Here is a 60,948-nt window from a genome sequence, read left to right on the forward strand (position 1 = left end):
CCAATTCATCTAAAGATGTTCACGCAGGGCAAAAAAAAAAAAATGCACTTACATTTGAGTTTAGTCTGACTGTTTACACTTGATTTTTCTTTATGTCTTAATGATACCCACTTACCTTCCCTCTCGGATGTCATATAAAACGATGCAGTCGTCGTCGCCGCTTGAGATCGCATTTTCACCATTGGGGCTGTAGTCCACACAGTTGACTTTCTGTGAATTTTCTCGATAGGTCCTGGCAACCCTGAAGCTCCGTAACACGCCGTCTGTGATCCTCATAGCGGCACGTTTTTTTTTAATACACAATTAAAACTTACAGTGTAAAACAAAACTGCGGTCCTCTCCTTCAGCAAATAAATTCTGTTTGGCCAAGCCATGCATGATAATCGTCCTTTAGACCGCTGAAGCTTATCAAGGTCTTAACATTTTCACTAAAAAAACAGCACTAACCAAAATACACAACAACATGCATCAGTACCTACATAGTCTATAATCAGTCCCTACTGGCTCGAGTGATAATACACTTGGTATCTACCAGGCGGGCGGTGTTGTCCAATTCCCATTGCATTCAACGGCTTCAACGAACCGGTCGGTAGAAATAAAAAAAATAAATAAAACGAGCATACCTAGTGTCACAAAAGAGGAAATTACGACACTGCAGGAAATTAAGTCATAATATTCATACGGTTTGTTGTTGGATTTTTAAGTCAAGAATAGCATTTAAATGACTGAATAAGTTTACGTTATGGCATCGTCACTATTAAAATTATTGACATATTTGATGTAACATATTCTTTTCTTTTTTTTTTTTTTTCGGTTCAATTTGAGTGGAAAACGCTTTTATTCTGAAACGCAATGGCCCGGAAGTGTTTAACAAGGGCGCACGTTTCCTCCTTCAGAGTACACGGTTTGCATTTCGACACTCATGTGGCTTTATTAGCTCCACAGAGCCACAATGAACAGCCTCAGACGAGCAGCTCGTATGTGTGACCGGAGCTCCGGCCTCCTCTTTCGGGTTAAACCGCAGACTAACTGCTGCCGGGGGCGGGCGACTGCCCCCGAACACGCTGCCGGCTCCGACACCGGTGAGAAACCGCGGCTGAGAGCGATCGACCTGGCCCGGAAGGTCCAGCAGGAGGGGACGAAGACGGGGGCACCAGAGCCTCAGCTGTCCGGCCAGCAGAGGAGGGTGATGGACCTGAAGCGTTTCAGTCTGCAGCTGCAAAACGTGCACCCTAACGTGCTGGCCAAACACCTCCACAGAGGTGTGCTGTACCGGGATAAAGATGTGGCTGTCATCAACAAACCCTACGGTGTCCCTGTGCGAGGTAAACAGATCAACAGAGCTGCTTCATGTCGTGGGATTTACAGAAGAACGCTTGTTTTATGTTTGGGAATGTGTGGAATTAGTTTTAAGAGAGGAACAGAGGATTCCTTGTATCATCGGTACGTTTGTTTAATATCCTCTCGATTAATACATGAATTGTATAATCTTTAAAATGTTGAAGATATTCAGAATCAAAAGCTCTGAGACCCAATATGGCATCTTTATAGATGATTTGTTTTGTCCAACCCACAGTCATAAACTTAAAGGTATTCAGTTTAGTACTAACGCAGTAAAGCAGCCGCATGCACTCAGTTCAGGAGCTGGAATCTGCATGTTGAGGACTTTTTCTGGACTAAATGATTTCAATGTTAAATCTTTGTGTTGTGATTAACATTTTAATGAGCTCTACTCTGTTTTGTACTACTGTTGTGTTTTGGTTTGACGATTGGACAAAACCATCAATTTGAAGTTGTTACTCCTCGACTCTGAGGACATTGTTCACCATTTTGTGACATTTTATAGCCCTAAAGATTATTCTGCACATTAATGGAAACGAATGTATTTTTTTAAAAAAGTCTCGGTGAGTGTATATTCTGTTACTAGTACTTTATTATCTAAACATATTGTGATATCGCAACATTGTTGTTGTTGTCGTCTTCTCAGTTGACTCCGGGGTCACGTCCATCTCCTCCGTGCTTCCTGTTCTCTCCAAAATGATGGACGGGATGAAGATAAAGTCCGATTCTCAGCTGCTCCCCTGTCTGGGTCTGGAAAAGGACTCAACGGGAACTCTGCTGCTGGCGAGGAGTGAAGAAGTGGTGGAGCGCGTACTCACCCTGAACAGAAACAACCAAGTGCAGCAGAAATACTGGTGAGCTGAAGGATGGCGACAAAGAGTAGGGGTTAAAGTAGGACTGAAAGATCGTGCGTCCTCACAGTGGCACCGCATGCTGCAGTTTAGCCGAGGATGTCCGTCACGCTTTCACGTCTTCAATGTTCTTCTTCAGGGTCGTCACGGTTGGTGTTCCTGTGCCGTCCGAAGGGCTGATTGACATTCCCATAATAGAGAGAGAGGTCACCGGTCCTCAGCCGCACTTCAAGGTGTCTCTTCTTCTGTGGTTTTGATGCTTAAACAGAAATTTAGATCATTAATGGATGTAATGAACAGAGAAAACACCAAACATGTGCTCGTTGTAGCCTCACAAGTTTTTTTTTGTCTGTTTTGCGGTACATTAAATGCTTTGGATTCTTTTTTTTTCTTTTTTTTTTTTTACTGTTGGTCACATTAAGTTATTATCCTGCTGTATATTTGCTATCTACAAGTCTTTAAAATAAATGTTGTTGAAGTATACACATTGATGCGCATAGTTTCTCCAGTCTCATAGCCTCTTCTTTAATTTCAGATGGCGCTCAGTCCTCTTTTTAGAATGAACGACGCAGGCGATGGTGTAACCAAAGTCCGAACCAATCGGCAGGCCCATCCCGCATTGACCAAGTACAGAGTCCTGGACAGCAGCAATGGTTGCAGCCTTGTGGAGCTCCAGCCTTTTACTGGTACGATGGGGGAATTTGTCCCTCAAAGTAACTGCCAAATGAATTTCTTTCTGGGAACATTTTCTACTTGATCTGCTCTCTTGTGTCCACAGGAGTGAAGCACCAGATGCGGGTTCATATGGCGTTTGCTGTGGCATGCCCCATTCTCGGTGACCATAAATATTCCCACTGGAGCAAATTGGCACCCCAGGTAAAGCACGTTTACACTGCACTGCAGTAGATGGGGTGACTGATTTAAATAGTGGTAATTAAAGAAGGCAGAAACATCAATCCCATTAAGAGCCTAATAGTGGGTCACAAATCCCACTTTCTACCTGCGTAACGCAACACTACTCTTGTATTGTCATGTCAGACTTTGCTACAGATGCTGTTTGTGTTCAACTCTTGCTGTTATATTCTCAAATAATTCTTGCTTAATGGCAATAAAAAATAACAAATTGCGGTGCACACTCGACAAGAAATAAGTGAGGAAAGTGTTGACATAAAAAAAACAAACATAGAGCTACTGATAATAATGGTCCCACTGCTGGCCTGTACAGTTACATACTCTCCATCACTTTGACAGATCAGTGCTCGTGTCTTATTTGGCTGTTTCCACTTTCGGAAGCCTAACATGAACATTAGAGATGGCCTTTGTGGCAGCGCTGTAACTGTATTGTAATGTCATCTGTCACGTTAAGGGCCGGGATGACTCCCCAACCGCCCGAGCCAATCAGCATCTCGTACTTTCACCTCCGTCCCACATATTTCAATTTAAAGTTGCGCGACTCCTCTCACCGATCGTTAAAACTGCCCCATTGGGAGTCATTGCATTCCTGTTTTTTTTAAATCTGCTTAATCTTGTCAATGAGTTAGTTTATCCACGTCAGCTGTGGAACATAATTACACATATACAGGTGCAACACGGAGACCCATATTTCTGCAAGGACTTAAGTTTCTTTTTATCACCAGTCGCTACTAAATAACTACATCATACATTTTGGTCCACAGAAATTACCGGAACGTATGCTTGGAAAGCTCGGTCTGGAACAGAGCAAGATCCGGCATCTTCCTCTTCACCTGCACGCGCGACAGTTAACGCTGCCTGGAACCAGCCAGGTTGACATCAACGTGTCCTGCCCCCTGCCCAAATACTTCACACAGACACTGAGTCAACTACATTTAACACTTCCTGATAAAAAAAGATGAAAAATAACCATCTCCGTGCTTTTTTTTTGTTCAAATAATAATCCCAAAGAGTTTCATTCAAACCCGCAATGTGGAACTTTTGTCTCTGCCTCCTGCCAGTGAGAGTAACTACAAAAACACTGCCAACACCTGCCCGCGTCATCGGCTCACCCAATACTTCGCTGGTACAATTGTGGCTGTGAAATGGTGGCTTAATTGTGGATAAATAAAATATATGCAGAATTAATTAATAAGCATTTGCAGCACTACAAGACTGAACAAGCTGGGTGTCTGTGGCAACATTCACATGCAAGTGTTTTCCATCACTCAGCAGCGGTTGTTCTGCCAGAGAAAGAAGGTGGAGCTAATGCAACAGACTAGCTCTTCAACTCCCGTGTGTGTGAGTGTGTGTGTGTGTGTGTGTGTGAAGCGGTGTACTGAGAAGAATATCAAGGTGATACCTCTGATGTCACACAGGCAACACTGTTTGGATCTTTGGGATGTCCAGAAACATAGCTGTAATTACCGCTTATCACCACAGGTGTCGCCAAAGAGAACGAAACGGATCTCTGGGATTGTAGAGATTCTTTGCAATCCAACCCATATCCAGGATTACAAGACATTTATGAGTGATACAGGGAGAAATAAAGCATCATTTAAATGAAATAGGAACTCGAATAGCAAGCTGGGTTATTGTTGCACTGCTATGAGAGATTATCAGGAGGCTCTTTGTGAACAATGTGGAACCTAGTGTGTGACTGTACACTGCTATACAAATATATAAAGTGTTTTTTTTTTTTATCATAAATGAAGCTTTGGAGCTATAATACAACTACTTGTCCCTGTAATTGAAATGTCACACCAAAGCATTATTAAAAGGCTTGCAATTACTTGTTAGCCAACACAGTGCTAATTGAATTGTTTGAGACGACTCTTGAAACGAGGATGTTTCCATCGGCATATCTTGTTTAATAACCTACTATACACACACATACATGGAGGAATAAGTTGGCAAAAATCCTTGATGGGTGTTTCAATAGCTAGCTTTGACCTGAGAAAGAATATTTCCAATCTCCTGAATGACTACAATATAGCACTTGACCTTGTGAATAGTTGAAGTTCAACTCACTCAAGGATCCACAAGCATAAGTTATGACATTGTTTTTGAAAAAACAGGCACAAGTTTTTCAGCTTTGAACATATCAATACATGGTCCAAAATGCAGTCAGTATACAAAACATTTGTGAGCAGTGGTCCCTGTAATTGTCTGAGATTTGCTGCATCCCAGTGGGACCTCCAAGAGAAGTAAGACGGCGTTAAAGGTCTGTGAGGTTAAGAAGTGAGAGATTAAATATCTTTGTGATATTGATAACATCAATCTCTACAGGAAAATATACCGACGCTTCTCAGCCGAGATCAATTGTGACCCAGCAGTGCTGAGACTCAGGCCTTGCTCACTTGCAGGTTCAAAGGTTACAGAGGTGATTGTTTACAAAAGTAGCCAAGAGAAAGAAGAGTCCACCGCACCAACAGAAAACAAAAACCTATGAATGTGGTGGGTGTAATCATGATACTCTCCTCAGAAGGAAAAGATTGTTTTCAGACGTTATTCCACTTTATTTGATGGCTATTAAGGTATATAGAGTCAGGATGGGTACTGCATAGTCAACAACCTCGAGTCCAGCCAGTCCTCTCCTTTTAGCTCAATCCCATGATCTCCTGGATCTCTCGGACCACGATGATGCGAGCCAGCATGTGCTCCACTTGCTGACTCGAAAAGGGCTGAGACGAGAACCACATCGGGCTGTTTGGTGCCACGACAGGCTCTGGAGTCATGTAGTACGCATCGTTACGGCCTTTGACGTTTTGAGGACTGGAAAAGAAGAAGGGCGTTAAGATTTTGACGTCCATACTAAAGAACAACCTCGTTTAGTTCAATATTTTTGTAGTGATTGCCCCTCACCATTTGAAGAGGTAAAAGTCATAAAGTTTGATGGGACAACGAAGAGGATTCTCAGGATCCTCGATCTGCTCTTCATATGGGTCATCGGTTCCTGAAAGAGACGTCGCACAGCAGGTGATCAGCAGCTATTGGAATTGGCAGAAAGACGTCAGCATGAATGTGACTAAACCGAGCACCTTTTTGTCCGCCACTCTGTGGCCCTTGTCCTTTAAGAAGGCGAATACTGGTTGCTTTGTCCTTGGCATTAGCGGGGTTCTTCTTTGTGTGTCTTAGGACCTTGGAGAAAGCTACTTTCATGTGCTGTTCAGGTGTTATCAGGCGGAAATACCTATGACGAATATTTGACCACAATCATATTTACATCTTTAATAAATGTCTGTGTCACCAAAGAAATTCAGGTTCATTCGATGGCGAGTGGTGGTTACTCACTTAGTATTGAAATACATCAGCGTTGTGAGCAGTGTGGCTGGTGAGTGTGCACCAAGCTGTTTACACTCCCACAGCATCTCTTCTGTCACATGACTCGGAATGACATAACCTGCAGGTGAAAATATAAAATACGTCATCGTCTCGATAAAAACAACAGAATGAATTTGTAAATTATTGATTCCGTCTCACCTAAAGGATGGACACTGGGTTTCCAGTCGTGCAGGATGTTGTGTAAACTCCCACAAAAGCGTGTGTAATACGGATCGGAGAAAATATCATCCACGCGTCCATTTTCAGACAGATACTATAAAAAAAAAATAAATAAAAAGAAACATACAAAAACATTCACGAGTGATTTCAGATATTGTTTGGGCATCTTAATGTTTGAGCGTGGGGACGCCACTGACCTTCTGTATACACAAGAAAACATAATATAGAACATCCGGTGCAAACTGTTCTTCCTCTGAGCCTCGTGCCTCCTGAGTCATCAGGGAAAGCCCCAAGTTGAGCTCAGCCACAGCACTGGACACCAAGTCTTCCTGAAAACGCAGAGGCTGACGACCTGGACAGACACACAGAGAGATGAGAGAAGGCTGTATGAAATTTGCTTTATTCCTCAGTCTCAAACAGGATAAAAGTAAGTCCTAAATGAGCGTCAGTAAAACAGAAATCCTCCATTGGTTTCAGTGTAAGTTGACAAATGTCCAATATGAATGTAGCAGGTTTACTTACGTCCTATGGGTGCGAGCTTTATATTTTCCTGCTTGCTTAGTTCAGTGTTTTTTCGCTTCACCCAAAGGCGCCACACCTCCAGGCCCTCTTCTGGCTTCAGAGAGACCGGAACCAGAATCTCTGTAGGGGGTTCAGCTTGAGCCTCCGTCTCCACTTGAGCCTGTATGAAAACCAAAGTAAAAAAAACATCAGATTGTGCAATGCTTTCTGGGAAGCGGGCAAACACACCTCGATTACGTAATAATTCTGCTAGATAATAGTACGATTAAGTGGTAATGCGATTATATCGTCATTCTTCCAGTCTGTCTAAAAGATTGAAATACAAGAAAGAAAAGGAAATTCCAATAGTGATAGTGATAGAAAAACAGCAAACAGCATATTTAGGAGATTTCAGGTATTGTTTTTTTTTGTATTTACTGACTATAAGGACACATCATCAAGACTAATTTCAAGATGAATTGTTTATGCATTCAGCGATAGAAAAACGAGAATAAAGATTCGGACAAATTCAGTTCCAGCCATATTGCTCACGGTCTGGCCTATAGCTGTAAAAAGAAAGTATTTTCTGACCTGCAGATGGAGCTGCTGCTCTTGTCCCTCTTCGACTTGGCCCTGCTGCTGGTTTGGGTCCCATATGTGTACCGACTGTGTCGTGTTGTAAGTCCCTCCGACAGTCTGCACCGCCAAAGGGATGTGAATGTTCCCGTTCATGAACTGTGCAGGGAACAGAGTCTGGACTATTTCTTCCTGCGTAGCAGTGGAGGCTGAGTGCATGTCTGCAGACCTTGATAAGGAACTTGGGGACATTTTGTCCTTGCCGTTGGTGGTAGTAACTTGCACCGTGTTATACGTCTCCTGTGGTATCGCAATGTGAGTTACACCCTGTTGTTGTGGAGTGGAGTACACGGGGATGGTCCAGGTCTCCCCTGTGGGACCTGTGATTGTTCCTGTGGTGCTGTACAGCTGAGCACTGTCAACAGTGAGCAAATCTGGTCGTAGGGACACATAGCTTTGCTGCTGCCCCTGAGGGATGGTTAGAACTGTGGCCACCTGCTGCCCCTGTGGAACGGCATAGGAAACAGCTAGGGGGACATCCACCTTACGCTTCTTGGCTGGTTGGAGAACAGTTGAGGCAGTGCCGGACCTCCTCTCTGCCTCCCTGGGAGACTCCTGTAGATGTGATGGTGACATGGCCTCTATGGTCTGAATCTGGATCTGCTGCCCCCCATGTAGCTGAATCTGTTGGCCAGCCTGAAGTTGAATTTGCTGACCCCCCGGCAGCTGAATATGCTGTGTTCCTTGTAACTGGATTTGTTGTCCACTTGACAGCTGGATTTGTTGTCCACTTGACAACTGGATTTGTTGTCCACTTGACAACTGGATTTGTTGTCCTCCCGCTACAGCAGCAAGCAACTGTGCCTGAATCTATGAAACACAGTCAACATAGTCACAAAACATCAATAACATACCGCATGGATACACGTGATTTGGGCGACTGAACTGAATTGTGTACCTGCTGTTGCTGCTCCTCTGTGAGCTCTCCGTGCTGGACGAGCTGGGCTGTCGAGATCCCATGTAGGTCGTGCTGAGAGGGGGAGGCCACCTGAAGAACCTGGCCAACTGTTTGGCCCTGCTGTTCCTGGATCTGAACCTGGCACAGAGGGGGGAGTGAAAAAATAACAGGCAATGATAAAAGAAATCCCATGTTTTCTATAGTAAAAAAAAAAAGTAAACTAGATTATATTTTTTTTTTGATAATGATGACGATAGTTTTAGGTCCAAATCAAAATGGTATTTCTGTTAGGAAAACATGAATCAAAACTGAGGCATATCAAACAGTCCATAGGTTAAACAGCTTACTGGGAAATTTGCCAAAGAAACAGTCTTTTCTCCACATAAAAAGTACTTATGTGGAATTTTCCATTCTATACCTTGGTCAAATTTATAATTTGATGGTTACAGTCAGTGAATAAAGTGCAGCAGTTGGCAGAAGGTGAATAGTTGATCCTTGAAATTTGAAATTGCTGCCATGTCTCCTCACAAGTATGACGCAACAAGGCTAATGCCAAGTGAACAAATAAAGGATCAAGTGAATGTGAGACTTTATGGACCCATATGTCCCAACTCACATTAAAGAAACAAGAGGAATTGCTTTTATTTGATATTCATTTCATTTGATATGAAAGTTGTTTATCTGGTGTCACCTAGTTTTCAACTTACCCGTTACAATTTTTGCATAATCACAATTATTTGAGCTGACTGCATTTATTTTGCATATTCTTCAGAATTGTCTCCATTTATATGTATAAAAAAAGCTAAATGAAACTGGACTAAATGTTCAACTTCCATCAGTATTTCCACATCGTTTTTCCCTGTATAAAAGGTTTGAAATCATTAATTCCAATTATTTGGATGGCAATTAACAGTGAACTAAAATCGAATTCTTCTGACAGCTGTAAATACAGGTTTGAGGTCAGCATGTTGCACTGGTGATAAATACAACTTTTGAACTGGTTACGAATAGGAGTCATTCATCCTGTGTCACAAGCAGATCCAACTAAGATGAATTTGAATTGAACTTGTAAACTCACACAAAACACCACCCTGTCATTTGTTTTCCTCCCGACACTGAGTGATGATGGTGTTTCTGGCCCACGGCCGCTGTGGCTCAGATGGTAGAGCAAATTCCTCACCAGTTGTAAAACATTGGTGTCCTCCTGTTCACGTGCCGAAACGGTCCTTTGGCAAGACACTGAACCGCAAGCATCACCCGATTGCGTCGTAGCTCTGTCACCAGTAGTGTGTGAATGTGTGTGTGTGTGAAGGCACACGGTATGGTGAAACAGCGCTACGTTTATTGGTGTATAAACTAACCTGCACTTGAAGCTGCTGTTCCGACCCTTGGTGCACAGGCATTTGGGGTGAGATCTCCGTTGAGGTCAACTGCACCTGTTTTGGAACATGCGCATATTAGAAGTAGAGCAGATTGCACCACAACAAACAATAGTTACAATATAATTGAACAACAACAACAACAACAACAAAAACCATTATAGAAGGGTCTTACTGGGCAGGCCAGCTCTAAGAGAGATCCGGCCACCTCCGTGCTGTCAGTGTAGACACAGTTGGCACCCTGCTGCTGGTACACCATGGCCGTGGTGGTGCTGGCTGCCCCTCCCTGCTGGCTGAACTCTTGCAGCACCTCCGGGCCCTTGGCGAGAGACTCCAGGAACTCCTTCATCCTGTGCTGAGGCACGGTGCGGGCCTTCTGCCGCACATACTCATCAAAGGAGACCACCCCGCTCTCCTGCTCATTCATCCTCACTGGACCTGGAAAAATGATCATGTTGTTGTTGTTTTTAAAACATCCAAGAACAAATTTGTGACAAAGGCAGCGTACTTTTTACTGCTTTGGTTTGAACTGACTTGAGAGCAAAAAAAAAAAAAAAATCAACATTGAAGACTATTCTTTCTTAAGAAGGAGGGTAGTTGTTTTTTTGTTTTTATAAGCAAGACATAATGAGATAAATAAAGCAATTTAAATATTTAGTAGTTAAGACGGAGTTAAACGTAATAAGATAATAAGTACATTTTTGACTTGGGGAGCTGAAACAATGAACTGCTGCGCTTCAATCAACTATTTCAACAAACTTCCAACATTACAGTCACAGATGAGCTCGAAGATTAAAAAAAAAAAACCGGAATATTTACTACGGGAGACAAATGAAGTTAAATGTTTACGGAGCCAAAAAAAAACCCACAAACAGCGTGTTTGTTTGACTTTTATCAACAGACGGTCAATCAATGGTGTGTACGTTACAGCTAGTTGTTAGCACGCTTAGCTTTACAATGTTAGCAAGGCGCTGTTTTGGTCACAGCCCGTACGGACAGCTGGCTGGTTGTTTTTTTTTGTTGTTTTTTTTAAACTTCGTCGGATACCGACGTCTGCTATAAACTACACAATTAACGACGTAAGTTTGGCTCGTAGGATAAGTTAACACACATCAAAGCGACACCCCCCCCCACCCCCCCGTGCGTTGCTAATCATTGTGCTAATGTTAGCCAGCTAGCTCGCTGGCTCCGGATCCTGTCACGCTACCTTAAATAAAACGAAATCCTCTCCTTTCCGCCAAGGCACCTTGTTTAAAACTTAAAAAAAAAAAAGCCGATAAACGTCTAGCAGCGACCACCGGCACGCCGTTCACTCGGCCGCATAGTGCGCGCAGCGGCGGTGTCGTCCCGCAAACAATGCTGTGATTAGACTGCGATACAAAAAAAAAAAAAAAAAAAAAAAAAATGTAACGGCGGCGACCAGGCGAAGTCTCCTGACGTCTTGTCTCTCTCGGAGGGAGAGACAGCTCCGGGCTGCTCCGGCGCTGGTTTCTTTATCCTCGACAAAAATCCCACGTAAGCAGCCTCGTACCGCCGAAACCCGCGCAGCGACGCGAGCGAGACCCGTCCGCGGTGTTTATCCGGGAGAGAGACGAGATGACGGAAGTACAGGCCCCGAAAACGACGCGGCTCCTGTCCGCTCTCTTGCCAGCCGACGGCCTGCAGCGCTGTCCTGTGAAGGAGGAGAGCTCACTGTCCTGGGGGGCGGCAGGGCCGTGTGGCTCTCTGAAACCACCGGGACCGGGGGAATAAAAAAAACAAACAAACAGTAAATCGATTTAAGACGAGCAGTGCAGCCCGAAAAGTACAGTTCAGTTCACAGTGTGTCAACAGTGTGGTGATGCCAAAGACTACTCTCCGTTCAAAACTGGTAGTGCAAGATAATGAAACAGATTTATTGTGGGTCAATTACAAACAATGTTAGACAGACAGACAGATACATACATACATACATACATACATACATACATAGATACATAGATACATACATACATACATACATACATACATACATACATACATACATACACACATACATACAGAGATAGATAGATAGATAGATAGATAGATAGATAGATAGATAGATACATACACACATACATACATACATACATACATACATACATACATACATAGATACATACATACATACATACACACATACATACAGAGATAGATAGATAGATAGATAGATACATACATACATACATACATACATACATGGATAGATACATACACACATACATACATACATAGATAGATACATAGATACATACACACATACATACATAGATAGATACATACATACATACATACATAGATAGATAGATACATACATACATACATAGATAGATAGATAGATAGATAGATAGATAGATAGATAGATAGAAAGATAGATAGATAGATAGATAGATAGATAGATAGATAGATAGATAGATAGATAGATAGATAGGTAGATTGTTGGCAATTCTCCAGAAGAGAAAAACAGAATTTACACAGCCTTAAAAAATTAACGATAACTTTGGCTGAATTTGGTCAATTATTAACTTCTGCACTCTTTACAGGTGACAGGCCTCTGAAAACCAAGTTAAATCATTTAAAATGGACAAATATGCATATATAAACTGACACAGAGTTAAAATACTGTCTGTGGTTCTAGTGAAGCTCGGTAGACATTTGATTGCATGTACCTTTAACAAAATCTAACTGCCCCAGTCTGCCTTAAAGAGCCAGGCATGTGCTGTTGAGGGCCTCCCCCTGTTCTCTCCACAACAAACTGCCTCTTGCACTTCTTAAGGTGGACCGAAACAGATGTACTGTGTGCATAGGCTGTGTCCACTGCACACTGGAGAGGAAATAGTTAATTCCCACACTCACTGCAGACTATCTGTGATTCTGCAAAGACTCTGTGGTGGAAGTGGTTGTTACATAGATTATGTATTTTCTCTTAAAAATATTTTACACACCAATGCTAGAAAAAAACCCCAATATTCTTCATTTAGGTGGTTAAAAAACAATCTGTTATTTTGATTATGTGTCATGTCAAGCTTGGCACAATGTTGCATTTGCACACTTTCCAAAATAATAATCATGTAAACTGGTATAAAAATATTTGTGCTCGTGACTGGTTGGCTTCACATTATCACTTCATGTGACTTTGTGCCACTGTAAGAATCTTAATGTAATCCTTTCAAGAAAGGATTTACTGCCAAACAACTTGTAGAAAGAGCCAGGTGAGGTTTGCAGGCTTAATTAATTGTTCATTATTTCTGAAATTCTTTTTTGTTAAATCTTCCTATACAAAGTCAATAATCAGGAAATTATTCATTTGTATGTTCATTTATAAAAAGCAATGGCCCCTGGTATTTAGGTCCTGTTCTTTGTCTCTGCAGGTGAGATTGTGATGGGAGGCTGCCAAGTCACCAGCCGGTGCAGTAATAGGAATAAGACGCCAGGTTAAAGGTTAGATGACTGTGAGCATGCCTTTAAGTTGAATGTGTTCAGCACTCGCTGGGATGGTCTTTATGTCGCACATTGGAAATCGTATGTTAAACACTTGTGCGAGAGATGGATTGCAACGCATGACGCATTAAAAGGAAGCAGAGCGTAAAGAATCACAGGTAAATCTGAGCATCTTAAATGTCTTGTTAGATTGTTTTGCCAATTTGTTAGTGTTTCGTCACCTACAAATACCCATGTGAAACCTCTGGGTTTAATGTTTGTGCTTGACTGAATTTCTCACAATATTTTTGGATACACTGGATTTTCTAACTTCTGTGGCTAATGTTCAGCAGTGATAAAAAAATAAAAAAATAAAAAAAATAATCATTATTATCATCTAAACTCACCTGAGGTTGCATTTGGGAAATCAGGGTACATGTTTATGTTGGGCTTGAAAAAATATTATTATAAATGGCACACTTTTGACCCAAATGGCACAAACAGTTGAGATTGCCTCATGCAGTGAAATTCCATGTATTTGCCAAGTTGTTGTATTTTTGCTGAGCCAAACGATCCACAGATGTTGTGGAGTGTGCAAACCCTCTGGATTACACAGGGGGTATTGTTGCACTTTATAGGATTGAAACACAATATGCAAGAAGTTTGACCATCAACCTCTACCTAACCTCTAAAGCCTTTTTTTCAACACTTTCATGCTTATGCAAAATACTTTACTGGAGAAATACATGGTGTTAATACATGCTTAAAGTAAAGGATAGGTTCACATGTTAGTCATTCTTCTTGTACTGACCATTAAGAGATTCATTTCTCTTTCGCTTTACTTATAATTGTGGGACAAAATACACAGTATTCTAGTGTGTATTTCAAGTGTCTGCATATTTAGCCTCTTCTTGTTTCCCTGAACAGTTTTCCCTTGTTGAGCTGCAGTGGAAATATCAAAAAGAGGGAATTTTGCTTTACAAAGGTTGTATGTTATCTTATCTGGCAAGGGCTTTAAATACATTTTTTTTAAAAAAAACATTGTCTCACACAATAAAGAATGTGGACTTTATCCCCCATGACTTTCATAGAAAGGCCACGAGGAATGTCTGGTATGAACAGGACAAAACAACAGCAAGAAAAAACTGTTTCAATGTTCTTCTGGACATGTGATGATTGTTTTTAGAGAAGGGTGAAAAAGTGTGAACAAATTCTTTAATGCCAAACAGTAATCGGTACATATATGTGCAGATGTGGAAACGCATTTGAACTCTTCCTCATTTTCTTCTCTCTAGATCTTGGGGTCTCAATTGAAGTGTCAAAAATGGGGCGTTCATCTTTACTCTTCATTACACTAACCGTGACTCTTTCTTCAGTTGGAAGCCTTATTCAAACTTCACATTCACTGGACGCTTCTGGTTCAGTCCAAGTAACTCGAAGCACAGACATAAACAGCAGGGCCCTGGACAGTTTAGCCAGTGAAGTAATCTTTAACTCAGAGAGCTCTGTGGAAGGCAATGGACATCATGATGGCAGTGCGGCATCACAGCAAATTAGCCATACGACGGTCCTTCCAACGGAGCCTGACCGAGTGAGCAACAAAAAACATTCTGGGTCTGAAATCACATTAACTACAAGACTAGCACTTACTCCACACCCTCCAGGAACTCATGATCAAGGAGCTGAGAAAGCTGATACTTCAATTACAGGACACACTCACTCCAGTGCAGAAGGATCGCTTTTGGAGGGCAGCCAAATAACAACTGAGGCACAGTTAAAAGAGAGTCATACATCCAGAGTGAACGATGACTTTCTGACCAGTAAGTAAACGATTTTGACTAAAGTAAAGTCAGTATGTCCTTTAATTCTTCCTCTTCTTTAAATGCATTGACTGAAGTTGGGCAGTTTTGGTGACACAATTGAATTATCACAGTGAGGTGCAATGCAAAAATGTAATAATGATGCAAAATATATTTGTACAAATTCATCCCTTTGAAATATATTATAAAAAAGTAAATTAAGTAAGTACAAGTAATTATTATTGGTCTTATGCACCCGTCTATACGATTTATTTATTATAAGAATTTTGTTGTTGATGTCTAAAAGGCTATATTAGAACAGACTTCCAACTAGGTGCCTTGCTTGTCACAACCTCTTACTTTGATGTGCTTTGGCTGATTGAAGGTCCGTGGCTTGTCAGGGATTAGTTGAGAGCGCAAGGCTAATGGTGGTGTAAAACCCAACGAAGATTAAAAAAAAAAGTCACCATCAAATACCCCTTCATTTAAAATAAGATTTTTTTCTCTTTCTTTCAGGTGGGGACCGCCATCAACTCCCGGTCCAAACCAGTGTGGTTACCATCACAAATTATACCGTGTCAGGACCTGGAGGTCCCTGTGTGGTTGGTGTTCAACCTTGTGTTGTTCCTAAAATCTTTAATGGCACCAGCCTGCTCTGGGATGACATGAGTCGCACATTGGCATTTGCCTGGGAACTACACGTCTATGGATCTGCTAGCCTTTTCACACTGATGACAGTAATGGCACTTTTGGGAATGGCTGGAGCATGCACTCTTTCTCACCCCCTCTGTGACGCCCTGAGACTGGCAAATAGTTTCTTGGTTATGGGTGGTTCTTTGCGTACTGTCCTCCTTGTACTTGATCCTTATGGTACCCGTCAGATCCTGTCTCATGCCACTCTGGCAGCACTACATAACATTCCTCTGCAACTTCTTCTGTGGGCACAGGTTGTCCTCGCTCTAGTCACCCTCAGAGGGTTAAAATTATTGCTCATTCCATTAAAACTGCAGCGCCCATGGGTGGTTGGAGGACTTGCTACATCCCATTGTGCAGCATTACTTGTAGCAGAGCTGTACTCTTCAACCTTCTCCTCCGCCCTCCCTCTTTTGTTACACACCTTCTCCTTCTGCTGGGGCTTCCCATTCTGCTTGGGGATCCTGGCAAAGTCCCTTTCCCATCTAAATCCCTTCACCAGGTCCCCTGTTGCACAGTGGGTTCCTTCAAAGAGGACTGAGAGGCGTGAAAAGCGAGTGACAGCCGTCTGCGCCTTCCTTGGGGTGCTGTGTTGCAGTCTTCACATGTATAGCCTCTTCTGGCTTTATGGGCTACTAGGGAACTGGAGGCGCTTCGGCTGGGTCTGGTGGCTCAGTCAGTTTTGGGCCAGAATCCTTGAGTTAGCTTGGGGATTCTCTTTGCTTGTCCTGGGATCTTGGATCTTCTGGCGACCATATAGTCATTCCAATGGCGATCATGGGCAGGGCAGAGGTGAGGTGTCTAAAAGATTTGAGAAGAAATCCTGGGCAGACCTGATTCCAAGTAACTGGGCAAAGTATAATCTATCCAAAGCAGGTATCAGCAACAATGCAATGTGCCCTTATGATGACCACCCATCTACCATGATACCAGAGTACAAGCCCGATCCTATCTGCAATAGCAGCTTGGACTCTCAAGCTGCATTTCTGTGGCAAAAAGTTGGTGAACGGGAGTGTATGCTTTCACTTATAGAATTTGACATGCGGCCCCCATCTCCTATCGACCTCAGGCGCAGTATTGACAATGCCCTTCATCATGGACAGCTTGTTTCAGGAGGTTTGTTCACACCTCCACCTCCCTCTTGGACACAAATGATGGGCACAGACATCATTGATGGAGACAACGGTCCAACAGCATTAACTCCACCTTATGTCGGCTACAGGTGGATGCTGGATACGGAGTCTATTTCTGCATCTCTAGACCATTTTCAGGCCAGAGAGCCAGTACTATCACCCACTGCCACAGCTGATTATAATGGCAGTGTAGGGTCTCCAGCCACTGCACATCAGGGGGAAGAATTCTCAACAGTGATGCATTTGCTTGATGATGATGTCACAGACCTCTGAGCTGTCCTCTATGTCAGAAGCACCCATACTAACTTCCTACTCCAAATCATCCAGCCTTCATGAAATATCAGTCATGTGTGGATTGTAATACTCTTGCATGAAATTAATTTGTTTAAGTACAACTGTTTAACTTGTGTGGGTCTAATATTGACTTGAAAGGGATTGTATTTCAACTGTTTAGCACTGAAGCCCCTATAGTAGTCAGTATCACACACATATCCTCATTGATTTTGTATGATGTTCATGTTTTGGTAAAAATAATGGTAATGTGTGTCATGTGTGTCTTCTAGCACAACTTAACCCACAAGTAAAGTGCATGGAAATGGCATAAGGTGCAAATGACAAGAAGACTTTATTTCTACAGAATAATATGAGCATTTCATGTTATTTTATCGTGTTTGTTACTATATGCCAATGTTATATGTATGTCGGACACACAAGTTTTCACTCAGAGGTGTTGAGTGGAAGGGGAATGAAGCAAACCTCGTACACCGTTTCTCCATTACTACACAGATAAAAAGAGACAGATACACATATTAGATAATAGAAAAAGATTGTGAAGATACAGAGGCTCAACAGCTCTGTTACCTCACACATTTGTTTGTGTGTTTCACTTACGATACTCCAACAGGACACAGGACCATGTTTTCGGGAAGTCTGACCACTGGTGTACTGTTAAACTAGGGACACAAATGCAGACAAAACAGGTTATTAGACAAGTTGTAATGGTGCTATCTGTCCACAGGGAAGGAGGATTTACCCTCTCTTTAAGATATAATAATGGAAGGAGCTGCTGTGATGCCTGTGAAGTAAAAACACAGCACGCAAGTCTATGACACACAGATAAATGACCATTATATGTGTGCAGGTTTCCACTAAGGGTCATAATTCAGGGGTGTATATTCATGGGAGGGTTGGATGATTAAATTAATGCACTTATGAAGCATTAATTAAGTCCCAAATTGATTAAACTGATTTCTAAATCTGACTTGCTGTCATAAATAGTCAACCTTTTTGGTGAATAACATCCACCAGTGAACTGTAGGTTCATAATATATATGAGTGTTTTGTACTTTATTGCTGGGACTGTTCCAGAATTGAGAGTCAGCTTACTGCGTTTGGTGGAGCAGCTCCAGGGAGAGTGACGTGTGCTGCTGTGGGGACGTGTGCTGCTGTGGGGACGTGTGCTGCTGTGAGGACGTCTGCTGCTGTGAGGACGTGTGCTGCTGTGAGGACGTCTGCTGCTGTGGGGACATGTGCTGCTGTGGGGACATGTGCTGCTGTGAGGACGTGTGCTGCTGTGAGGACGTCTGCTGCTCTGGGGACATCAACCGCAGGCCACATATACAGCAGATTCTATGGAGGGATAGGGAAGGTTAACCAGCCATAATATACCCATTCAGTATAGCTTTTAAAGACCAACACTCATCTTCCTAACATCAAAACACTACAGGATGAGCACCACAGAAACATAGGTTAAGTTTGCAGTTTGTTTGAATAACCCTATTGGTAAAATAATCATTGCCAGATTACTTTTATTGTTATGAGAAGACCGTAAATAAAGTTAAGCGATAATTAGAGGTTTATCAAAAGAAACATGTCGACATAAAACGTCACTCTTCTCTGCTTTTTTGACCCCTGTAGCCAGAACAAAGTTATAGGAGTACAGATAATGAACCTTTTGATAGTTGTCTCCTATGTTTCATTCAATGTGACATGGGTCATATTTTGGTCTGGAATTATCAGGGGTGTAACTAACAATAACAATTCCTCTGCATCTTATTTTCTTATTTATCTTTTGGTGTTCAAGATGTCAGAAAAAGTGCTCCTCACAATTGTAGAAAGCCCATGTTGACGTTTTGTTTGACAGTTTAATCACAAGTCCTTGTAAATTTAGTTTGCCATTAAATAAAGTACACAAAAAACAAAGTGATTAATCAATCAACTATCAATTAATCATCAGTAGATGTTTCTCCTCTCATATTTTCAAAATATTTCCTTGACAGCTTCACAGAGTTTTTTTTATTATTATTATGTATTTGCTGACTTTATTATGACTAATTGGCAGGTATTACGTTGACTGATTAGCAGAACTTCAGTGTGACAACAAAGTAATCTTAGATTAAAATAAATACTTGTTCTTTCTTTCTTTTGAACTTGAACACTCAACATTTTTAAGTAACTTTATAGATTATCTGAACAACACCTCTTCCTACGCCCTGCTCAGTGTCTTACCTGTCCCTCGCTAACTGTCCCTGGCTGTAAGGTGGCGGGAGCCGCTATTAGTGGAGTTTGCTGCTCAAACAGATGAGAAGCTGCTCCCTGGAGTGTGCACCCACCATATCCTCCGCTTTCACTGTGTGCTGGCATGAGGTGGGCGTTTAGTCCAGCAAGGGGAGGAGGTGGCGGAGGCGGACAGTTGGATGTATCATTTAGTAGTTCAAATATTGCCTCTTCAGTAGTTGAAACTATGTCTCCCCACTCCATCTCCTCCACAATACAGTCAAACTCTGCATTGACGTCCATCTCAGTGATGGAGGTGTTTTTGTCGTTCTGTTGTCACTGAACGGGTCAAGAAGAATGATGGAAGGATTCTGTCTTGGCTCCTGTGACACACATTGATAGGAAGCTCATTTTGACCCTTTTATATAGGGACTGATCTTATATTATACATAAACCAAACTAGGGACCAATATTATATGTGACTTTTACCTCACTGCATTTATATACATACATACATACATACTTTACTTTGCAATTAGAGATGGTTTGCATAGTTTATATAAAATTAAATCAGTCAAAAAATATAATGGATTGTTATAAATGAAATCCGCTAACAAAAAGTAGTTAAAAACCTATTTTAATTGTTGACCAGATACATTTTAAAAATCTAAATAAAGTAGTTAAAGTAGGCTGACCAGCGACAAATTAAGATGTTGAATCTATAATAATACTCCAATATTTTCATGCACATGACAAAAATATTTTAAATGGAGCAAATTTGAATACAACCTTGTAACTTTTTTGTTGAGCAAGATTTACAGGCAGCAGGACATTTCGTTGTTTAATCAAATATTTTGTACATTGTCATATTAATATTTTTAATCTAAATCTTAAATAGTGTACTAAAGTATGAAGGCTAGTTGTTACACTTTTCACTCTCTCTTATATATCTCGGATCCATAAATTATATAGTTATGCATGATATACCAAATGAAATAGGCAAGTCTCTGGCATGTTTTTTGTATGTATCACATTTTAAGATCTTACTTCAGAGCAAATGTATAGGCAGACAAATAGCTTGATGCACTTGTGTCAATTTGCCCCATCAGTGGGTAAGTTGTCACAATGTGGGGTAGAATGTCACACTAGATATTGCGAGAAATAAACCTATGACAAATTCAAAGGTAGTTAGGCTAATATTTAAATCCTGGGCTGTACTAGTGATAGATTTCTTCTCAAACTTCACCTGTCTCACTGCCCTAAACATTAGGAAATCAGGTGGTGTGCTGCCATTTTCTGGTTTTCCTTAATAATTCCTGACCCTCTCTTTACCCTTCCCTTTGTTCAATCTTCTTCCTTCCTTTTATAAACATATTAACCCAATTATATGTTAAATATCATTAAACAATTCTTTGCTGATTGGCCAATATTACTTAAATTAGCTACCCCTATTTATTGAACGTTCACTGATATTATTGACAATGCCACATTTGGTACAATTTCCAAATAATAGCTGATTAAACAATATCTCAATGCTTTACAATAGAAGCAGATTGTGTTTGTATATGTACTGGAGCTAGTTATCGCGTGACAATATGCCCCAAAATCTCCCGCGACAACTTTCTCCATAATGCCATATTTGCTAACACTTTTCTCTCTAATCTCTGGTTAGTTTAGCACATGAAATTAGTAAAAGGTTTTAAAACATAGGCTACTATATTAGCTCTTCTACAAAATACAAATATTATCGGTGAGCAGGCTACTTACAAACTGTGTTCAGTGATGGTTCAGTTGCCTGGTGTAAGTTGTCTGTGAATTTGAATGTTGAAGTTCGGTTGTTGTTCGGTTTTCCTTGAGTTTTCTAGCTCTGCGCAACAGGTGTTCACACTATGAAGGCCATTGGTGAAATGACAGTTCTGCTCATAGAATCTCTGATTGTGAGTCAGGGTCTATGGAGAGTCAGCATTGTGACATCACTGGTTCCATTCTGTTCCCAACACCTCTTCATCTACAATCATCATAATGGTTGGTCCCTTGCAATAAATGTGTTGTTGTGCCCCTATTGACCACCACAGTACATGTCACATGTCACTGTCATTATTTCTCCATGCACCTTTAAACCAGCCAACACTAGGGTTGACTTGCCAACATGGCACCTTTAAAAATATTTTTTAAGGATACAGGGCCAAAGTCCCTTATATTTTGGATTACGATATACAAAACAGATTTGTTAGGCTATATTTCTTTTATTGTACTCACCAGTAGGGAGCAGTGTAAACTGTCTTTGGCAAATTACTTTCCACTAAACACAGCAGGCTACATTCCTTTTATTCACAAAAAAAAAAAAACTTCTACCTCTTGCACTTTTCATGCTAGATGGAGGTTCTTGCACCCACAGTGTAATGTAGGTTTTTAATATACGAGTAAAACGCTTGTGAAAGATGATGCAAAAAGTTAATTTATGTTAACACAATGCATATCATGCAATAAGAAGTATGTTTGCTTTATTTTATCACATTTCTCAAGAACCGGAATATTACATTACCGTTTTCTCGGTGATGTAACGTCAGAGAAGCGATATGTTGAGATAACTTTTTTTAGTATGTTTGTCAGGAGCATCATCATCGACCTCTCCCACAGAAGGTGCTACGTGGAAGCAGTTGATTCGTTAGTCAATTAAGCACAACTTCAGAGTATATGTACGGCCATCCGACACATTGACGAACTTGGAGATAACCTTAAAAACAACTTTTTTATTTATTTATTTATTTTTTTTAAAAGTACACGCCTCAATAATAATCATCAGAGGTGTGATGCCTTGAAATAATTATTTGTTGTATTTTGCAATGACAACGACGCTAATGTCCTTTGTGATGGACAGGCTGATGATGCAAAGAGTGTTGTGCAGAGGCCTATGTTACATGGCAGCTTTCGCTTCAGTAGTATGGTGTCTGGCGTAAAACACGATTCTGCGGCTCCAACACGACACGGTTCACTTGCCTTCAGATCTGACCAAGACGGCGACCTAAACTCGACTCGAGGTAAGTTTCAGTAAAGACCCTCTGGCATCTCTTTTATTAGATTGTTCCCTATCGTTCAAAGGGAGGTGGTCCAGTTCATGTTTTGATTTAGAGATGAAAATATGTCTCTCAATTGGAAAAGATCATGCAACATCGAGCATACAATATTTGTCAATAAAATCAAAGAGAAGTAAGCCTATCTTAACACTAATAAATCAGACCCTTGTTTTTTTTTTGCATTAAGAATATTTTGATTATCTTGGACTACAATAAATAACTTCATAAACTTGTTAGCAGCACAGATACCTTTACATCTGAGAATTCGAAATTAACATCTCGGGCTTATTGGTTTATATTGAGTATAGAAAACATGCACTACTAACTTCAACCGACAGCTGTGATTAAGAGCAGGCAGATGAAACTTGAACGCCAAAAGCACATTTGCACAGCATTGCTTACTCCAAATGTATGTTGTTGTGTTTTTTTTTTTCGTTTTTCGTTTTTCGTTTTTTTTTTTTTTTTTTTTTTTTTTACTGACCCAAACCTTTCTTCTTGTTGCTGTTGCTCAGGTAATGCCATCAGACATTTACTTAACTACAAATGACAGATTTATAAATTAAATTAAGAGTGGTATAAAGTGTTTTTAATTACATGCGGAGTTGTAGTTAAATGTGTTAGTGAGTCATTAGCATGCAAATGACCACACATGCTGACCCCAATGGTGGAAACATTATAATCCTCTGGGTACCATGAGATTATAGGTCCCTCTACAGTGTACAGAAATGACTGTTATGTCACCATCTTGCTCATGTGTGTTGTGTTGGTGGCAGGGCAGAAACACAATGGGTCATACCTATCATTTACCCATACCATTATGGTTTGTGTTGATCTAAAGCAACACAAACCATTAAAAACTCATTCTAGTCCTTCTGTAAAAGATGATGCCACATTTTTGAGTGACTGAATGAATACAGTAAAGTTTTTCCGAATGCTTTGGCAGGGCTGTCTGGTGAGGTTAAATTTCTCCATTTTTATACACGGACCACTATGTACTTGTTTTTCAGTTTTGCACAATCTGTTGGACACAAAACTGAAGCGCATGGATCCATCCGTGCAGTGTAGTGACAACCTGATGACACTGAAGGTCAGGCGGGTCAGAGCTCCACCTGTTCTCGTGGATAGTGGTAGGTTTTGTCGTAGGAGTGGGGAATGTTGGTCAATACACAATGCACTGTTTGAACTTTTCTTTAATGTCAAACAGGCGAGGCATTCCTTACTCCTCTGTCTCAAATGCCCCCTAAATGTGGGTTCTCCATGAGGAGGTCCCGCAGAGATGTGCAATATGCTGCATCTTATCAGGACTGCCATGTTTCCCAGCAGGTAAAGTTCATCGTTTATGTCAGTATCTGTCATATTTGTCTTCAAATCCTCTACAAAGCAACCATGCTCCCAATCGCAGAGTCAGTCAATTTTGTAACACAAATTACAAATTTTGCTGCCATCCCTCATAATGATATATTGATCTAAACCAGTTTTTCACTGTAGAATGGTGATTTATATTCTACCACTTTGTTTATGGGGGGCACCGATGACCATGTCTTGCCCTGCTGTGTTACTATCACCCTCCGTTTTCTGCTTTCCATCTGGGATGGTGGTGAAGATTAGTGGTGTTACAGCAAATGACCTCAAAGTAAAGGGTAGGTTGTTAACATAACAGCATTTTATTTGGTTCAGAGTATGGCTTCAGTCCAATTTATCATCTGTTATTGCAGTGTCTAGCATGTGGAGGTCCCTTTCTTCGGGGTGGAGCAGTTGTGGACTCACTGTTAAAGTGTTTGCTGGAGGACAATGCAACCTACATCAGTGACTTCTGCTTAGAGACCAAGGTATAATGGGCCCTCTTGTGGTCAAACGTGGAAAATGAATTGTAAATATGCTTTATATTTACTCTTGTCTAATTGCAGGATGAGGAGTATTTACTTTCCCTTCTGTGGGCGGATGTTGAGATCTTAGTCACATGCCCGTCAATACTGAACATTAAGCCTACCAAAGTGACAACTATGTCTCCCAGTGACAGTAGTGAAGTCTTGCAGCAGCCTCAGTACCCTCAGCACCGTGTGTTTCAACAATACCTGGCGGCCACACCAACACGTACTCTAGCCCCTACCACAGGTATGGTGGCACTGATGCCACGTCCACAGCTTGCCTCAGGCGCTGCTCTCGACTCTGAAAACCAAGAAGGGCCTAAAGCTCAGCACCCTGCATTCTCATTCATGCCACAGTTCCCTCAATACCTCTTGTTTCCCAGATCTGAACCACCAACACAATCTTCTGCTAATACAAATTCTGCAGCTCCCATTCCCCAATTGCTTCAGATGCCACAGTCTCCACAGTATCCCTTTCCTCTTTTCCCACAATACCCTTCGACGCCTGGAATTTTCCATCCCACAACCCCATCTCCTCCTCCTGCCACTAACACTGAGCCCTTGGTAACCAAACCTGCGTTTGCTATTGAGCATGAAGGCAAGCCTCAAGTTCCCCAGAAGACACAGTTTCCAGGACTTCCTTAGTATCCTTCCCTGCCATTCTCTAAATGTCTGTTGTCTCCAAAGGATCAAACTCGAGCTGTTGAGGATCCCAAGCTGGCAATCCAGCAGCCCAAATCACAACATGTATATCCTCAGCCCTACAAGATCCCCATGTTGTATCCTCCTCCTGAATATCCTTCTCAAAGACAAAATACTCCATCTCTAACTGCAGCTCCTCCCACCACCTCAACAACCAGCGTAGCCGCCACTCAGATGCCGGCTGCTCAAAAGCCATTTTATCATCCACACTCCCCTATGACACGGTATTATGTTCCGCAGCAGGCTGCTGTGCCTGTATTTCCTGATCCTCCAACCACGCCTTCTATAAGCCTATCTCCATCTGATCAGCATGAACATCAGCCTGCCTTCCACACCAGACCTCCTATTTACCCTTTCCTTTCTCATGAGAGGCCAAAATCGGTTGCAAGAAACTGGGAAAGGTCCCGGTGATGGCCCCTTTTGAGCATTGCAGACTATCCCTGTTATGTTTGTTTCACCTCATACAGTAGATTTATCTCACTAAGCTGTGACAAACTGTCTAAGGTTACTTTTCCCGCTGAATAAAAAGCAATAACTAAAATGCTCTGGGGCAGGTAACTGAGTTTGTTGTGCTGCAACAAGCTAGAAAGAGCTCAAAAATGTAAATTTTCTTGAGGAAAAGTAAAGGGTAAGGGTAAATGCACAGTTACAGAGTGAATTTGTTTTCTTGATATTTGAGTGTGTGAAAACTTGAACACCCATTTTGCTATTTTATCAATTATTTAGATTTTTAATATGATGTTTTTGTTGTTGTTAAGATACATATATCATTTTCAGTTTATTTTCTTCATGAAGGGATTGTGTGGCATAAAATGTCAGAAAATAGTGAAAAATGCCCATCCCATTTCCCCATTTTCTCTGCTTTGAACCAACAGTTCAAAGCCCAAAGACAAGAAAACCTATAAATCCAGGTGGCTAGAAGCAGTTACTTTTTTGTAATGTTTGCTTTAAAAAGACTTGAATTAATAATTATCCAGCTGAAGCTGTTACAACGCTTTTTCCGCACTGACTGTACCTTTCGGGTGCCTTTTTGTTTCTATTTTAATATTCTATTTTTTTTTTTTTTTTATACAACTCCATTAAACCTTCATATTCTCATATTATTGTCACAAATAATCACTTTGACAGTAAACTACACCGCAGTAAAGAGCTGCTCTCCGGATCACCCGCATGGACCTGCATGCTACGGGATGGCTGTCTGTCTACTGCTCAGCTGTTCTGACGTCGAGCACGCTGGTTGACGTCACCGTGGGAGTGTCCACCATCGGGAGAAATGAACGGTCATCAACACAATCCTCTCAGCGCCCATGTAAGTTAAAGCCAGCAAAACACTTTTTTTTTTTTTCCTTTTTTTTTGGGTTTCCTTATGAACAGGTCTATGAATGAAATGTGTTTCCACATGCTGTTACTGGAGCCGGAGTGGGGGGCTATGGTTGATCTCCGGTGTTCATCCCGGTGTCGCTGCCGCCTGGCGGTGCGCCCTGTCCGCCTGGAGCCAACCATGGCTGAAGCGGTGTGTGTGTTTTTTTTTTTTTTCCCCTAAGCTAAGGGAGCCTAGCCAGCCTGCTAACTTGACAGTCTTGAGTGGCCAGGCGGCGAATAAGCGCCTGATTTTACCACCCAGGTTGTTCAAGATGGGCGATGTTAAGTATATTTACATGTGAGTGATTTACCAAAAAAAAAAAAAAAAATAGAAAAAAAAAAAAAAAAAAAGCGAATTAATCCTTACATCGTATGGAGATAACTCGAGGGTTTAACTTTGGGGGCAACACCCAGGCCTGATTGAATAATACATTTACGGTCTGACCAGGATATTGAAAATTAATTACATTCATTGAGCTGAAAAGGGTCCGGTTTTTTTTTTGACGAGCTCAAACAAGCGCCAGTACAAAAAAAAAAAAAAAAAAAAAAAGAGGACTAGTTAATGCAAAACCTCCTCCGTCAGGTCTGTAAATACGCCGTCATGAAATCCAAGGTGTGATTAAGAAAGCCTGGTGGGGGCGTGTGACAGATGGCCCACCCGGTACCTCCGACCTTAAAACGGTGTGTTTTGAGCCCTTTTCACACCTGTGAGCACCGGTTTCAGTCTGGCGTGATTCTGGTGCTTTTCTGGATACTGGCGGATTTTTTTTTTATTTTTATTTTTTTTTAATGGGTTACATTTCATATGGGAGCACAGTTGATCAAAAGGGGGTGGATTAAAATAATAATGAAAAAAATAAAAAAAAAATCATACCGGTGTTACCGTGAACACTACCACCAGATTTTCCCTGTAAGACTTTTAGTGACAATATTGAACTTGTTATTTGGCTATAACAGTATGTGACTTTGATGGTCAAATAATTGTATCACCAAGCTGTAACACCGCCTTTAATCATGACATTTATGGCTATGCGATGGTAATACAGCAATTGATATCAGTAGCCTATGTTTAAGTTTTTAAAAATTTTTTTTTTTTTAAAACAACTAAGGAGGAGACTCCTAAATAAGTGATTAGTAATTTACTGCATTGTTTCAGAAAATATAGCTGTTAATATTGATTATTTTCATTATTATTTCTGTGGCTTTAAGTTTAGATTACTTTAGATATTTGCTTGATTTAGGCTACACTTTGATAGTATTTTCTTTTACTAGTTATTGTTTCAATGCCATAGTTTGCTTCTTTTAATTTGGTTAACTAGTATCTTGGATATTGTGTGTTTGTTTTGCAAACTTGGTACCACTTATTTATTTAGTCTATGTTGGTATGTAGGTAGATACAGGACCAGCATGCAAACTTCTTGTTATGTCCCCAACAACAGTTTACAAGCAAACGACATTCAGTTTATTGTCACGGGGCACTAAAGGAACCAGAACATATTCTAATGATCAGCTAATGGAGTAATCAATAAATTGACAAATCGCTGCAGCTCGACTGGAAATCTTGTCATATTTATGTATCGCATTACGCGGTGGCCATCATCTGATTAATGCATTCAAATCAGTGATGTTGGTGGTTGAGGCCAGTGAATTTAAATGTAAAATCGCATGAGCACATGAGCAGAGTATTGTTTATTTTGCAGTTATAAAAGCGGATGAGAGGTGATTTCTCTAATGTCCCTGCAGCGTTCATGTAGCCTTGTCATTTTAGCACCATGAAGACATCCGGACATATTAATTAATATTCTTAGAAGGCAAAAAAAACAAAAAAAAACTGCGCAAACTACTGCAGTATTAAATGGTCTGGTTGTGTTTCCACGAAGGACAAGTGAGCTGAGCGCTTCAGTGTCATTTAAAAAAAAATAAAAATAAAAGATAAATAAAATAAATGGTGTTATTTGCATTCAGGTGAGCTCGCATCACCTGAGGGTGGGTGAACAACTTAACAGTACGAGTGCGGAGGCGATTCAAAAGCAGCTGTTAGACATGTTAGTTTCTGTTATGGTGCTGAGTGATCAGCACGCAGACCCCCCTCCCCCCCCCCATCCCCTCTCTCCTCCCCTCTCCCCGCCCAACGCCGTGACCTCGCCCCGCTCGGCAGCACCGGTGTGCGCTGACAAGTAAAATGAACGCCCTCCGGCGCACCACGTTAGCTTTGCGCTGCTATCTACTAGAGGAGCAGGCTATCCCATCAAAACGGAGGAGGGGGTGGGAGGCTACAAGCTTCTCCCGACTCCAGCCGCCGGCACGGTCAGCAGCACTTTACAATAAAACAACAGACCACGCTGAGGTTTAAAGTAAACACGTTTTCACGGCGGTATGTTTTAAAGGCCAGGCCTACGACCGAGTAGCTAGCGAGCTGCTAATTTCATCCTCCTCTTATCTCGAGCTAACGTCAACCCGTTTGGCTCAAGACTAGTTTCAGTAAACTTAACAACACAGCCCGGTCTCTGGGGGTCCGCAGTTTACCTCGTCGCGCAATCTCCTTTTGGGATTTTTTTATTTATTTTTTATTTTTTTTAAAGCAATGGGCGTTACTCCAGTTTCCCTGCGTGTAATAATGACACCGAATACACCTGTAACCTCCTCGGTCGTGTGATTAAACTAACCGGGGTTGCGCGCTGACGGGAAGCTCTCCAAACTAGTCGGCGTGTCTTTTTCATGAAAGCTTCTGTTTCGCGGAATAATCTAATGAAAAGGTTCGTTTATTGTTTCACCAGTGAGTGTTATTATCGAGGTGGTGGTGGTGGTGGTGATCTCATCGACTATCATTCCTGCAGAGCGGTGTTTTACATGAACACGTACCGTGTTTACCATTTTCGTTATTCTTGCCGGATTAACTTCCTTTATCCCAGTTTTGCCTCCATAAATTTAAGCAAGAGGTTCAAGCCCTGCAGATATTCCCAAAGGGCTATTCGGCACTATTAATTACTGTTGCACAGTTAATTAAACCGAGAGCCGTCGGAGGGCTGTGCGTAATGAAGCCACGAGTTTTTCGTTTTGCTTTCGAAGTCCTGACTTGTGTGAACTAAATGCTTTCTTTTGGGTGGGATATTCATAGTGTCTTATGGAGGCAGAATAACACAACACTTGGCCACGCATGCTGTTATTTAATAATGAAGTAATCGCACTTAATTATGTCTTTTGAGCACTTGATGAAATCCCGATATCCACTGTCCTTATGTCTGCTTTTGGTTGACAAACATTGTTCCTCACTGCCACAATGTTGTTTTTTTTTTCACAGGGTCCCTTCAACTGTGGGTTATTAGTGATAATATAGTCTGTGTTTGTGCACCTGTTTCATTTGATCCGCTGCTTTTTGAGAGAAAAAAAAAAAAGACAAATTTTCTTTCATCACAGTGTATCATGCCTCTGTTTTTATTATTTTTTTTTATTTTTTTTTTGCAGCATGTGATTTTTCTAAACGTCCATGGAAACAGCTGACTACAGTTTGACAGCTATTCCGCCACATTTGATTTGGAAATTTTCCCAGTGGGAGCCGTGCTTGGAAATTTGTTTGGATTATTGAGCCTGTTTCTGTGTTAAGAGATACACAGATCTACTGCTAATGACCACATCTGAAGGTATGTATCTGCAGTTACACTCCTGCTGATTGTAACTTTAACAGACTAAAGCGGTTCATTTTTGTTTTCACAGATTTTCACTGATAAATACGCTCATTAATATTATGATATATTTGACAAGATATGATTTTAGATGAGGCATATCACTATTAACTGATTTGTATCTTGCGTGTTCCTATGCCATAATATATGATGTTATTTGTCCTCATTGGTGAATATTTTTGCTTTTAAATGTATGGTTCCCTCTTAATTTCAGATTTTTATGGATGGTTGTTCTTTCTTCTCCTTAATTGCATTTTTGCTCTTTGATATTAACAAGATATTTTTATGCTTTCTACCGTTTCAGCTCAATATTGTGTATATTCTAATTGTGTATATTATTATGGACGGTGTGAGTTGTCTTTGTTTTCTTAGTTGTTTCAATTTATTGATGTAACGATGCCTTTTACGCTGCGCTTGTGGCCACATCTCTCTTGGAAAAGAGATTTTAATGTCAGTGAGACCTTTAAGGGTTAAATCAATGAAAACAAAAAAAGACACTATTCAAGTTAGTTTCCCTTAATAAGTGTAAATAAAACAGTCAGTTTGAATCCTAATTGATACACGCAGATGTAGGAGTATTGAAAAAAGTACATGTTTAAAAAAAAAAAAGCCCAAGAAGCCACACTACTCTCAGAGGAAAGGTGGACCTGATACTATTTTGCAGAAATGTTTAACATGAGTGAAATGCTCCCGAACATGCAGATCTCTCCATGAAGATGGTGTGACCTTGGAGCACTGCATGGACAGAGAGTGATAGGCTGACCTACTTCAAAGGGAACACTTTGCCCTCAGCCTGGAGGAGTCAGATGCCATTGTGTTTTCACTGTAGATGTAGGATATAGTTGCACATCTGTGTGGGTTGTTTGTTATCGTGTCTTTAGTTTCGGGTTTGGAAGGATTATTGCAACATGACTCTTGTCTGTGATCAGTGATTCAGCATGACAATATGTGGTCAAAGAGCTGCTATTTTTACTGCAAGGTTGGAGGCATCCGCAGATGAAGCTTACGGTTTAATCAGTTGGCTACACATGACAGTTGTTAGCCTTAACAAACGAGTCGGTAAGATGTGCGCTTTAAATCAGCAGCCATGAAAACCTGCACATGGCTAGCAGGAGCATAGAAACTACCGTTTTAACTCGAACTGCAGAACACGACTTCACATCTGTTAGCTGCTTTGTCACTAATGAACTTGTGTTCGAGAGCCATACATTAGAGTTCCCTGTAGTCTGTTTATACTTTGCAGTATTCCCCTAAGAAAAAGATTGAATTTCTCATTTGTTCTGCGTGAGGAGGGACAGCATAGAGGGCACAGTGACACTATCTAAAAGCAAAACAAGCTTTAAATATGTTCAGCAACAATATTGCCCAATTTCTACCAGAGATCCTTTGACGAAGTGCTTTTTTTGTTTTTTTTTTATCTGACGCTGCAGCTGTAACAGCGGAACCGGCATGCAGTGAGTCACTGAAAACAACTAATGGTGCATTTCATAAGATTTTTGGTGCTGCGTTGCTCTGCTGGCTTGTTAAGTGATACTTTGTAGCTGTGCCGACTCCTGGGATAATTTTTCTATTTGTCTGCAAAGCAATCCACACACTACGTAGTCCGGCCCACCACTTTGAGCTTTGGATGTTTTCTTTAGGGTGCAGGTAAACATGCAGCACACTTTGTCTGGTAAAACAGCCTGTCCGAGTGACTCAAGACAAACGGTACATCAGAAACCTGTTCTGCAGAAATGTAAATGATCTTTGTGAAAAAGAAGACGGAACTGAAGAAATGATTTATATCGTGTAATGTTCCAGAGGTTTTCATGCTCAAAACCAGGTGTAATTAAGGTGTCATAAGGGAATATGTCATTTAGACCTAGTGCTGTGCTAACATATTAAATCTTTCCGTTTTTGAGCCGCTGCTCTTGGTAAGCACAGGGACAGCCAATGTTTTGCTTTTGATTCCACAAGGTTCACGCATGCAGATTGCACAGTAACATCCATTGTTAATATCTCTGACTTAGTGACGATAGAAATTGATATGCTTGAAGGTAAAGTAGTGACTTTTCACAAATCAGTGATGAATTTGGTTGCAGCGATCACTTTTATTTGTGTACATTTCTTGCAAATCTCTTCAAAAATACATTTCACATATCTGTAAATGTAAACGAAGAACAGTTTATAGTGCTAATCCAGCTGTTTGGGGTTCTCGAACAAATGATCAGGGCTGCGGTAAACGCGTCTTTTTAAAGCTGATTTCCAATATCTGTGTTCAAGGACGGCGTGCACATTTGTTGGCCTGTTTGTCTTGTAGCAAGATAAAGGACAAGATGGATCTCTCTCAGGCCAACACCCCCCCCCCCCCCCCCCCCTCCTCCCTCCACCCTTGTATGTGCTACAGATGAGTTGTGCAGTGACAGCTCCTTAAAGCACTTCTGAGCTGTGTTCATGCCGTGTTTCTTTTTGTGTGTGTTTTATTCCTGCTGGGACAGTGTGTATGAAGCTGATGTCATGTTAATGTTTTCAAGTCATTTCATGTCAACATCATGTCGGCTGTTGTGTACAATAGCTGCCGTTCTAACATGGCAAAGCTCATCCAGCATGAATTGGAACCAAAGGTCCATTAGGTCGTTGTCAGTTTCTAGCGGTCAGCATGTTTGATGCTTTTAAGCCAATTGGTCTGACGTTCTTTTAAATATCCATTATTACCAGCCACTAATGAGTTGAAAGTTTCTGTTTAAGTCTGTTTATTTTTGAACTGTTGTAGGACGACTATTATTTACGCTGTCTGTGTTTGTGCCTCATTTAGCCAACCCTGAGTTGTGAGTCAGAAGAGGAGAGGCTGGGCTGATGGTAAGCTCACTGTCAACATTTTCTCACCTCCTCTCCTACTTTCTTTCTCACCGTCTCATTACATGTTGATAAACCAGAAGACTTGTGTACAGTACACACCTGACATGTTGGTGCCACAAACTTGGAATGGTCCTTTATATTACAGGATTTAGCCTTGTAATAAAATGAGATGCAAAGGGGAGGCCGCTCTGGATCGTGGAACACCTTACTCGGTTGAGAATTAGATAACGGTCAATTTCCATTTTGAGTTTCATTTACATTTTTCACACTTTGTGGTCTCTTTGTTAGCACCATTTTAGCATTCTCAATTATGTTGTTATTAATTTATAGAATGAATGATTTCTGAAATGTATTTCTTAAATCACTTTAGCACCATTGGACAGAAATAAACGGTGAAAAGTGATTTCACAAACGGAAAAAAAACCAACCTTCAATATAACAAAAGACATTTCAGAAACTGTTCTTAAATGGCTGTTTATTTTGTAGACTTTATGTTTTTGCATTACTGGGTTGGCACTGTCAGACATACTGTCCACCTAACATGGATGCCTACTGTTTTCATTCACTAAAGAGAGAATATAAATTGTTCTTTCCTTCTTAAAATCATGAATTCTTAAAAAAAACCAACTATTATTTTTGGACAAAATGAACAAAAACTTGTAATGAATTGCAAAAAAGGGGTCATGTCTGTGTCAACCCAGTTTATTTTCTTCAGTATTGTTTTATATTCTGCTGCTGCTTATTATGTTCATCACTCACTGCTGCATGTCATAATGCATTTTATTTTCCTTTTGTGGTAGACAAGCATGACATTGAGCCAGGCCACAGATGCATGCCCACTCAAAAGACCCAACTGAGCGCCATCCCCTCTGCTTCCCGGCTCTCAACCAGCCTCTCAGAGGGGGTCGGGGGGTGTCGACGGGGTGTAGCTTGGCTGCTGCACCCCCAAGTAGAACCTCACTGTGAAACTGGAGGTCTCTGATGGATCAGGGTAGTAGCGAGCAGAGTCCAGAGGAGCCCGACACAGGAGGCCGAGCGGAGCTGGAGGTCGGCAGGAGGGCGTCGGAGTCAGAGCACGGCTTGTCCAAAATCACCCATAATGCCATGGAGAACATGGGAGCGTTGGGCCATGGCCTGAAGCAGTTCTTCCAGCCACAGCGCCGACGCTCCTCCGTTTCCCCACATGACTCCGCCTCGTCCTGCACAGGCGCCCCTGCCTCCGAACCCACCGATGTAGGGTCAGAAGTAGGGGACGCTCCCGCCTCCTCGGCCCTCCCTTTGGATTCTGACAACCCTGCCGCTTCCGCCCCTCCCGCAGCTCTGAGCCGTGTCCTGCAGCAGATCCGAGGTGCTCCACCCATGATGAAGCGAGGCACCAGCTTGCAGAGCCGCCGCAGCAAGGCAGGGGGCACTGGGGATCCTCCCCAGAAAGGTAGCCCACAGATCCACCGGCGCAGCACCCATGAGGCTCTGCTGCAGGCTGGACGCCCGCGCTCCTCCTCGACCACAGATACACCGACCAGCCCGGCGCTCGCTGACATGCTGCTGACGTCTGGGTACCACTCTACCGAGGAGCCTGACAAGGTCAGTGTCTAGTCCTCTCAAGTGGTGACAGAACTGTGGTGGAATTACGTTCCGTGTACAGCATAGGATGACATTTTTAGTTTTGATGCTTGTGATACACTGAGAGATTTCCGCGCATAAAACAGCAGTAGCAGTTTGTGAGATAGGCAACGCAGGTTCTTTGGTAATAGGTGACACACCTTGGTTCAGGATCTGCTAGAATATTACTTTCCAAAATGCACATTTTCTAAACTAATAGTTTTTCCACATTTAAATCACTGACTCCATGGCGACATCACATTTCCTGTTTTCATGATGGGAAATGTAGTTCCAAAACTCAGAACCCGTTTGTACAACAGTTGCAGTGATAAAATCCTCACTCACCTCCATCCTAATATTTTCTGTGATGAAGTCCTTTGCACAAACAGACAAAAATCTCAAAATTCGGACAATTCATGATTTTTTTCCCCCTTTGTTTTACATTTGATCAAATCTGTCATTGAACATGGTTACAACAAAATATGACATTATTTTCCTGATTTGGTATTCATAGAGAAGTTCGTCTCATGATATCCAACATTCAAAATCAGACTTACACAAACAGACACTGTGCACTCCGGAGGAAACAAGTGTTGTATTTGTTTGGGTTTTTAGCTATTAAAAACAAAGGTTTAGGGTTGTGAAGGGAAAAAAAACAGAGTCATGCGCTATTATGTGTGTCAAAAACAAATGAATTAGGCAAATGTGTTAAAATGCCTTTTAATGGTTTAGATGTGCCTGGATGAACCACTGAATGGGGAGATGAGCTGTCAGCAGTGTAAGGTCAGAGATTGCCTTTGAGTGGTTGGTCACTGTGTGCTTTAAGCCTTTCTAAATTTAGCTTTTGCTGCCTCCGAGAGTACTTCAGGTCAGAGAAGGCTTGCAGACTAAACAAACTTGTGCAACGATTTGTTTTTATTTTTTCGGACACAGAATTTTCAGGAATGTGGATCCAAAGTTTTAAGGTTAAAGGGAAATTGTGTCAGACTGGATAACTGCAGTATGAATGGGGAATGTCTAGAAAGACAAACCGGCACTAGACAGATGCCATGCCACAGATCCTACTACTCAGGGAAAGCCATTTATCAACAGATGCCATTAAAAGGTTGAAAACGTTGCACCCCTCTTCTTCATCCTGTGTAGCCTTGGGCTTGTTAGTTGTAATCAATAATTCTCAGCTGACCTCCATTCATAGCAAATCGGCAGCAGATTCAGTCAGAAATTTTTTTTTTCCCCTTAGGACATTAAATTTACTTTGTTGTTTACTAGGCATGCCAACAAATGGATATTAAAGATAACAAACCTATTCAAATTAAAGATGCCGTTTCTTTTACAAAATTATTTATATTGCTGCTTGGTGGGATATTATGTGAACTAATAGTTAATTAACTGTTAATTTAGGTATGCTTATAACCAAACATCACTGTAACATTTATGCAGTAGTCCTGAGCTATGACATGAGGTGGATATCAAATGTTGTTTTTTGTTTTCATACTATACAACACCAGAGTTGTGATTACTGATACTGATGCAAAATCATGTAAAGGACAGAAATGTGTCATGATTGCTGACTATTAATTGGCTAATTCTAAATGTAATTTAATTTCAACCTAATAATTTGCCAAAAATTAACAATTTCTTTTTACTATTCTTTTAATTACAAGCATGTTAAATAAAAGACTGTTAATGAAAACTGATGCTAGTATCAACTAAACTCAACAGATATCTTCTGTTGTATTAAAACTTTTATAGGATGACTTGATTGTTCTATTTTCTTACATTTTACATAAGTAGAGTGCCGTTAAGGTTATCGTAAAAAAAAAAAAATCGGAGAACACTGAGGTTTATCGCATCCTATTTGATGTTAAATTGGACATTTTGCCAGCTGTTAGGACAAAGTTGAAATCTTAACTGAATCTCTGTTTTGGACATTGTAAGATAACCTAACCTTGTTGCAATGTTTATCATGTGGTTCACTTCATTTAGCTGACTCCAACATACTGTACTTCCGTCTCATAGATATGATCATGATAACTTAGTTTTCAGTGCTGGCCTGAAGCTCTTATATTTGGCCTTTTTCAGTTTTTGTTAATCACCAAGATTGAATATTTACCTCTCCTCTTGTTGTGTCAGGTTGAGCTCCAGGGCTCTTATGACAGTTTAGAGCATCAAAATGTTTGTCCTGGACTTTGTAGCAAAACGTCCTCCTGAGGGGTCAAATTTAAATCGGTGTCATAATTCCATCTCAACCCTCAGTTAATGTGGCCTGTTTTGGATTTTATGCCGTTGCCTCATCCTCCCTTTCACCGCTGTCTGCTAAAACTAGAGCTATGAAGTGATGGCCAAAAAGAAAGTGATGGACAAAAGGAAAGTGATGAACAAAAGGAAAGTGATGAACAAAAGGAAAGCGTTGTTTTACGGGCGCCATCTGCTGTTGGGAATGTGTAATTACAGACACATTCTCAAGAGCAATACCAGTGATTTAGCTAAATAACTACCATCCACTTCCACCTTAAATTAGTACCAGTCATTTCTGAAAACATAATTTAGCTTTTGTGATATTTTTTTTTTTAATTTTTAATTTTTTTAAATTCATAAACTTTCAAAACAAAATGGTCAAGTGATACACCCACCCTAAACATTATTGTTTTGCCATACAAATCCCACACCTGCATTTATATTTATAGGTAATCTTTATTAAGCATGTAAAACAATCATTTACAGTGGGACTAGTTTTCACGGAGAAGATAAACAGTATATTCCTTCTGATTTTTTTTTCCATTTTTCTTCTTCATAGTTACTACCTGCTATTCGTTTCCTCATCAGTGTGCTGACTGTCTAGCAGTGAGAATTCAATAAGAGCGCACATTTGTAATTGATATAGAAGAATGGTTTGTTTATGTGCTGTTGAGTGGTTGAAACTCTCCTCCTCTCGGAAGTCAACAGAATAACTTTGACCATACAGTACAACTAACTTTCCAAATTTGGACTAGTTTTTACAACGTTCAGCATGCGGGACAAGTAGTTGTGTTCCCCAACTACATGGAGTGCTATTTGACCGCTGAATGGAGAATCTCTGGCCGTAGCATGTGAATGCACGTCTAGGAAGGATTCACAGGTCACTCAGCAAATTTAAGTTTATTGAAACAACAAACTTAATTAACTTGAACAAAAACAATACCGATATGTGTTTACATTCATTAGTCATTAGTCAGGTTTTAACAAAAAACACACATTAGATACTGTAATTAAACAAAACCTGTTATTAGAGAAAAACACTGAAGAGACGACACGATAAATTACTGCAAATTACTAAGAGTAGCAATTACCTTTCCACTTGCTTGCATAAAAATGCATGATTAGGTTACAGTGATTTTAGTGTTGTGATGAATGTCAAATGATTTAAAGTCAGTATTTAACATTTTTGCCTTTTCTTCTACTCTCATTTGTTTTTTGTTTTTTTAAACAGCTGGATCGTTATGATGGATCAGGCCCTGCTGTGTCACCCAATGCCCTCCCCTACGGTGCAGACGGGTATGATGTGGTTGACAGTACTCCGGACCCCCAGCGCACCAAGCAGGCCATTGCCCAGCTCCAACAAAAGATCCTCAAGCTCACAGAACAAATCAAAATAGAACAAACTGCACGTGACGACAACGTGGCTGAATATCTGAAACTTGCTAATAATGCAGACAAACAGCAGAGTGCACGCATCAAACAGGTGTTTGAGAAGAAGAACCAAAAGTCAGCTCAGACTATCCAGCAACTGCAGAGGAAGCTGGAGCACTACCACCGGAAGCTTCGTGAGGTGGAGCACAACGGTATCCCTCGACAGCCCAAAGATGTTTTCCGAGACATGCACCAGGGGCTGAAAGATGTTGGAGCCAAGGTGCGTTTTACACTGCTGCCGTCGGTGTTGTTTTCCCCGCCACAATCCACTCTGGCAGCCTTACTTTAAAGAATTTTGGTCATTTTATTACCTTAACCTTTCGAACCTGTGGGTCCATCGAGCACGTATGGAATGCACGGGTGACTTTTAGTATTTAAAAGACTGTCCTGACAACAAATGTTGGACTCGCTAAAAACATTTGTATCAATAAAATTACTAATGGTTCCTGACTAACTCGGTAAGCTGTGCTAAATCTCCACTTGCTTGCAGTCTTAATGGGCCCTGCGGTTTCCTAGGATACGTCACTACTGGCAAATACTGCAAATATTGGTATTGGCGTCATATATGTCTGCTGTGGGAAATACTTATGGTAGCAGTTTATAGAAGTCTTATAACGGGTACAAGTGTCAAAGTTCTTACTAGTTTTATGACACTCATGTCTGACAAGTAGTTGTGTTCCCTCTTAACATCACAGCCTCTGAATGAAATGCAACGCGACAGCTGAAAGGAGAATCCAAGCCATCATACTGGCTTATTGGTCAAATGTATATGTAGCTGTAAAGGAATACAGAGAAGGAGCTAACTAAAAATATGCCAGGCTCGCTTGCTATCATAAACCCGTATCATACTTTAACAGAGCATTATGAAGTCTCGCGTCACCCTTTAGTTTCCATACAAATGACCAAACCTAATGCTACGAGGTACAAAGACACACGCATAAATAACACGCTTGTTATTTTTCCATTGCAGGTCACGCCTTTTTCCCTTAAAGTTTACATCCGTTACACCAGATATCATATAGCCATAGTTTTTAAATTTCAATAAAAACTTAAGTTGTCCTGAGTACTGACTTTATCTCACTCATTACAGGTAACAGGGGGCCTCTCCAGCTTCTCTCAAGCCACCCATTCTGCAGCTGGAGCTGTGGTGTCCAAGCCAAGAGAAATAGCTTCCCTCATCCGCCACAAGTTTGGCAGCGCTGATAACATTGCAGCTCTTAAAGACTCATTGGATGAAACCCAGGGAGATGAGGGTGTCGGCCCTGGGGGGGCTAGGACCCTTGGCACAGGACAATTACAATCCAGCCCAAAGTATGGCAGTGATGATGACTGTTCTAGTGCCACTTCTGGTTCTGCAGGAGCTAACAGCACCCCTGGAGCGCCTGGAGGCCCCCCCAGCTCTAAGGGAAACACCCTCGATCATGGCCAAGCCTCAGGCTTGGATGCGATCCTCCATGAGATCCAGGAGCTCCGGGAAAACCAAAGTCGTCTTGAGGAGTCATTTGAAAATTTAAAAGCCCACTATCAGCGGGACTACACCATGATTATGGAGGCCCTGCAAGAGGAACGATACAGGTAGTGTAGGCATGTACATCGCGGTGTAGTTGGTCTGCATGTGCATGGGTATAAAAAAAAAAAAAGTGTTTTCTGAACTGTACTGTTTTCACTGTCGTGCAGGTGTGAACGTTTAGAAGAACAACTCAATGACCTGACAGAACTGCACCAGAATGAAATTCTGAACTTGAAACAAGAACTAGCCAGCATGGAGGAGAAGATTGCCTACCAGTCTTATGAAAGAGCGAGAGATATACAGGTAAGCTGGACCAGAATTAACAGAACACTTCTGTTTTGTTGCCAGAGCTGTTTTCACTGACAGCTTTGTGTCTAACCTGCAGGAGGCGCTGGAGGCGTGTCAGACGCGTATCTCCAAGATGGAGCTGCAGCAGCAGCAACAGCAGGTGGTGCAGCTGGAGGGTTTGGAGAATGCCACAGCGCGGACTCTTCTTGGAAAACTAATCAATGTGCTGCTAGCTGTTATGGCAGTCCTTTTAGTGTTCGTGTCCACCGTGGCTAACTGTGTTGTCCCCTTGATGAAAACACGCAGCCGCACGCTTTCTACGCTGCTCCTCGTGATCGTCCTCGCTTTCCTCTGGAGGCACTGGGATGCTATTTCAGATTATCTGCATCGCTTTCTCCTGCACCCCAGATGACCAGCTTGGAGAAGCGTATTTCAATGATGAAGAAACTCTGGGTTCCGGGCCAATGTGTAAAGGAAGGACGTTGACCCCATATAGGGAGTTGACTCTCAATAATCAAACCTTTTCTAATTCTTCAGGAGCTTCTCAAAACACCGGGAGGATTGTGTCAGAGGTTTATCACCTTACCGCTCTCTGAAATGTGTTTTGAGATGAAGGAAGTAGAATAAAGAGAGAAAAGGCTGGATGTTTGGCATCGACTTTTTATCTTTGGTGCAATTGTGGCACAAGCACATAGTATAAGGGTGAATGGAGCATAGTTGAAGGAGGAGAGAACTGCACACTTGATTTCTCTCTTCTGAGTGAATTTGTTTACATGTGGAGAACTTTTCAGTTTTTCCACAAGAAATTGTAATTCAGAGTTTTATTACTTTTGAGCTGATTCAAGTGGTATTGTTTTGAAGTCACTGCTATTTTTAATACAGCTGATTGATGGATTTTTTATTTTCTTTTAATTGTAATGAGCTAACAGTGTTCTGCAGATTTAGTTGCCCAGATTCTCTTATTTTGTAAGTTCTCTCTCTTCTGGTCTTGTGATTTTGCTTTTTCAGTCTGCTCTTCCTTTTCCTCTTTACTCTCTTTTCAACTTTCAGCTTGTGAGACCAACTCTTCCTCTTCCTGCTCAATACACTCTGAAGAACGGGATGCTTGCAAATCAGCTACATTGCTCTGAAATCAGACTTGTCACTGGGTCCTTGACTTGATTCTTTTGGATGTGTGAAGTCAATAACACTGGTTCTGCCACAACCAGGATATTACTATCAAAAACTTTGTGTTTGGAGTTGTGACCCTGCCAACTGGATCTTACTATTCTGGTGGCCTTTCCACTGCAGAAGAATAATCTATGAACTGAACTAACATACTTGAAGAGCGGTTAGTGCTCAAAGACTCAGTGCTTCCGTACTGTTTCTATTAGTGACAAGGAAATAGTAATACTTTTTAGTTGATTTTTTTATTTTTTAAAGATAAATAAATTTGCTGTTTTAAAAGGTGAAGTTGAAAGTCTAACTTGTATTTGTCTCCAATGTTATGAAGTCACATAATATGCATATTACATTGCGAAAAGCCTCGTTTTGGGGTTACTTTGGTTCACTTGGTTAGTGGCAAATATAAGAAGAGTGTGTGTGAAACTAACATGTCACAATCAGTAATACCCCTGGCCAAAAAGTCAAGGAAACATTAACATAAAAGAGGGTTAATGGGACTTCAGGCAGTGACAGTAAAGGCAAGAATAAAGTGGGAATGTCTGGAGTAATTTATCATCCTCCAGATATGCTGCCTTTCTAATTGCAAAAGTGACAAAAAAAGTTTGACATATTAGCACTTGAGTTTAATTAACCACTCATTCCTCCATTGACCAACGGTCCGTGATGGAGGTCACCAAGAAAGCTGAATTTCTACTTCAGCTTCACCTGTTAAAGGTGTAGAGAAAGATACCACTAGTCAAAACTAACATTACATGACTACTGTGAAAGGATGTGCAACAAAGCTTGCAGCAGAGTCAGTCTTTTACAACCGACACAATCTTGAGATGTTTCATCAGATAAAAAAAAAATGAAGTCACCCAAGTGGCTGTACTGCAGGTGCACAGGGCATTTTTAAACAAAATTTGCCCTCCCCGATGCACTATGGAAGGAAGGTGAAGTTGTGCTGGCAAACCCCTCTGCTTCAATATTTGGACCTGACCATTGACGGTATATAAAATAGGACATGACCCGGCTTTCTTCTTTTACTAAAATCTTAACTTACTGAGGGAGCAGTATTTTTTTAATTTTTATTTAGTAGGCTCTAGCGGTGCGGTTGCAGATTGCAACCGGCTGAATCTCCTCGCCAGTACAAATGCCCAATCTACGGTGGCCGCGAAACGTCAAATCCCCTCTACGGAACCTTTGTGTTTGGGTTTGTCCCTCCTGGGCTTCTGTAGGAACGTGACGGGTATTGGCGGGTTTTGTGGAAGACGAAGGTGACAACAACGATTCTTCTGTTTTAGGTGATTATACACAAATGGAAATATAATGATTATTTTCTGCTACTTAATGCTACACTCTTGGTGGTAGTGCACTATTGATCAACTTCAGACGTTCACGAACTTTGATTCAGAGGAAAAAAAAAAAAAAAAAAGTCCATATAATCAGAAAAGTTACGTTGCTAACACGGAAAGCTGAACGAGCAAACGGCAACAAGGGTTCAGACCACTGAAGACGATCAGGGTTTAATTTATTATAATTTATTCACGCGAACCTCGTGGTTATTTGTTTTTAGCATTAAATCTGTCACTATAGCTTGTTAGCAACACTTTCCGGAAGTCACTGCAGTCCCAACTCCGACCACTTCATTTACAGCCCTGGTGAGTATTAAGCTCCAGTGAGTCCAGGACCATCAGTAGTTTTACACCACACAGCTGCTGGTGCAGACCGAGTTCAAATGCTATTTAAAGTGCTTAAAGGGAAGTAAAGCCACTAAAATGAACATTTGTCTACTATATTTACCGTAGCGTCATTCACTTTGTATTGTAATCTCACTAGTCCATTAATTGATGGCCATTAATAGAGTGGAAAGTTAAAAAAAAAAAATAGAAATACAATTTAATAAAGTACAGATCGACCAGCGGGAAAGATCTGCTACCTTAATTATTAATGCACAGTTTTTGTTGATGCTTGTTTGTGTGAGGAGTCATGCTGGTTTTTCAGACTGCACCTACCTACTGTTTTATATTAATATAATTAATGTGCTGATTTATCTAATTAACATATTCTACAAATCACATCATTTAACTTTTCTTTACAACATGAAGCATCCAGGTGTGTTTTTGTGGGCCAGTCCGATTTAGCAGTCTGCCCCAAATGTTTTTAGTTTGTCATTTTATCCACATACAAGCCACACGTTATTATTTTATCTAATAATACATAACCATCTAATTCACATAGCGTCAGTCGATGACATATATGGGTTAAGACGGTAACCGCACTCAAACTACAGTGGAGGTCTCATGGTGAGAGTCTCACCCTGAAACAGAGCTCTGGATTGATTATCTAATCTTTGTATACATTGTGTGTCTTTGTACTGAGCTTCATTTGAGCATGCCAAAAGTCATGGTTTTGTATTACTAAAGTTTTCAGCCTGAACAGCAACCTATCAACCAAATCCTGCACATTACAGGTGACATGAGGCCTCTGCATCTTCTCTCGAGCCACTAATTCTGCCGCTGTGGTGTCCTCCCTCATCCAGAGCAAGTTCGGTAGCACTGATAACATTGCAGCCCTGAATGAATTGAATGAAACCCGGGGAGAAACGAGGACCCTTGGCACAGGGGAGATTCAGCCCAGCCTCATGTACGACAGTGACGATGACTGTTGCGGCTCTGCTGGAGGACCAGGTAGCTCCAGGGAAGATACCGCTGACCTTTCCCAGGCCTCAAGCTTTGATACCATATACCATGAGATCCCAGAGATGCGAGAAAACCAAAGAGAACTTCAGGAGTGCTTTGAAAACATGAGAGCCTTTTACCAACAAGACCACGCAGTGGTCATGGAGGCACTTCAAGAGGAACAATGCAGGTAGCACAGGCTTACTATAGTACTATGTGGGTTGAAAGGTCCATAGCCTCTTTGTGATGTACTATTGTCACTGTTTTGTAGGGGTGACCTTTTAGAAGAGCAACTCACTGACTTGACAGAACTGTATCGGAATGAAATTTCAAACTTGAAAGAGGAATTAGCCAGCGTAGAGGACAAGATTGCTCATCAGTCAGACAAAAGAGCAACTGATTTCCATGTAAGTCTCCAGAATTAACCATTTTCACATGCTTTAACGAGCCATGAGAAGAAAGACGGGTGTGATTAAGAATATTAATAAAGACTGCACTCTGTTTAGATGAATCACTTTCAGGACTTTAAATAAACTGATGTGATTACTTGAACCAGTGTTATTCCCACCGTTGACCAGTGAAAGCAGGCAACTGCTCTCGGGGCCAAGCACACTGCTACATATCCGATAAAGGCCCAATGTTGGTTCCTGATGAAGTTACTAATCTTGAGGTCCTGTCTTAAACAAAACAAAAAAATCCGGGTACATGTTTCCATATTTGACAGTGTGAATGCACTGATGCACTCAACATTGTGAGTGTTGATATGCAAGCACACTGCAAAGGTTATGGACACATATCTAACTCCTGATTAGTCATTAGAGTTCTTTGATTTTGTCTCTGGCCTGTAGGAGGCGCTGGAGGTCTGTCAGACACATCTCCTCAAGCTGGAGATGCAGCAGTACCAGCAGCAGGTGGTACAGCAGGAGTATTTGGAGAATCCCCCAGCACAGATACTTGGAAAGCTAATCAATGTACTGCTGGCTGTTATGGCAGTCCTTTTAGTTGTTTTTTCCACAGTGGCTCACTGTATTCTGCCCTTGATGAGGACACCTGGCCGCATGCTTTCTACACTGCTTTCTATAGTTGTTCTCTCCGTCATCTGGAGCAAGTTTTTTGCAGTCATCCTGAAAAGGGAAGAGAATCAATAAAAATGTATTCAAGCATCTTTTTCGCATCTTTATTTTGGAAGAAAAAAAATACTTAATGGTGCTAAAACAAGCGCTTCATCTCCCACGACGACAGCCTCAAAAGTTGAACAAGTCAAATTTGAATTTTAATCTCCAAAAAAGAAGCTTTGCAAATGTTAAAATACTTTTCTCATAAGACATCAACCGCACATCTTAAACTCAAGTCAGGGCTTAGGCAACAACACCATTGCCGTGTTCCAAATGGTGTACTTGCGCAGTAAAACTATTTTGAGTGCATTCACACTAATGAAACATGCAGTGCACGACGAGTACCCAGATGGCGCATTCAAGACGGTCTTAAAAAAAATAAAGTGAAATGCAGGACGCTTCATCCTTAATGGTCGCCATCTTGGCTACATGGAGGAAGGAGATGTAAATAATTTTCAAGTTTAGCTGCTGCAGAACATGCACAAAAGTGTTTATTTTTCACCAAGTACCATCATACTGACGTTCGGCAGACGTCGGTGCGTTTTAAGTGTGCTGAACAGAGGGCACGAGATCATGGTCACTTGTGGTTAAACTAAAGCTGCGGGGGTATGTTGTCGGGTGATGCGTTCACATGACGCGGTTATTCACGGCAGTGCGAGAAGACACTTCCCTGTCAAAATTCCTACAATCACACTAGTAAGAGTCCTAACATGCAAGAGCACCATTTGTAAATGCACTAACAGAAGTATGTTATTTGGAACGCAAGCCCGTGTGTTGGTATTGAAAATGTTAGGGGCCCTTTAGTCAAACCAAGCGCCAGTTCTGTTAAAGTGTCCTTATCGTGTATCCTAAGAACAGTACAAAAGGCATGATGCTTCAAATATCAACTGAAAAAAGGTACACAAAAACAAAGATTTTATTACAAATAAACAGTATAAAAATAAAGATACATTTACTCTGCAGGCTTCTTTCGTTTCCGAGTTGCTTTAGAGGCGGGGGCATCACTGCCTGCTTTAGAGGCGGGGGCATCACTGCCTGCTTCAGAGGCATCACTGCCTGCTTCAGAGGCGGGGGCATCACTGCCTGCTTCAGAGGCATCACCGCCTGCTTCAGAGGCGGGGGCATCACTGCCTGCTTTAGCAGCCTTGCTCTTGGACGCCTTGGTGGTCTTTGCCGCTTCAGTTTTGGTTGACTCGGAGATTCCCTCACCCTCCCCTTTTGCAACTTTTGGCTTCTTTGCCGGAGCAGGCTTTGAGGAAGCAGGCTCTTCAGCTTTCTTGGATCTTCTGGGAGGCTTTGAATCCTAAAAACAGATAGACTGTTTTAGCATCTCACCCACATTAAAAGGACGTCGTCACTCGCACCAGTCTTAGTCCACACCGCTTACCTTTGAAGACTTGCGCCGTTCATTTGAAGTATCCTTCTTCTTAGTAGCACCTTTAAGTTCCAAATTAAAAAAATAGACACCATATAAGAGCTTATATTATATTAATCAATGTAATTTGTTTGTCATACCTGCTTTCTTGGGCTTCTTGGCTCCACCCACAGCTGCTTTTGGAGCTTTTTGCACATTGGGATCCACATTCTCAGTTTTTGGCTTTGATGGTTTGAGTGTTGGTGCAAGCTTAAGAAAGGGGAAAAAAAAAAACATTCGTGATGATTATTTAAAAAAAAAAACAAACACAAAAAAAACAACAACGATTTTAACCCTTTGGGACACAGCTACAGAGTTGACCTCTTACCCTAAATTTTCCTGTTGCGCCTGTGGTGGCAGCGGCGTTGGCAGGCCTCACCAACATGCCGTTATCTATTCCTTTTTTCAGGGCTTTGCGGACAAAGTACTTCAACTTCATCAAATCCACGGAGGGGTAGGTTTGTTTGATATGGTTCTGCATGGCCTGTGATGAAACCCCTTTGCGCGAGTCCAGTGCTTGAATTGCCTCTCTCACCATAATTAGTGTGGAGGGATGAGCGGCAGGTTTTCGCACCACCGCCGCATCTATATAGGAACAAATAGCCTTTTTTTTTTTTTTTAAATCATTTTTTTCACACTGACCATACAACTTTTTTTTTTTGGGAAGCTTTGGTTGTTAATGATCGTTAACACTTAATGACGTTTGCACACAGACCCGATTTGTCCTCTTCCCCCGAATCGTCGCTGTCGGACGGCGAGGACGCGTCATCGGAGTCCGAGTCATCGGAGTCATCGGAGTCCGCAGGTGCTGGTGTTGCTGCCGCCGGCTTTTTGGGAGGCATTTTTGTAAAGTAAAACACGTAACAAAACAATAAGTACACAAACAGCAGCCTCGGGGAAGTCTAAAAGCAGGTTCTGTACCTTTGGTGTCTCCGCTCTCTCAGTATATATGCAGTCGGTTCTGGTAAATTGAGAACAGGTGGATCGCATCACACCAGGTGCAGTCGATTAATTAGTGAATTAAAGTCAAGAGTGCTCGAGGTGAACTTCCATCTTCTGTAAGGCTCTTTTGAATGTCATCTTTGAAGTGTCCCTTTTGGCTGGACCTCACCACGGTCAGTCAGTCTTTTACATTATTTTAAAGATGCTTCTCATTTTGAGAAAATATGCTTGAGGCTTTTAGACCTAGATTGTTCTACAGTGCATACAATATTTATACATTTAAACTGCCAAACACATTAAAGCTGTGGATTAAAAGTGATCGAGCTTAACGTGCTCACAAATTGTCAGACAGGTGGTTTTCTTATCAGATCATTTTTATTTTTTTTTATTTTGTAACCTTTGCAGTGGCTTCAGTGTTGTTGTTCTCAGCAGCAAACCGCCAGCTCTCTACCAGCAGCAATCATGGTGACAGTTACATCAACTTCACAGAGTACAGACTGAGTACTTGACCTGCCACATTTAGGTAATTGACTCAACGGAGCTATGTGGTGAGACCGCAGCAGAGCAGACGCCCTATAACCAAACATCTTTAAAAGGTGCATAAAAGCAGCTATCTCCCTGGTGGTGTGCGTATACACCCCAGAGGATATGTCAGCTCTTACAGATGTGAGCATGCAAATAATCATCGTAACTCGGGGCAAATTTTCTGCTTTGAACGACCCCTCCTTTACTGTACCACTGCTGGCAAAAGTGGTAGAAGTGATCCATTGTGTGATTCTTCTGTGTTCACGCAATATAGACCGGATGTATAATGCTTGCACTGGGATTGGATTGTGCCCATACAAAACTCCTGTGTTGATGTTGTTGTGGTACTTCCTTCATATTAATGACACGGGCAGGCAGTCCCGCAGCCACCTGCATCTGCCTTTCCTCACCCAGGCTTAAAGATACCAAAGGTTAGTGCTTGAATAATTCAACACAAATTAAGTGATAATGCTGCCATGCTCTTTCTTATGCCTCGAAACACCATGTGACTATATTTGTAGGTGTTGCAAAACAAAAGGGAAAGAAAAACTAATAATTCCCTGAAATATCCCACAGTACTTTGCATGTGTACTACTGTACTTTCTGCTATTAATCCCACAATGTAACGCACGTCATTTTGTAGATGCAAAGAGTACAATTTGCTGAGTCAACAGCTGTTAGTGATGACAGAAAATAATGGCGATGAGTAAAAATCTCAAGCACAGCTCACTGTTGAGTAAAGTATTGTGTTTCCTTTTTTAGTGTAGTGAAAGAGTGAATGATAGAGAGTTTTGACCCAGTGTAGCAGGAAATCTAAATCTGAGACTTAATTAATAATTAATACTTAATTGTATTAACTGGATATAGGAGCAGGAGGAATTAGTACACAGATGTCTGAACAATGATCTCAATTACTTCACAGGAAGTCACGTGCTGTTTTTCTTGGAGAAATTAGCTGTGGTTGTAGCTGCTGTTTTCTAGCTTTTAATTAACACGTAAAGTATCTGAGAGGTGGAAGCACAACCAGTTTAGTAAAGATAAAGGTTTAGGGATTGTACTCATTGGCATTCTTGTCAATATTAAGAAAAATAATACCACTCTCATGTCTCTGTAGTTAACACGGAGCTGCAGCCAACAGCTGTTAGCTTTGCACAAAGATTTCAAACAGGTGGGAACAGAAACCCTGGCTCTGTGTTAACAGTATCTACATAGCACCACTGATAGAAATGGTGACAACCCTCCCCAAAAAATATTAAAATGACGTCAGTAAATGTTTTCAGTTTTGATGTAGGCCTATTTGACTTACTGCGATGTATCACCCCTCCTTTCTTTCTTTTTTTTATTTTTGCAAATAAGCTACTCTGTGAAAAACAAGAGAGCAACAGAAATGATGAACAACTTCTTTTAAATTAGTTAACGTGCACTGTGGCATATGTGCTAAAAGTTAAAGCAAGTCTATGTAAAGTGTTTGTTTCTGTGGCCAGTTTGTGTGACTCACTTCTGATCTTGTGGTTTTCCTGAGAACACAATGACACTAAATGAAGGTGTAGGTCAAAGTCCGATAGACTACTGTGTTCTGTACATTCACATTATTCAGCTTCATCATGGCTAGACACCTGCTGCTCATCATTCTCTTCTGTGAGTTAAACCTCTTATCAGGTTCTTTCATTGTTGTTGTTGTCTATTACTTAATGTAGGCTATTTAGTTAATATTTTATTATATAGTTTATTTAATCATTATTATTATTATTATTACACTTTTTGATCAGGCTGGTAGGACCAGTTTGAGTTTCAATTCTAACTTACTAACTGTCCAACAGATTCCTTTCAGGAGATCAACCTACAAGGTCAGTCTCAGTTTATTCTTGTTATCTGATTGTTGTTGTTCTGGGTTTTGAATTAGAATTTTTTTTCTAACTCCATGTGAGACCACAGGTAGGACATGCACTGAAACTAAAATCTATGACATTATTGTGTTATCAATCAAAGATTTGTAAAAGATGGAGTGTATATACAACATTTTTCCAAACCATTTAAATTTTTACAACCAATACAAACCTCTTTCGGAGCTCCAGCCGCAATTCAGTTGAAAATTCACTTCCTCAATAAAATCCAAAATTTTCATCAGGAGTATCATATTAAAGGAACTATTAAGAATTTGAAATAAAGTGTCTTCACCTCTGAATTTTCAGCTCTTCATTTAGTGAAACTGACAGTGAATTCATCAGTGATCACAGAGACAGACTCAGTTACATTGAGCTGTCAGGCTCCATCTTCTGTTTCCGTGGTCCGGTGTTATTTCTACATTGTGAACAGAAAAACGTTTGAAACGTTCTCCTGTCTGACGACACTGACAGGAACTCAGCTGTTGTTGATGTCACATCAGACTTTACCTGCTAAAGTTGAACTGAAATGTTTTTACACTGTAACGTATGGAGATACAAATTCTCCATCTCCACACAGTGACATATCCTCCATCAACATACGTAGTGAGTGTACTTTTCTCATGCTTGGACTTGTTATCAGATGGTGTGCAAGATAACTAACGTTAAAATGTCACTGGTAAGATGAGGTGTTGGGTGTGAAATTGTTGCTACACAGCTAACATGTGCTGTACTTTGTTGCAGACCGGCTCATTATATATAATGACTTTTTATTCATCTTCATGTAGGTCTAAAACCACAGATGAGTCTTCACTATGATAGAGACGGAGTTCTCTTGACTTGCTCTCTGCCTGGATCTGTGAAACATGATACAACATGTAACCTGTACTTTGGAGAAGGAAGTCGTCCAGTTGAAACAACAACCATAAAGAAGAAAAGGAACTCCAAGAAACAGTGGTTCTGCCTGTTCACTGTCACACTTGAGGATTTTCAGAGATTTCTACATTCAGTTCAACAAAAGGAGGTCAGCTGTGATTACAGTTCAGAAAGTGAACCCAACTCTTTGTCTCCTCGTAGTGATAGATACAGTTTAACTGGTGAGTCAAAGATGCTTATTGACTTTACAAAATATGTGATACAACACTTCTTTGACGTTAATGAAAATGACTAAAATAACTGCTACTAAATGGGCAAATTAATGAATCACAGTCTGCATTGACATTTGAACCAGACTTCATTTGTATATCAGTTGAAATCTTTATTAGACTCTATGACATCAGAAGTAAGATGTCTGTTTAGTTTATTTTGTTTCAGACTCTGGGTCTATTTAAGAAAGGATCAAGTTAACAGAATAATATTTCTGGTTCTAAGAACAGCGATGGCCAAAATGAGGTTGTGGTTGGAGTAGATTGAGCAGACAGTACAACAGCACTGTCATGCTGCCTACATCTTTGTTTTGGTTTGAATTACCACCAAGATTACAGCCATGCTAGCAGCTCCTTGTACTTAGGCAGAGTCAAGATTGGATCTGTCAGCATGCAAACATTTTCAGCATCCTAGTTTCGTATGTTATCATATCACAAGCTAATTAGCAGAACGTGCAGCTGCGGTTCACAAAAATATTATTACTTCTTGAATATCTCTCCAAAATTTTACAAAACTCCAACAAACACTAGGATCACAGTTGTGGGTTGACTATCAAGTTCAATTGCCACAGAAATGTTCATGGCATTGCTAAAAAACTTCTAAATCTGTTTAAGTATTTGCACAAATGACAATATTAGCACAAATGTCAATTTATTTGCATGCAAATTAATTTCATTGATATCCTTTACCTGTAGATATTTTGGAAAGAGAATCAATCATGACCAGAACAAAGTCAGCATCAACCATGAGCACAGGTAGGACATGACGTATATTTTCACGTACTTTTAAAGCCCTAAACGGTGGGCACTGCGTCTCAAAAGGATGTCCTCCCACACAGATATTACTATATATTGATGTAAACTGAATGTGCTGACATACAGAGCTAAAAGAGCAAAAAATAATTAAAAATGTCTTGAGATTTATCTCATATTGCTGCCTGTTCAAGTGATGCACAAACACACCATCTCTGACAGTTATTCACACGAGAAACTTAAAAGTCTAATCTATCTTTTATGAACAGAGTCACACAGATTGACGCCTTTCTGGACATTTACTACAACCACAGGTAGGACATAACAAATATTTAAAGAATATCAAGAACTTTACAAAAATTACTGACCATGATTTATAATAGGTCATACTATTAGCTGGCCTTATGCTTCCACTCCTGTATTTCCTGTAAAAAAAAAAAATCAGGTTATGTATATATTTATATAATGTTTACGTGAGTGTCACTTGGTCAAAATGACTTTTTAAAAATTGTTTTTTGTAGCATTTTATACCTTTATTACACAGAGAAAGGAAGAAGATGATAGCAAATGAGCAAGAAAGATTATCTCAGAAACTTATGAATATTTTTGACATAGTTTCTATTTTGATGTTTATATCATATTTGTTTGTTTTTAAGGATCAGTTACTGCTAATCTCAGTCCAACAACTGATATGACCTCTGCTGTCAAACAAACTGAGAATGACAATTTTATAGGTGAGATTCTTCTGACCCTATCGAAAACGCTAAGATGTATTGCTGTGAATGTTTTTAATGTTTCTGGCTATTACTGGAGATCATACATTTATGTCTGGCACTGATGCTGGCTTGTTGCCTGAGCATCCCAAAAATCCAGCAACAGGGGAGCAAAAAGCTGCATGCTAATATTATTTTTTAGCAAAGAATTATTTTTGACAACTGTTTCCTGGCAATTTTATTTTATATATTGTTTTATTACTTGGCATGTTCTTTATCACGTTTTTTTTGAGCGACATGTTATTTTTTGCAGAATGTGAAGAACCAAAATTGTTGCTTAAAACTATGGTGTACATCTAAACAGCAACTTATCACACATGACGTCTAAAAAGGATTTAAAAAGTTTTTTTGTGCGTTTCTGCTGCAGAGTCGACTGTTCGCACGCCCACTGTTTGCAGTCCGACCACTTCTGTGAAACCAGAATCAGGTAACAGAATTACTAATGTTACATTTTTCATTAGTAAATCACAAATTATTGCAGTCAAGACCATAAAACATGTAACAAGTCACACATTGCTCTTCCTTAGACACTGTGCATCAGGACATATCATTTGATATAAGATGATGTCTACAACATTAAAATGCCACGTGTCGCCTTTGATTTGAGAAGGTTTGCATCAATATAACAGTTAAAGATAAAGCCATTTAACACAGACTCTCCAATTTGCAAGTGTTCCAAAGTAACATGACACTTCATGTTTTTTTGGGCAGCTGGGTCTTGTTTCATTGATAGTTTAGGAACAACAGAGGATTTGGCTCAAAGTTGAGTGAAAGTTTACAGTTGCTTTTATATTGAGGTGAAGTTGTGTGTCAGTACAAGGAGTAAAGAACTGACCAAGTAGAGACATTTCAAAGTTAGCTGGTTTCTACAAATCTGCCACCCAGTTCATTCTGAAAAAATAGGTGTACACAGAAAAACTGGAAAATAACAAATGACCTCTTAGACCAGGAAGAACAAGTTGTAAGGGTGATCAGAAAATAATTAGCACAGTGGAAAAAAAACTCTTCATGGCTGTATACGTGAGTGTCACTGGGTCAAAATTACTTTTTAAAAATAGTTTTTTGTAAAATTGTGTAACTTTATTACACAGAGAAAGGAAGAAGATTATAGCAAATGAGCAGGAAAGATTATCTCAGAAACTTAAAAATATTGTTGACATATGTTCTATTTTGATGTTTAATCTCAGTCCAACAACTGATATGACCTCTGCTGTCAAACAAACTGAGAATGACAATTTTATAGGTGAGATTCTTCTGACCCTATCGAAAACACTAAGATGTATTGCTGTGAATGTTTTTAATGTTTCTGGCTATTACTGTAGATCATACATTCAAGCCTGGCACTGATGCTGGCTTGTTGCCTGAACATCCAAAAAAAAAAAAAATCCAGCAACAGGGGAGCAAAAAGCTGCATGCTAATATTATTTTTAGCAAATAATTATTTTTGACAACTGTTTCCTGGGAATTTTATTTTATATATTGTTTTGTTATTTGGCATGTTCTTTATCACGTTTTTTTGAACAACATGTTATTTTTTGCAGAATGTGAAGAACCAAAATTATACAATTTTACTGTTAAAAGTTGTCACCCTAGTGGATAGTTGACAAATACAGAATGTTTCTGTTGGTTTGAACAGTATTTCTTGCTCTTCAGTGTCACAGTAAAACATGCTCCTCCTTAACCTGAATTTAATGATTCATTATTTTTGAAAGTTTATTTAAACATTAAATTCATATGAGTGTCAGTCATGAGTTTTTTTGTTTGTTATTTGGTGGTCTATGCACTGGAAAAAGTACTGTGGGAGCAAACAATCACGCTGCTTTTGTATTAATAGTAAAACTTGTTTGTGGCCTTCAAACAGAAGCATCGGTGTGGAAGTCTGCAGTAGCTGTGGCTGGTTTCGTGACACTTGTTGTCATCTTACTGGTACTGGCACGTTTCATCAAAAGGAGAACTGGTGAGAACTATATCAATTTACATATCAAGAAAAGCTATTTTTCAATATGCACATACATATTACGTTTATATTACTGAAATTGAGATTTGAGGAAGGTGGTTTCCTGCAAAAGGGTCTGTTGTTTTAAGAAGCTCTCACTGAATCCGAGCTTGTCAGTTTATTATGTCTCTGCTGTGCACCTCTGTTAACATGGTTGAATATTACTGGTCACACAGCTGTTAATGAGCCAGTGATTGTAAAGCAAATTTAATGCCATTCAGCCAACACGAGCATGACTTCCATGCTCTGCCTGACACTTCTCTTTCGCTATTTGTTTTTGTCCAGAAAATTGTACTTACAAGAGGTAAGAAATCTTTTTCTTTCTTTTTTCTTTTTTTTGTTTAGCAAAAGCTAATTTCCCATTTTTTTTCTGTCATCTTTTATGCAGAAGTTAGCTTTAACGTGTAAAATTGTCTTCTTATTCAGCCACCGCACAGAACCACTTGAAAATGTGTGGTTGCTTGAGTGAAGCAAGGCATTAATGAACATCTCATTCACCTTCACCAGCTATTATTACACGTTTTTTTCTTTATTTCTGAATAGAACTCATGGCAGCATTACAGCATCACAACCTTCTGTTGCAGATGACGTTGTCTGCATGAGAAATCTTGACCATGGAGAATTGGTAATTAAAACACATTTTTCTGTCAAATGTGTTGTTCACATCTCTCGGAATAATCAAACATTGCATAGCAAAGCTACTCTAAGTAAAACAACATGTTGAAATATGGTATTCATGAATATCTGGCATCTTACCTCACTTCTTCTGTGGTGTCTTAAGTTACGTGCGGGTAACGAGGGGGCCTACGAAGTGATCACCTCAGTATCTGCTAATGGCTGTTCGACTGGTAAGCTGCTTTTTGCTTTACACCTAACTGAATGCAGACTGATGGAGGATATGAACAGATTTCATACTGTGTACTACGTTGTGTGTACAATAAATATGTGTTCTTAGTTCATCTGCGGTTTTAGCTATTTGTTAGGTGTCTTTTTTAAAAGAGATTTATCAAGACAGTAAGTATTGTAGCTATATGTTTTTTTTTTTAAGCTTTATAGTTTGTATAGTTAATCAGTTTAATAACCAAAACTTTTAGTGACGTTATTTCTTTCCTTCCTTTTGCTCCATGAAAAAGAACAAACACAACATTAAACACAAAAGGGTTTTTTGTTTCCATAATATTGTATTGGCTTGTGATAAATGCAGTTTTTTAATTATTGAAAACTTATTATGGATTTCTAAATTAGTGAAGCACAATGGCTGTCCAATTCATAACAATCATCAAGTAAACTACACTTTAGATTATTTGTATTTACAGATATCCTTCACATCTCCCTTCTATGTCTCTTTGTATTTGATACAGACAATAATATGTGGAAAATGACTGAAAATAAGTTAATTTAGTGTGCGGTTCTCTTTTACCTGCAGGCTCTGAGAAATTGAACAGACAAGAGCCTCAAAGTGAAAATGTAAGATAAGGAGCACAATAGCTGTAGTTTTTTTGGTGCTATAGATTTAAAAGGCTTTTACAGTTGCAATCTTTCTTTTCTAGTCTGACTTATACCATGTATACTGCACCATCTCAGAGGATCCAGCTGCATCAGCCCTGCAGGATATGGTTTGCAGCGTCCTGCAGGCACACTGAAACACAAACTTTTTCACAATGTGCAGCCAAGAAAGAAAACAGCCACAAGAGTGCTTTTCAAACAGTGTGTAGTTTCATAACCTGTCTTGTATTTCATGCTGTATATTGTATTGTGTAATCTAACAGGGAGCAAAATGCTTGTGAGGTCTGGTGTTGAAAGCCTTTGACACAACTGGAATCCTTCTTTCCAGTCTTAAAGACACCTGACATGAATGATGCAGTTCTAAACTGCTTTTAATAGGAGTTTCCAGCCATGTGCTATTTTTGGATCATTTTATTTTGAACATGTGGTAAAGATTGACAGTCACAACACCACTGATATTTGCATCTTTTATTGTTAGATTTCTTGTGTTAATACCAAAGGAAACATTTATATTGAACATATGTTGTATATCAACAAATTGTCCCCTGCCTACATAAAATGTTGTTACTCAGTGTATCTGCAAAATGTTTTTCTGTCCAAGTATTTAATGTAAGTTGACTTACACCATGTGATCCTGGTCATTACGGCATGATTCATGTTTTTTAAGCTTATGTTAGCAATTCCAAGTAGATGGTGATGTAAGATGTAGAGAAACATTGTGATCTCTGGTCTCTGTTGTCAAAGTCCTGTAATTTGAACACTGATCATCTACCAGGACTTCCCTCCTTACTCTGCAGTAAAGATGTCCCACTTCCTTGTCTGGAAAAATGTTTTCACTGCATGTAAAGAATATACGTTTCCTACAAACTGTATTCTACGTTGCAAGTTCATTTAATATCTGTATTTTTTTTCCAGTTGACATGATAAAAAAAAAAGTTCAGCAATCATGGTGACAGTCACATCACCTTCACAGAGTACAGACTGAGTTACATCTTGACCTGTCACATTTAGGTAATTGACTCAACGGAGCTATGTGGTGAGGCCGCAGCAGAGCAGAGACCCTATAACCAAACACCTTTAAAAGGTGCATAAAAGCAGCTATCCCCCTGGTGGAGTGCGTATACACCCCAGAGGATATCTGTCAGCTCTTACAGATGTTAGCATGCAAATAATCATTGTAACCCAGGGCATGGGGTGCATGGTGTGCATACTGCAATGTATCACCCCTCCTTTCTTTCTTTTTTTATTTTTGCAAATAAGCTACTCTGTGAAAAACAACAAGAGAGCAACAGAAATGATGAACAACTTATTTTAAATTAGTTAACGTGCACTGTTGCACGTGTGGTAAAAGTTAAAGTAGGTCTATGTAAAGCGTTTGTTTCCGTGGCCAGTTTGTGTGACTCACTTCTGATCTTGTGGTTTTCCTGAGAACACAATGACACTAAATGAAGGTGTAGGTCAAAGTCCGATAGACTACTGTGTTCTGTACATTCACATTATTCAGCTTCATCATGGCTAGACACCTGCTGCTCATCATTCTCTTCTGTGAGTTAAACCTCTTATCAGGTTCTTTCATTGTTGTTGTCGTCTATTACTTAATGTAGGCTATTTAGTTAATATTTTATTATATAGTTTATATAATCATTATTATTATTACACTTTTTGATCAGGCTGGTAGGACCAGTTTGAGTTTCAATTCTAACTTACTAACTGTCCAACAGATTCCTTTCAGGAGGTCAACCTACAAGGTCAGTCTCAGTTTATTCTTGTTTTCACTGTATGGTCAGTAGCTATAATTTGACTATTTTTGTACAGTATATTCTACTTAATATTTGCTAATCGTGAATATTATTTGACAGATTAAGCTACTAAATCTCTAATGTAACATTCACCTGTAATTTCAGACCTTTCTCAACCTAAAGTGACTATTCTGTCCTCAGAGTAGGTGTCAGACCACACTTCGACAGATAGCGAACATACTGTTGCATAGAGAGTCAGACGAAGAAGTAAAGTTGAATGAACGTTTACTGTTTGTTTTCCTCTTCTCGTGTACAACAATCTTTTTTTTAAAACTGAAATAAGGACAAAATAAATCACTCAATCAGTATGTATGTCAAAATAAAATTACATATCTTTTCTAATGTACCACACAGAATAAAACACTGTGCTAAATTACCTTCCTTTTCAACAAACAAGGCATGGCTTGATAATTAACATTTTTGCTGAGTCATCACAATGCTTTACCTTAATTTAGATGCTAAAAAATACTAGCTCCATAAAAAACGTCTCTCTTTATGTTAAAGTTCTATGTAAACATTCAATAAGCAGTACAATTCAGCACACCTGATATTTTGGTACTCACAAGCATTGCTTCTCAAGGCACTCAACGTAAGAAAGGCAGAGGATTAGCTGCCCACATGTCATCCCTCACCTCTGCTGTGTGCTGGAATCATTGCTCTGGTCACGTCATGTGACCCTATTGGCCAATAAATGAAGAGAAGACTTCTACTGCTAAACTAACTGCAATAACACATGCAACCACCAGGGGGATAAATTAAAATAATCTAAACATCAACCCAATAGACAGAACACTCCCCGCTTGGGATTGATAAATTCCACTATTTCAATTTCAGAACAGTTGAGAGTATAAGTCACTGAACTTGTATACATATACACATATATATATATATTTTAACAGGCTTTGACGCTCATCAGTAAGACTGTCTCAGAAACAGGCCTTAGGAAAGTCTTTGCTGAACCAGATCTTGTCACTTTCAGTTCAACTTTCCTCACTTTGCCATCTTGACTGGGGAATGTCTTCGACACCAGTGCCAGTGGCCATTCATTTCGTTTTGCTTGGCTGTCTTTAAGCAGGACTAGATCGCCTACTTGGAGGTTGGGTTTGTCTTCCAGCCATTTGTTTCGTTTTTGAAGAGTAGGAAGATATTCCTTTCTCCACCTGTTCCAAAAACAGTCTGCAAGGTGCTGGACCTGTCTCCATTGTCGATGGTAGAGGTCTTTGCTACTAAAAGTCCCCACAGGAGGAACAGGAGTGCAGACTTTCTGAGTTAGCAAGAAGGATGGTGTCAGTAGAAACGGTGACTCAGGATCTGATGAGATTGGTGCCAAGGGCCTTGCATTGATAATTGCTGTCACTTCAGCCATCAACGTGGACAGTACTTCATGGGTGAGGTGTGGGGCGTTGCTTTCCTGGAGCATCGAATCTAGAATACGGCGGGACATTCCGATCATGCGTTCCCACACACCCCCCATGTGGGAAGAGTGTGGGGGGTTGAATGTCCACATGCAGCCTTCCTCTCCCAAGTACTTCCTAACTAAAGGCTCACTGGTTCCATTAATGAGCAGGCCCAACTCTCTGCAAGCGCCCTTAAAATTGGTTCCACAGTCCGAACGGATCTGTTTAACTGGGCCCCGTAAAGCAAAGAATCGCCGTAAGGCGTTGATGAAACAAGATGCATCCATTGACTCAATGAGTTCTATGTGCACTGCACGGGTGCTCATGCAGGTGAACAATACTGCCCACCTTTTGCTGTTGGCCTGGCCTCCGCGCATTCTCCTTGTGGTGACAGTCCATGGGCCAAACACATCAAGCCCCACATGGGTGAAAGGTAGTTCCATGCTCAGGCGGTCGAAGGGAAGATCCGCCATCTTCTGTTCAACAGTTCTCCCTCGGAGTTTGTTACACAGGACACACTTGAGGATCATGTTGTTGATAGACCTCTTGGCTCCTATGACCCAGAATCCCGCTGTGCGAACAGCACCCTCTGTGAGCACACGGCCTTGGTGCTTCACTCTTTCATGGAAATGTCTCACAAGTAGTGTTGCTACATGGCTACGTCTAGGAATGATTTGAGGGAACTTCTCAGTTACATCGATCATGGCATGCTTCAGCCTGCCTCCAACCCTTAGTAGGTCATTTTCATCAACCCACGGGCTTAGTCCTTTCAGAGGGCTGCTTTTAGGGATCGCCTTACCGGTGGTCAAGTTAGTAAACTCCTCACAGTAATTCTCTCTTTGAACGCAACTTACAATGTGATTTTGTGCTACGACCAGCTCCTCCGCTGTGAGTGGGTTTGATTGTTGGTTTTGCACTTGACTTTTGTGTTTGGCACCTAGTTTCCAGTGATGAGCGAAACGCTTCAATAACGCTATAGCTCGCACTAGGGCCTTCCAGGAAGAAAACCGCTCGAAACGTTGTGAGCCCAAATTGGACTGGGGGCAGGAGAGTGTGGTGGCAAAAGGGCGTACTTCAACATCACTGTCAGGACGAATTAGATCATATGGCTCCTCTTCTGAAGCTGGTGTCGTCCCAGACTGAGCAAGGAATGGAGGTCCTCTGAGCCATGTTGTGCTGGCGAGGTCAGCTGCACTTACAGATCGAGTGCCATGATCAGCGGGGTTCTGTGTGGAACACACATAGTGCCATTGCTCAGGGTTTGTTGATTTCCTGATTCGTTGAACTCTGTTACACACATAGACATGGAATCGCCTGCTCTGGTTATGTATGTAACCAAGGACCACTCGGCTGTCAGTATAGAAGTGTACTGTATCCAAGCTCGTATCCAGTTCATTCTGGACTAGCTCAGCTACTTCAACTGCTAATACTGCAGCACCCAATTCAAGCCTTGGGATGGTGTGTGCAGCCACGGGTGCCAACTTTGCCCTCCCAAGTATGAATCCTATGGAGCATTCTCCACTGCTGTTGATCACCTTGAGGTAGGCCACAGAAGCAATAGCCTTAACTGAAGCATCGGCAAACACATGGATCTCTTTTCTTTGTGCTGTCAAAAGGGTAGAGGCTGTGTAAGACCGCTGAATCTCCAACCCTT

The 60,948-nt window shown here is 40.7% G+C and overlaps 7 protein-coding genes and 1 long non-coding RNA gene across 16 annotated transcripts in view; 5 read left to right on the plus strand and 3 right to left on the minus strand.

Moving 5' to 3' along the window:
* The window catches only part of LOC138194165 (WD repeat-containing protein 82-like), a 3,266-nt gene extending 2,787 nt beyond the window's left edge, over positions 1-479 (minus strand). The window contains exon 1 of the mRNA XM_069142689.1: positions 116-479. Coding sequence (XP_068998790.1) covers positions 116-276 — 161 coding nt within the window. The 5' untranslated portion in view covers positions 277-479. The remainder of the gene's footprint in view (positions 1-115) is intronic.
* Positions 480-852: 373 nt separating this feature from the next.
* On the plus strand, positions 853-4,073 carry LOC138194196 (pseudouridylate synthase RPUSD4, mitochondrial-like). Its single transcript, XM_069142744.1, has 6 exons — positions 853-1,325; positions 1,988-2,195; positions 2,332-2,425; positions 2,728-2,878; positions 2,971-3,068; positions 3,869-4,073. The coding sequence occupies exons 1-6, from the start codon at positions 953-955 to the stop codon at positions 4,064-4,066; spliced, it is 1,122 nt and encodes a 373-aa protein (XP_068998845.1). The 5' UTR covers positions 853-952; the 3' UTR covers positions 4,067-4,073.
* A 920-nt stretch (positions 4,074-4,993) lies between these two features.
* On the minus strand, positions 4,994-11,902 carry LOC138194172 (transcriptional regulator QRICH1-like). The gene is made up of 12 exons (XM_069142701.1): positions 11,269-11,902; positions 10,237-10,499; positions 10,044-10,118; positions 8,683-8,820; positions 7,740-8,594; positions 7,170-7,329; positions 6,845-6,999; positions 6,627-6,741; positions 6,438-6,546; positions 6,185-6,336; positions 6,009-6,099; positions 4,994-5,918 (listed from the first exon to the last, which is right to left on the minus strand). Exons 2-12 carry the CDS (start codon positions 10,486-10,488, stop codon positions 5,744-5,746), a joined length of 2,277 nt encoding a protein of 758 aa, XP_068998802.1. The 5' UTR covers positions 10,489-10,499; positions 11,269-11,902; the 3' UTR covers positions 4,994-5,743.
* LOC138194181 (proline-rich transmembrane protein 3-like) lies at positions 10,934-18,768 on the plus strand. 3 transcript variants are annotated; one of them, XM_069142729.1, is made up of 4 exons: positions 10,934-11,140; positions 13,454-13,681; positions 14,798-15,322; positions 15,818-18,768. In XM_069142729.1, the coding sequence occupies exons 3-4, from the start codon at positions 14,827-14,829 to the stop codon at positions 17,398-17,400; spliced, it is 2,079 nt and encodes a 692-aa protein (XP_068998830.1). In that variant the 5' UTR covers positions 10,934-11,140; positions 13,454-13,681; positions 14,798-14,826; the 3' UTR covers positions 17,401-18,768. The 3 variants fall into 3 exon arrangements, with proteins under 3 accessions (XP_068998830.1, XP_068998813.1, XP_068998821.1); XM_069142712.1 differs by lacking the exon at positions 10,934-11,140 and adding an exon at positions 11,474-11,576; XM_069142720.1 differs by lacking the exon at positions 10,934-11,140 and adding an exon at positions 11,474-11,576 and having other exon boundaries at positions 13,454-13,523.
* Positions 18,769-26,521: 7,753 nt separating this feature from the next.
* On the plus strand, positions 26,522-41,674 carry tmcc1b (transmembrane and coiled-coil domain family 1b). Of its 7 annotated transcripts, none has more exons than XM_069142766.1 (8): positions 26,522-26,579; positions 30,098-30,273; positions 33,110-33,153; positions 33,954-34,737; positions 38,225-38,644; positions 39,515-39,999; positions 40,102-40,237; positions 40,320-41,674. In XM_069142766.1, exons 4-8 carry the CDS (start codon positions 34,135-34,137, stop codon positions 40,632-40,634), a joined length of 1,959 nt encoding a protein of 652 aa, XP_068998867.1. In that variant the 5' UTR covers positions 26,522-26,579; positions 30,098-30,273; positions 33,110-33,153; positions 33,954-34,134; the 3' UTR covers positions 40,635-41,674. The 7 variants fall into 7 exon arrangements, with proteins under 7 accessions (XP_068998867.1, XP_068998910.1, XP_068998884.1 ...); XM_069142756.1 differs by lacking the exon at positions 26,522-26,579 and adding an exon at positions 26,589-29,388; XM_069142792.1 differs by lacking the exon at positions 26,522-26,579 and adding an exon at positions 26,589-29,388 and having other exon boundaries at positions 34,472-34,737.
* Positions 41,675-42,300: 626 nt separating this feature from the next.
* LOC138214580 (transmembrane and coiled-coil domains protein 1-like) lies at positions 42,301-45,194 on the plus strand. The gene is made up of 4 exons (XM_069176354.1): positions 42,301-42,318; positions 43,908-44,236; positions 44,318-44,453; positions 44,895-45,194. The coding sequence occupies exons 1-4, from the start codon at positions 42,301-42,303 to the stop codon at positions 45,192-45,194; spliced, it is 783 nt and encodes a 260-aa protein (XP_069032455.1).
* Positions 45,195-46,113: 919 nt separating this feature from the next.
* h1m (linker histone H1M) lies at positions 46,114-47,417 on the minus strand. Its single transcript, XM_069139137.1, has 5 exons — positions 47,291-47,417; positions 46,904-47,160; positions 46,677-46,785; positions 46,549-46,598; positions 46,114-46,464 (listed from the first exon to the last, which is right to left on the minus strand). The coding sequence occupies exons 1-5, from the start codon at positions 47,415-47,417 to the stop codon at positions 46,114-46,116; spliced, it is 894 nt and encodes a 297-aa protein (XP_068995238.1).
* Positions 47,418-51,762: 4,345 nt separating this feature from the next.
* On the plus strand, positions 51,763-52,629 carry LOC138194306 (uncharacterized). Its single transcript, XR_011177916.1, has 3 exons — positions 51,763-51,826; positions 52,093-52,137; positions 52,480-52,629. It is a non-coding gene; the product is annotated as an uncharacterized lncRNA (long non-coding RNA).
* The last annotated feature ends 8,319 nt before the right edge of the window (positions 52,630-60,948 follow it).

Source organism: Embiotoca jacksoni, unplaced genomic scaffold, assembly GCF_022577435.1.
Source record: "Embiotoca jacksoni isolate LCO1_2020_lvr unplaced genomic scaffold, fEmbJac1.0.p SCAF_1, whole genome shotgun sequence".
NCBI classification, from domain to species: Eukaryota; Metazoa; Chordata; class Actinopteri; family Embiotocidae; genus Embiotoca; species Embiotoca jacksoni.

What these genes read in the sequence shown, in the direction of transcription:
- LOC138194196 (XM_069142744.1), top strand. Translation starts at nt 953, where the DNA reads ATGAACAGCCTCAGACGAGCAGCTCGTATGTGTGACCGGAGCTCCGGC. An exon ending in CAAGTGCAGCAGAAATACTG is followed by an intron (nt 2,196 to 2,331) that starts GTGAGCTGAAGG and finishes GTTCTTCTTCAG; the next exon opens with GGTCGTCACGGTTGGTGTTC. An exon ending in GGAGCAAATTGGCACCCCAG is followed by an intron (nt 3,069 to 3,868) that starts GTAAAGCACGTT and finishes TTTGGTCCACAG; the next exon opens with AAATTACCGGAACGTATGCT.
- LOC138194172 (XM_069142701.1), bottom strand. Translation starts at nt 10,488, where the DNA reads ATGAATGAGCAGGAGAGCGGGGTGGTCTCCTTTGATGAGTATGTGCGG. An exon ending in CAGAGGAGCAGCAACAGCAG is followed by an intron (nt 8,595 to 8,682) that starts GTACACAATTCA and finishes TGTGTTTCATAG; the next exon opens with ATTCAGGCACAGTTGCTTGC. An exon ending in AAAGCTCGCACCCATAGGAC is followed by an intron (nt 7,000 to 7,169) that starts GTAAGTAAACCT and finishes GTGTCTGTCCAG; the next exon opens with GTCGTCAGCCTCTGCGTTTT.
- LOC138194181 (XM_069142729.1), top strand. Translation starts at nt 14,827, where the DNA reads ATGGGGCGTTCATCTTTACTCTTCATTACACTAACCGTGACTCTTTCT. An exon ending in GAACGATGACTTTCTGACCA is followed by an intron (nt 15,323 to 15,817) that starts GTAAGTAAACGA and finishes TCTTTCTTTCAG; the next exon opens with GTGGGGACCGCCATCAACTC.
- tmcc1b (XM_069142766.1), top strand. Translation starts at nt 34,135, where the DNA reads ATGGATCAGGGTAGTAGCGAGCAGAGTCCAGAGGAGCCCGACACAGGA. An exon ending in CTACCGAGGAGCCTGACAAG is followed by an intron (nt 34,738 to 38,224) that starts GTCAGTGTCTAG and finishes TTTTTTAAACAG; the next exon opens with CTGGATCGTTATGATGGATC. An exon ending in AAAGAGCGAGAGATATACAG is followed by an intron (nt 40,238 to 40,319) that starts GTAAGCTGGACC and finishes TCTAACCTGCAG; the next exon opens with GAGGCGCTGGAGGCGTGTCA.
- LOC138214580 (XM_069176354.1), top strand. An exon ending in CTTCAAGAGGAACAATGCAG is followed by an intron (nt 44,237 to 44,317) that starts GTAGCACAGGCT and finishes ACTGTTTTGTAG; the next exon opens with GGGTGACCTTTTAGAAGAGC. An exon ending in AAAGAGCAACTGATTTCCAT is followed by an intron (nt 44,454 to 44,894) that starts GTAAGTCTCCAG and finishes TCTGGCCTGTAG; the next exon opens with GAGGCGCTGGAGGTCTGTCA.
- h1m (XM_069139137.1), bottom strand. Translation starts at nt 47,417, where the DNA reads ATGCCTCCCAAAAAGCCGGCGGCAGCAACACCAGCACCTGCGGACTCC. An exon ending in CAAGAAGCCCAAGAAAGCAG is followed by an intron (nt 46,599 to 46,676) that starts GTATGACAAACA and finishes TGGAACTTAAAG; the next exon opens with GTGCTACTAAGAAGAAGGAT. An exon ending in AACGGCGCAAGTCTTCAAAG is followed by an intron (nt 46,465 to 46,548) that starts GTAAGCGGTGTG and finishes ATCTGTTTTTAG; the next exon opens with GATTCAAAGCCTCCCAGAAG.